The 62080-nt window shown below is 45.6% G+C and overlaps 1 protein-coding gene across 2 annotated transcripts; it reads right to left on the minus strand.

Annotated features, from left to right (window-relative positions):
- Positions 1 to 11234: 11234 nt before the first annotated feature.
- Positions 11235 to 59192, minus strand: LOC116883501 (alpha-actinin-2). 2 transcript variants are annotated; one of them, XM_032884668.1, is made up of 11 exons: positions 58855 to 59192; positions 31426 to 31540; positions 30241 to 30360; positions 29535 to 29621; positions 26882 to 26969; positions 24975 to 25053; positions 21540 to 21621; positions 17214 to 17299; positions 15011 to 15103; positions 12371 to 12601; positions 11237 to 11583 (listed from the first exon to the last, which is right to left on the minus strand). In XM_032884668.1, the coding sequence occupies exons 1-11, from the start codon at positions 58978 to 58980 to the stop codon at positions 11314 to 11316; spliced, it is 1377 nt and encodes a 458-aa protein (XP_032740559.1). In that variant the 5' UTR covers positions 58981 to 59192; the 3' UTR covers positions 11237 to 11313. The 2 variants fall into 2 exon arrangements, with proteins under 2 accessions (XP_032740560.1, XP_032740559.1); XM_032884669.1 differs by lacking the exon at positions 15011 to 15103 and having other exon boundaries at positions 11235 to 11583.
- Between the last annotated feature and the right edge of the window lie 2888 nt (positions 59193 to 62080).

The raw sequence follows: 62080 nt of genomic DNA on the forward strand, positions 1-62080 counted from the left end.
CCATCTCAACCCTTTTTTTTTCACTCTATAATGTGAGTCATGACCTGGGTTAGCCTTAAACTTGATTGGTTGCCCAGGGTGACCTTGAAATTTTGATCTCAGGGTTTTTTTTTTTTTTTTGTTTGTTTTTTTTTTTTTTTTTTTTTTTTATCAAGTCTGGTTTTGTAAAAAATAGATGGAAAGACAATAGTATTATTTCATCAGAGCGTCAGAAGAAACGTAGAATTGTCCTTTGTTTCCTGCTAGTGTGTGTGTGTGTGTGTGTGTGTGTGTGTGTGTGTGTGTGTGTGTGTGTGCAGGATAGCATTTATGTGCAAACCAGAGAACAACTGTGTGCTCTCTTCTCTCCTTCTTCCTCTACGTGGGTTCTGCAGATTGGACCTAGGGCCCCCAGACTTGCGCAGCAAACGCCTTCACCCACTGTGGAGCCATCTCAGGCAAGGATTTTAAAATGTTTCCCTGAAAGTATTACTATCATAACCAATATTTACTTTGCCAAAATTACGATACTTTCTTTAAGGGAAATAACTTCTATTGTTTTTCCTCACAAATCACAGAGGTTGCCAAACCGCAGGACCATTCAACACGTCTATAAAATCTGGAAGGGAGGGAAGTCTGAGGGTGATGCTGAATTAGGTCATCCTCCATCCCAAGGTCTTCCTTCCTTCCTTCCTCATAACCCTTCCCTCATCCCATCAGCAACCCACGGCCCTCCCTTAACCCATACCCGCCCCCACGGTCCGCGGCTGCCCACCTTGTCCCACTTGTTGCGCAGCTCGTCCATGGTGACAGTGCTGTAGGGGTTGCTGGAGCTGATCCGGATATTGTAGCTCTGGATCACCTTCTCCACCTCGTTCTGGATGGCCAGGATGGACTGCCGCTCCCCATCGGCCTCCGGCAGCGTGGCCTTGAACTGCTCATGCGCGGTGATCAGACTCTACAGCAGGGGGCAGTGCAGAGAACCAATCCGACTGGGGCATCAACTGCGCATTTATCTTTAGACATGATCTCAAGTAACCAGACTGGCCTCGAATGTCACGTGTGACCCTGAACTCCTGATTCTCCTTCTCCAATCCCAGCTTCTGGGATTGCAGGCATGTACCACTGCGTTCAGACTTTTAGTGTAAACTTTGTGTGTGTTTACGTGTATCCAGAGGGCAGAGGTCCATCTTGTTTGACAGGGACTTTCACTGGCCTGGCCGCTCTCTCTTTGGGCCAGTCTGGGACTACAAGCATATGCTTTCATGCCCAATAATTTTTAAAATGTAGATTCTTGGGAATTGAACTTACGACTTTGTACCCACAAGGCAATACTTTACTGACTAAACCCAGGCTTCATGATATATCTTTTGTTAAAAAACAAATGTATATTTTCTTTGTAATCTATTGTAGCCCAAATTAACCATAAATGGATTATGAATAAACAGGGTCCTGGTCACTTGACAGTAACTTTTCTCCCTAACACTAAAGCTAGCAAGCTAATTTATAGACTTGAATGTTCTGAAGAGATATGCAAGTAGAACACTTTGGGTTGGCGGGGAGCAGGTGCTATCTTGGAGGTGCTTTTGTATGGGTGTGCTCATGTGTGCTATATGCACGTTGGTGTTCATGGGAACCAGAGGTCAACATCAAGTGTCTCCCTCAATCTAGAACCTCATTTTTCTTTTAAAAAGGTGCATTTTACTTTCGTATGTGTGTGTTCATGCATGACATAGAATGTCGTGTGGAGGTCAGAGGACAGCTTGTAGGAGTTGGTCCTGTCCTTTCACCTCGTGGATTCTGGTGACTGAACTCAGGTCGGCAGGACTGGGGGCAAGTGCCTTTACTAGAGGAGCCATCTTACCAGCTCAGAACCTTCGGTCTTATACTCACATTAAGTCATACACATACGCATATATATGTGTAATGGAAACGGAAGAGGGGCCATTTGAGAAAAGGATGGAAATTAGCAGATGTGGGGATAAGAGAGGGTGACGCAGAATAAATACTTCGTCCGGTACAGGATACACTTGAACCAAAAGCATCCCCTCACACAGCAAATACACACTAACGGAAGGAGGACAAGCTTGAGCCCCTCACCTGGATCTCCTCAATGCTGTGGACGATGAACATGTCCTGCAGGTCCTCCATGGCACCCTCCATCCAGTTGTTGAAGGGCGCGGCTCTCTTGGCAAACTCCAGGTGCAGCTGGTCAATCGTTTCTAGCAACTTCTCGGTTCTCTGAAGATTGAAGAGAAGCAAGTGTTATCTCAGATTAAATACACTCTCTAAAAATCCCAAGATGTGCAAACACATGGAATATGTCTCCGGATCAATAAAGTATTATTTATCCTGGTTGCTACTGGAATGATGGTAAGACCCACAGGTCTCTGAGAGACTCTGTGTTTGCTTAGTTTTGGTGCTGGGGATGGAGCCCAAGCCTCAGTTATGAAAGTGTCTGGGGTTGGGGATTTAGCTCAGTGGTAGAGCGTTTGCCTAGCAAGTGCAAGGCCCTGAGTTCGATCCCCAGCCCAAAAAAAAAAAAAAAAAAAAAAAAAAGAAAGTGTCTGACCACTGAGTGTAATCCCTTGGGAGCCCTTTGAACTAAAGAAAAATTTAATGCCACTCAGAGCAACCTCACATTTAAAGTACCTGAAGAACTCCCCTTGAAAATTCACACAGATATACAACTTCCTCCTGCTAAAGCAGTTATTTTTATTTATTGAGACAAAGTCCCAGGTTTGTCTAAACTTTTCCTTTTCTTTTTTTTTTTTTTTTTTTTTTTTTTTTTTTTTTTTTTTTTTTTTTTGAGAGAAGGTCTCACATAGTCTTGGCTATCCTGGAACTCACCATGTAGACCAGGCTGCCTCAAACGAGATCTGCCAGCCTCTGCCTCCCACACGCTAGGATTAAAAAGAGTGTGCCACAGTGCTCAGCTTTGCCTTGAACTTTCTACACAGCTAAGGATGGCCTTGAACTTCTGATCCTTCTGCTTCCACCTCCTGAGTTTCGATTAGTCACTGATGACCACAGCAGTTATGGGGTTCTAGGAAGTGAACCCAGGCCCTGTGTGTACAAGACAAGCACTTTACCAACCTACCATTTTTTTTTTCCTTCCACATCTGTTACCATTCCCCAGGTACACACCTCAAGTTGGGCCTGATACCCTAAGTCAGCTTTTGGCCCCGAAGAACTTTAGTAGGGGTATAGAGGTATGGCTTGGTGGTTAAAGAGTTCAAGACTGGGGTTGGGATTTAGCTCAGTGGTAGAGCGCTTGCCTAGGAAGCGCAAGGCCCTGGGTTCGGTCCCCAGCTCAAAAAAAAAAAAAAAAAAAAAAAAAAAAAAGAGTTCAAGACTGTTCTTCCAGAGGACCTGAGCTGAATTCCCAGCACAAGCTCGATGGCTCACAACCATCTGTAACTCCAGGAGATAGGATGCCTTCCCTTGTTCTGCAAAGGTACCAGGCACAGGAGTGGTACACAGGCATGCACACAGGCAAAATGCTCATGTACATAAATTAAAAGACGTAAGTCATCAAAACTTTTTCAAAAGGGCTTTTGGGAAATTTACCGTGATTGCTACTGAACAAACAGGGCTCAGAGGTCAAACACTTTAAAACTGAAAAGTGTGTTTGCTGCTAACTTGTTACAGTGCAGAGGTACCAGCCTCCCTTGGCCCCGTGGCTCCCACTTTCCACATTCTTCTATTTCCTGGATAATGTTTGGCTGTCTCCACATGAGGTCATGGAGAAACACAATTAATGCCACTGATTTAATTATGGAGCCTCTCATAGGAGTTTTCAAGGCAAGAAGAGCTTCAAGGTTTTCACCTCCAAGGCCTCCCTCCTCTTCTGGGTGAGTGTCCCCAATCTATCCCACTGGTCGCAAATTTTCTGGCAACGATCATTGACGTTCACAGCATCGTGGTAGTCCAGTTCACTATGAAAGCAAGAAATAAAGGTTAATTCTTCCAGATGGTGCGTGCGTGTGTGTGAGTGTGAGAGTGTGTGTGTGTGTGTGTGTGTGCACGCGTGTGCACGCAGGCGCCTGTAGAGGTCAGAAGAGGACGATGGATCACCTGTGAGCTTCCTGATGTGGATTCTGGGAACTGAACCTGTGTCCTCAGCAGGGTAGGTCATGAAGCACTCTTAGCCTCTGAGTTATCTCCCCTGCATCTGTGTCGGGGTTTTCAACATGGGTTTTGGGTGACTGAACGTATGTCCTCAACTGGCGGCCATCTCCCATTATCCGGTACCTGCCCCATGCCTTTCTTTTTTAAAGACCCGATAGGAAACCAGGAGGGAGGCTAGTGAGATGGCTCAACCACTGAGGGAACCTGCCACCAATTTGACGGCATGACTTCAATCCCTAATACTGTCTCCTGACCGCCACAGATGTGCTAATGGAATTACTCCTGACCCAGACAAGGAGGTCCCTGGGGCTCACAAGGCAGCCAGCATAGCTGAGTCATGCAAGCTCTTGCCCATCAGGAAAATCTATGTTTAAAAAAAATATGTGGAGGGTGACCTGCTGAAAACATCTGAGGGTGACTTCTGACCTCTGACCTCTGGCCTCTGCATCACCTCAGGGATTCCTGACCCCTAATCCCCCACATACACATACACAAAATACAAAGGTAATAGAAAACTGGTAGGGCATTTCAGGGTTTCCTGAATTATCCCCGCTGGAAATATTATCACTCAGAATAAATTATAAGCGTTTTAATACAAATCCTGTTAGTTAAAGGTTTTCAAAACAGCACTGTCTTCTTAATGCCCCTGGCTAGCTTTCTCTTCCTGTGTCCTCTGAGGCCTCCTGAGAGCATGATTTTTAAATGGAAACAACAAGGAGAGCCAACTATCTGACCCAGGTGGCTGGAACACTAAAATGAGTCATAGGGAAGGGGGTGTCCACTTGGCAGGGTTCTGTGTCCTTGGCTTCTCTAGAAGGACATGAAGCTTGCTGCCTACTGAGTGACCAGTCCAGGAGGGAGCTGTGACATTAGCCAGCACAGAAAGACTTCTAAAACTGGGCAGGCTGGAGCTCTTCCATTTAGGGACAATGACTCTTTGGACTATTGGATGCCTCTAGTGTGGTAGAAAGAACAAAACAAAACAGAAAGTTTTGGTAAAACTTAACCTCATCTCAGGGGTAAATGCCTGGGTCCTGCTTAAAAGTAGCTGCCCTACCAGGCTAAGAGGAGAGCAGGAACTGTGGCGATCAGAAGACATTTGCAGGAGGCTTCTTTGAAAACAGCCTGAGAGGAGAGAACTTTCCAGAAGTGCCCTGTTCCCCTGAAAATCACTTCTTTGAGGCTTCGGTTTTATTAATTTATTAATTTATAAATGTGTGGGTGCATGACCCCTCTGCCATTTCCTTTTTCATATACTCGCCTGAGTTTGCTGACTTTACTGTTTCTTTTGCTGAGCAGAGAAAATGTATCTGATTGTTATCTGGCTGTTCTTCCAGAACATTCTGATAGGGACAGAAGCTCCCTGTCACCTCGTTAGAGCTTGTCCCGTCCTTAAGAGCAACCACCAGCTATCTACAAACATGGGCTTTTCATGTAACCAAAGTTGATTTAGATCTTTATACTTGGAGTATAAACTGAAAACCAAACCCAGTACCTGCCCTGAGATGCTATACTACGCTGATTTTAAAATGGCAAGAGAGTAGATCTTTAACGTGGAAACATTAAAGAGATAAGTCTTTTCCAGAAATTTCTGGATGTTTCCATCTGATACGTCCCTTGTGGCCTGGTGTGTGAATGCTTGGTCCCTGGCCAGTTGCATGAATTTGAAGAAAGTGGAGCACTGTGGCATAAGTAAGTCACAAAGGGTGGGCCTCAGGGGGTCAGACTCAACTCGGGCTCTACTCTGGGTATGTTGGCTGTGGTGGTTTTAATGTACTTGGCCCATGAGAAGTGGCACTATTAGGGAGGGTGGCCTTGTTGGAATAGGTGTGGGTGGCCTCGTTGGAGGAAGTGTGTCAGTCACTGTGTAGGTAGACTCTGAGGTCTCCTAGTGTTCAGGCTCTGCCCAGTGTGGGACAGAGCCTCCTCTGGGATGCCTGCAGGAGACAATCCCCTTCTGCTACCTGCAAATGAAGATGTAGAACCCTTGGCTCCTCCAGCACCAAGTCTACCTGCCCTCCACCTTGCTTCCTGCCATGACGATAAACGCGCTAAACCTTTGAAACTGGAAGCCCCAATTAAATGTTTACCCTTACACGAGTTGCCTTGGTCACGGTGTCTCTTCACAGCAATGAAAGCCTAACAAAGACAGTGCCTAGTCCTATGTCAGCTTGACACAACCTAGAGACAACTAAGAGGAGAGAACAACCTCATTTCAATAAACGGCTCCATAAGGCTGGCCTGTGGCCAAGCCTGGAGGGCTGGCCTGGAACTCACTCTGTACATCAAGCTAGCCTCGAACTCAGAGACGCACCTGCCTCTGCCTCTAGAGTGAGGGGATTAAAGGTGTGTACCACTACTGCCCAACATTTCTTGATTAATAATTGATATGGGAGAGCACAGTCCATTGTAGGTGGTGGTTCTGGGATATGTAAAACACAACAAAACAAAACTGAGGGCTGAAGAGATGGCTTAGCCATTAAGAGCACTTGTCACTTTTACAAAGGACCTAAGCTCAAATCCCAGCACCCACATGGTGGTTTACAACCATTCCTAACTCCATCTTCTATTCTTCATGGTTACCAAGCATGTAAGTAGTATACATACATACATACATACATACATACATACGTACACACACACACACACAACACTCACACAAAGCACTCACACATAAAAGAAAAGATCATCCTAAAAAAAAAAGAAGAAGGAAAGAAACAAACCAAGCAAGCCAGGAGGAGCAGAACAGTAGGCAGCACTCCTCCATGGCCTCTGCTTCAGTTCCTGTATCCAGGTTTCTCCCCTGCTTAGTTTCTGCTCTGACTCTCCTTCATGATGGCCTGTTATTTCAGGACGCATATCCGGGACACATAAGCTGAAATAAACTGTTTCCTTGCCAAGTTGTGTTCATCCCAGCAGTAGAAACTCTTAAGATCCTAGCTCTCTGAGTCCTGGTCTTCTCTGTCCTGACTGAAATCCTCATGAAACTGTGAACAAAAAACCACTTTTCCCCTCGAGCTGTTTCTGTCCAGCATTCTGGCAACATAAACGGAAAAAGTAACTAAGGAGGGAGGGAGATAGCACCCCAGGTTAAAAAATGCTTGCTATATAAGCCTGACAACCCAAGTTCAATCCCCAGAACCCACATAAAAAGCCAAATGGCACGTGCCTGAAATCCCAGAACTCAGAGCATGATGGGAGGCTGAGACAGGAGGTGAACCTAAAACCCTGGAGCACACAGGCAGCCTCAGGAACGGGACCCCTACCTGGGCAGAAAGGGAGGCGAGAACAGCCCCCGAGAGCCCCCTCTGATCTCGCACACACAATGGTGTACATATGAATGTCCTCCCATTTCCAGACTATGATTTAAAAAAAAAAAAAAAAAAAGTATCTCAGCATTCAGGACACAGAGGCAGGAGGATGTCTGTGAGTCTGAAACCAGCCTGGTCTACACAGAGTTCTAGGACAGCCAGGACTACACGGAGAGACCCTATCTCCAAAGTGACTGAATAAAGCTAGAACTCTGCTAAGCCACAAAGGAAACACTGGGGCCGTCCTCTGAAAGTGTTCCTAGCCCCATTTTTCCTGATCCTTACACAAGGGTTCTGTGTACACCTGCGTTTGGGAGTTAGGGCTTGAAGGACTATTTTTATGTACTTCTGAGAACTGCCTAAAATCGTGGACTTATTTTTAGGATGAGCAGGAAGGAAAAGAATGTTAGCAACAGTCAGATGAACACAACCTAGATCTCAGGCATGGGTACAGTAGCTCAGCAGGGTGGAGCAAACGGCACCAACGTTGCCTGGAACAACAGTCATAATAATATCCAATTGCTTAAAGCTTATGGGCGACGCTTAAGACTGCTTCAAATCACTCGTGGGAACCATTACTGTACACTAAGTAATTTCAGTCCTGTGCAAGCCCTCATCCTATGGGTGAGTGGCTGTTAATTAGCAAAGAGCCAACATTCAAGAGGCATTAGACCGCGTGAGGCTGAAAAAAGAGGAAGGGTTTTTATGGGCCAGCCTGAGAAACGGTGTTTTACAAAGCCCTACCTGTTAATTAAGGGGTTGGTGCTTCCTCAACAGTGAAGTACGTTTTAATTACTTTATTTTTATTGTTAGGTGATAAGCAATGATATTTCTGCCAGATGCGGAGCCAGAAAGCTAGGTCAGCAGTTAGGAGCTCTGGTTACTCCTACAGAGGAGCTGGGTTCATTTCCCAGAACCCAGGAACCCTCAGGAACCCCAGTTCCAGGAGATCTGAAACTCTTTTCTGCCCTCCACACGTGCTGTACACATCCCGGGAATCATGGGTACAAAGCAGAGGCAGAAAATGTCTAAACAAAGATTAGCCTCAGCTCCAGGACATCTGTTCTCACAGAACAAAATGCAAAAAAAGAGGCAGCCTGCTCCTCCCCAAATGACGTAGTAGTGACTTCTCTTCGCCTTCCTCTCTGCAGGAGACATGGGTGTTGCCTCCTGCTGCAGCCTGAGGTCTCAGCCCCAACACTGGTATCTCATTCCCTTGGAAGCAGAATGGTTTACGTGGGGTCGGGGGTACAGGATGAGAGAACCTGGCACCCAGCAAGGCTGAACCTGTTTTGACCTCTCTAGACACCAAAATCATCGTCCCTAGGGGCTTCAGCCTGACCCTTGGAACTCAGCAGGGAAGAGTGTCTGTTCTCTGAGACCCTGCAGGGTGTCCACAACCCAACGTGGCCTTCGGCCAGGGTACCAGTACACACTTGAGCTCCTGAGCAATGGCTGCAATCTGTTCCACACGATCCTGGTGTGCCGCCAGGTCACTCTCAAAGGCCTCGTGCTTCCGAAGTAGGGCTCGAACTTCCGTCAGGGACGCAGACTCATAGTCCTTCTGCAGCAAGATCTGTTCTTTGCCTGCAAAGGGGACAGCCAGCCAGCACTGTTAGGCCGAGACAGCAGGATTCAAGGTTCAAGGCCAGCCTGATTTTTGTCTCAAAATGAAAAGGAAAACAGAAGACCGAAGCTCAGTGGTAGAGGGCTTGCCTAGGATGTACAAAGACAAGTATTGCCTAATAAACTGATCAATATGATCAATTAAATAAACATGAAGTCTCAAAGTCACACAGAAGCTACCCCACACCAGAATGTGCTCAGAGAACACTGGGATTTCAAGGGAGAACCAGCCTATAAGCAACACCCAATCCCTCTAGATGCTCACAGAGGAGGTGCCCAGAAAGAAAGGTGGTGGGAGAGGTATGCGTTTACACACTATATTCTGCATCATTCTGAGTCACAAGTGTCTACCTTCCCAGCATGACACCCAGTTCTGTTGGAAATCATTTCCACCCATGAGCCACATCGAATGGATGAATAAAACTCTTGTGTTAGCTGGGCATGGTGGTACACACCTATAAACCCAGCACCCAGGAGGCTAAGACAAGAGCACTGTGAATTCAAGTTGAGTATCAGTGACAGAGCAGGACTCAGTCACAAAAAATTGCTTGTCAGCAGGTTTCTCTTGCACTCTGGGACGAAATATGGCCTACGTTTTGCTTGTCCTGATTCTAAACATTAGACCCCTGCTAATTCTTCCATAAGTTTTTTGTAGGTTGATATCAAGGTGGATACATGATTGGACAGTAGAGAGTGGAGCAGGACAAAGTTTTTATAAAGTGAAAGGGGAGGAAGAGGAAGAATCAAGGTGGAGACTGAGAAGGATGACCCAGATCTGGGTGGTCCTCAATTGTCAAGGTAGCTAGCTGGGATGCATTTCTGTAGGCAAATTTATTTTATGTAGGTGGGTGGTTTATATCCTTATCAATTGGTTATAAATTTATTGTGTGGATGTATTGTGGATTGAGAATTTAACATATAAATCTGATTGTTGGGTTACAGTTTGTTGAGTCATGATTTCACTGGGTTGTTGGGAATCTGAGCAGAGTCCATGACAGGAAGCTGTGTCAGGCTATAGAATGCTTGGGGCTAGCATGGTGTGGGGCCATGCTAGCACAGCCCTTGGAACTTTGTGTGTGTGTGTGTGTGTGTGTGTGTGTGTGTGTGTGTGTGTGTGTGTGTGTCATGGTAACAATGGGGCTAGCATGGTGTGGGGCCATGCTAGCACAGCCCTTGGAACTTTGTGTGTGTGTGTGTGTGTGTGTGTGTGTGTGTGTGTGTCTGTGTGTGTGTGTCATGGTAACAATCCGCCAAGAGAACAGTATGTGAAAGCGGCTGTCAGAGACACAGCTAGAGCGCACGGCTGCCTCAGATCCGCACGGAGGGCAAATTCACGGGAACCATTTCTGCTGCTTTTTTAATTTTATCGCAACATTTTTCTTTATCATTTGTTTGTTTGATGAGGGGGTCTCTCATGCAGATTGGCCCTGAACTTAGTACTTAGGTAGGGATGACCTTGAACTTCTGATTCTTTTGCCTTTACACCCCTGGTGCTGAGATTATGGTGTATGAACCACCATGTCCAGTGCATGCAGTACTGGGGATAGAAACCAGGGTTTTGCTGGTGTATGTTAAGCTTGCACCGCATCAACTAAGCCACATTCCCAGTCCTCTCTAAAAGTATTTCTTAAATCTAGATACTGCTGTGACTAGGTATCCAGATCTACATGTACTCTGGGGCTGGTGGTTTTAATTCTATAAAGCAGGAAATGGAAAGCAAGTGTTGTAGGTCAGAGGATGGCAACATTGAGGCTAGGCTGTGTCAGATGGGAAACAGTTACAGTGTATCCATTCTTTGTTGTTTGTTTTTAAGGTTAATTTTTTATTACATGTACAGGTGTTTGTGTGTGTGTGTGTGTGTGTGTGTGTGTGTGTGTATGTGTGTGGGGGGTGCATGTAAGCACAGGTGCCTGTGGATTCCAGAAAAGGGCACCAGATCCCCTAAAGCTGGACTTGCAAGGGTCATGAGCCTGATTTGGATGCTAGAAACAGAGCTCTGGTCCCCCGAAACAACGCCTGGCTGTTACGCTGGAACAAGACATTATTTTATAGTCCTATCTAGCTTTGAACTCAATAAGTAGCGTAGGCTCAGCTGGAAATACTGATGATCCTCCTGACTCAGCCTACTAAGTGCTGGAATTACAGGAATAGACACTACCAACCCTAGAACAACTCGGATGAATATTTTCACATTTGTTTATTTATATACACATATGGTGCGTGGATGTGTGCATGTGTTGAGGGGCATGTGCATGCCACCTTGTGTCTATGGAAGATGAAGGACAATCTGCAGGAGTTGGTTCAAACTCAGGGTACAGGCTTGGCAGAAAGCATCTTTATCCACAACCCAGATGCTGTAAAAGCTGAACTGGATTCTCACGCCCTTACCGTAAGCCCAGGTCTCATGCGTGGAGGCCTTCTGCCTGAACTTCTCAGCCAAGTGCTCCAAGCGCTCCAGTCTTCGAATCTCATTCAATAGCCATTCCTCATAGCCCTTCTCGGCCTGCTCCAATCTCTGCCAGGCACCAGCAATGTCCTGAGAAATGAAAGACATTCAAGGGCACAGGTAAGACACGAGAGCTTCTAGGTTCCACTAATCCTCCAGCATGTGTCTGACAGTGGTTGTCCTCTGGTTTCGCTCCCCCACTGCCTCTTCTGTACAACTAACCATCCCACCAGTTTGCTTTCCAAATGTCCAAATCCCCATAGTGGCCTATTAAATTAGCACAGCTGTTCTCATCAGCCTCGAAGACGTTTCCAGATGTCGAGCAGGTGGGAAGGGCAGCTGGTGACAGCAGGGAGGTGAGTACACAGGGAAGATCTAGCATTGTAAATTATAAAGAAATTTCAGCGAGGTCAAGATCATAACTCTGCAAGGGGAAGAAGTGGCCTTTTGCAGAGCCTTCGATGAGAGCCTGCAGGGCACACCAAGGACTGCACAATGGAAGGGAGTGGAGGATCAGTAACAAAGCCCTACTGGCAGCACATGCTGGTAATCCCAGCGGCTCAGGAGGCTGAGGCAGGAGGAATGTAAGTTTGAGTCCAGTCTGGGCAACTCAATGAATTCAAGGTCAGCCTGGAAACTTAGTAAGACCACTTCTCAAAAGAAAAAAATTAAAAAGCAGTGGGGAGGTAGCTGAGCGGTGGTAAGCTTGCCTGACATGTGCAAAGTCCTGGGGTCCAGCCCCCATTCTCTCAACCCACAAAAATGGAGTGGTTATGGGGTCATTCGTGATTACATTTACTAACAGTCACATTCAGGAAGCAAAGGCCTCCTCAGCAGACCAAAGGGAGTGGTGACAGTGGGGACTGCAGCCACTCACCGACACCATCTTGCCCTCGGAGGGCATGAAGGCCGGCCGGTTGCTGATCCGCAGCTTGGTCTGCAGGGTGTTGAAGTTGATCTCCAGCTGACACTTCTCCTGCACCTTGGGGGGCTTGTGCTTACGACGATAGTCCCGGAAGTCCTCCAGCTTCTTCTGCATGGCCTGCATGGTCTTCTCCGGTGTCCTGTTCTCCAGCCAGGGGATTGTGCGCCGAATCCATTCCAAGAGCTATTTCCAAACACGAAAGAAAGCATGGCTGAGGATGCTAGCAAACTGTTTCCAGTCCAAGAGCAAAGGGGCCCGATAACTGGAACCAGTTCCCCTAAGGCTCCCAGATGACCGAGCATGGTTACTACTGTACTGACTTAAAGTGGGGATGGCAGCTCTGTGCGTGGTGCAATGAATGACGGTGTCCACCCAGGGCCACAGTGACCACCCCAATGAAACCACGCCCAGGTTTAACTCAAACTTCAGGTCAGCACACGGAGTCGTGTTTGACAAAAATGTGACATTTACGAGAAACGCAGCAACCAGACATTAGCAGACAAATGCTGGATGGAGCCTCCAAATTCTAAAAGGGAAAACAAAATTAAAAAAAAAAAGAAACAAAATAAAAAAAAAACAAGAAGAATAAGAAGAATGGAGTTGATGCATTCAGCAAGGAACTGGGTCGAATGTCAAATGTTTCATTGAAAATAAAAGAAAAGCTCAGAGCTAATGAGTTTACTCACTAGAGAATTGTACTACAAAGCTTAGGGAGGACTCTGGGCCAGGGTAAACTTTATCGTTAATGTTTTATGCAACTCCACAGGAAGCGAGTGAAATCCTAGTGAATTCCCCAAAAATCTAATGACTCCCCTTCTCCTGAGTCAGTATCCAGGCCTCAGAGATGACCTGCTAGACACCTAGCCACTTAATTTATTCTTTTAGTTTTTAATTTGTTTTAAATTTTATTTTTATTTTATGTACATGGGCATTTTGCCTGAATGTATATCTGTGCACCACATGCATGAAGTGCCTTCAGAGGCCAGAAGAGGGTGCAGGTCCTCCCGGAACCGGAGTTTTAGACAGTTGTTAACCACCATGTGGGTGCTGGGACACAAACCCAGGTCCTGTGGGAAAGCAGCCAGACTCTCAGCTAAGCTATATCTCTCAGCCATCTCTCCAGCTCCCCTTTTATCTACTCTTATGTCTACTGATGCCTTGGGAAGCTGGGATGAAAAGGAGTTTCAATAATGATGCCTCCACAGTCAACATTGAACAGGAGTGTCCCTCAGAGGCTCATGTGTCTGAACACTTGTTCCCCAGCAGGTGGCGCTGTTTTGGGAAGTTATAGCTTGGCTCTGCTTCCTGTTCTCTCTCTGCTTCTAGACTGTAGATTCCATGTGACAAATGACAAACTTACATCAGGAATCTGTTGCCATTCCTCCTTTACCATAATGGGCCATATCCCCTTGGAACTGTGAGTTAGAATAAACCATGTCTCCCGCAAGTTGCTTTTGTAAGGTCGTTTTATCAAGGCAATGAGAGTGAAACTAAGTTTAGGACAAGTAAGGAAACTCCTGACAATTAGCCATCTTTCTGTGCCGAACAGACTTCCCTCTTGAAATCCAAGACTCCTTAATACCAACGAATGAGATGTTTTGCACAGCAGTGGTAACAATTACAGAAGGAAGAAAGAGTGGTAGGGGATCGAACACTAAATTTCCCCATATCAGCAGCATGAAGGTATACATTTGTTTACTCTGATTGAATTGCCATCAAGTATGTATCTGATTTACTTCACCTCTGCCGATCATGTTCATAGCACAGAGCAACTGTGGTTACATCAAGTTAACGCAAAAATTATTTAGTCTTGCATTTATTCTTCTTATTAACCTTTTAAACACTTTTTAAAAATTTAGTTTAAGCTATCTGGTCTTGACTATGGGTCTGTACTGAGTTCCATCTCAGAGGACACAGCACTTGCGTCCCTCAGCCTGGGCTTGTGTTACAAAAATAACACAGGGTTAGTGACAAGGATGCCCTGGTACTCCTCTGTGCTGTGATAAGGCCAAACAACAAAATGAACTGTAAATGCATTGCTCAAATCAAGGGTCTGGGTGAAAAGTTATAAAAACTCATCCCCAAGGCTCAAAGGGTTTGGAAGGTGAGCTGTCATCCCAGATCCCACTCTGGGCCCGTGCATGTGCACACATGCACACATGTGTGCGTGAACACATGTACATACACAGCACACCTCCACCTCCCAAAATTCCTTTCACAGTGCTGAACAGGGCCCTTGACAGAAAAAGCGCCCTACACAATGTCAGTAGCCCACAAGCTACGAGTGACGGGATTCTGACCTTGCAGGGGCAGAGAGAAGACTAGATCCCCTCCCTACCACATCAACACACGTAGCTTTGGAGTCTTTGCAAAGGTCACGGTGGGGGCGGGGACACTGGCACCAGGCCCCAGGCATGTGGCTACAGGAGAAGCAGCCTCTGAGACCAGAGGTTTCAATGACCAGTGTTTTCTGCTCTCGCTCTCTCTGAGGTGAAAAGTGGGAAAAGTAAATGTGGACAGTGGGTCTGTTTGCAGTCTCCGCCTCACCCCTGGCTGCAGGCGGACGGACAGAGCTGCCCCCATTTCCTTTACCTCACTCGCTAGCCTCTCATATTCTTCCATCAGCCTCTCATTCTCTTGATTCACAGCAAGAACCTTACATATCCTGTTAGCTGCCGTCTCGGCCTGCAAAACACAATAGGTAAACAGAATGGCTGGGAGACAAGGGTATGCACGCAAACACACGTAAAGCCAGACGTGGCGGGGCAGGATGGAGGAGAGGGTGTGTTGAAGACGGTGCAGTCTGGGTCAGGGTGGGGTAAGATAGAGGGGTTGAGTCAGTTCACACCTTTTTTAGTTTTCACACAGACTTACACGGCAGGCTGAATATACTGTAGGGAATAATGGGGAGATATCATTAGTCTAAAGTACAAGCTTTATAAAACATCGAGCAAGTTAGTAACAGAAATATGTGGGTCAAGGAAACCAAGATCTCAGGTCCCTGACTGTCCAGCTAAATGCTCCTGAATAGACAGACCCTGCAGCTATGGGGTGGAATGACCCTGGCCTTCAGAAATCCAAGCTGAAAAGGTTGGGTCCTGAATAAATCCATGTTATTGACCTTGAATCCACAGAAGAACTTTCTAGATGGGATACTGGAGATGAGCTTGCCTTAAGATGCTGTTCCATTGTTTACTCTACGAGAGGAATCACTGAAGCAATAAATATTCCTCTGTCATTACCTTGAAGGGAACTTGGGTCACGTGCCTCTTAACACATTCCTGCAATACACCAAGAAGAGGTATGTGCCTGTTCTCAACCAGAGGTGTCCAACTCATGGCCCAGGTGCCACGTGTAACCAGGAAAGCAATGAATATATCCCAACACCAAGTAGAAAAGTATTTGAATTCTTTGGGGCTTTTTGGAGGGAGGTGTTTGTTTTGTTTTGTTTTATTGTTTTTTGTTTTTTTAGGGTTTTGTTTGTTTGTTTTTTTAAAGATATGGTTTCTCTATATATCCTTGGCTGTCCTGGAATTTTCCCTATAGACCTTGAATTCCCAAAATCTGCCTGCTTCTGCAGCCCAAGTACTGGGATTAAAGTTGTACACCACCTCCGCCAAACCAATTCTTTGTTTTCAGACTCTCACTATGTTGTCCTGGCTGGCCTGGAACTCAATATGTAGATCAGGCTGGCCTCAATTTTACTGAAATCTGCCTGCTTCTGCCTCCAAAGATATGAGATGAAAAGAGTGCACCCCCATGCCTGACTTTATTTGTTGTTTTTATATTTTATTTGGTGTGTGTCTGTGTGTGTATGTGTGTGTGTATGCGTGTCTGTGTATGTGTCTGTGTGTGTCTGTGTGTGTATGTGTGTGTGTGTATGCGTGTCTGTGTATGTGTCTGTGTGTGTGTGTGTGTGTGTGTGTGTGTGTATGTGTGTGTGACTTGATTACACAGCTCGTGTTTTGATGTCAGGCCGAGTAAATACATGCACGCTTCTGTAACCTCTGGCTACAGATTGGACACCCCTGTGCAGCCCAAGACAATCCAAAATGTGGCCCACAGAAGCCACTGGACACTTTTCCCAAAGTCTGTCCTCTAAAGCCATAGTTCTCCTGACCACAATGATCCCAATTACCATCATCTCTCGGTGGTAGCCTTTACAAAGATGGCAAAATAGGGCACATTTTGTCTGTCGGTCCGTAAGGGTCCCCCACATACAGGGGTGAACAGCAGTAACAGATGATTCTGCAGAAGGTAGATGACTGCTCTCTCCTAGTTTCTCTCAGTCTGTTCTGAGGCAGGTAAATGCTTCTGAGGTTGTAACCCTTTTGTTCCGTTGACTAAAAATACAGTTAGTCTGGAATGTTGGAGCAAACCACTGAATAAAGGTCATTTTCAGGCAACTGAGAACAACAAACATGACGAAGGCATTGTGTCTCCTAGTTGCCTGCCCTTCACCGCTCAATGCATGCAGCACACTCTTCAAGGCACTCTGCTCCCCAGAATGTGTTGTGTTTCTAACAGTTTTCTAATAAAATGGAAGAAACATCTTGGGAGGGGAAAACTAGAGAAAAACACTTTGGTTATTGTCTAAAGGTTTTGGGGTTTTTTTTGGGGGGGGTGATGGTTGGTTTTTTTAAAAATCATTTGCAGTTGGGGACTTGCTGTGTTAGGTCGTTATGAAACACTGATATTCCGAGGTCAGATGTGAAGCACACAGACACACGCCCAGAAATACACACGCGCACACAGAAGAGCAGCGCGGTCCGCTGCGTGCACAGGGGAGGAGTACCTGCTCCGCTCCCGCGAAAGCATGGTAGAAGCAGGAAACGTAAGTCATGATGGCTCTTTCATCGGGTTTGGGAGTGTTGACAATGTCTGAGGGGGGAAAAATAACACGGGACACGGACACACACAGGCGAAGAGGAGAAACCACGGTGAACAGAGGGAGGAACTAATCAGCTTATACCGACCACTTTGCTTCACGTTTCATGGGCCCATGACCCTGAACCTCAGGGCAGCTGGACAGCACTGACACGACCCCAGGATAGCTATTTTAGGATTACGTTTTTACCCATTTACTCAGTATGTGAATGTGTGTGTGTTTGTGCACGCACATATATGTGCCACACACGCACACACATTCTATGGAATGCATGTGGACGTCAGAGGACAATTCCTGAGAGTCAGTTCTCTCCTTCCACCAGGTGGAGCCGAGGGATCAAACTCAGGTCATCAGGCTCGTTGGTAAGCCCGAGCCTTTATCCTGATGCTCGGCCATCTCGCCAGTCTTAGGTTAGGATATCTGAATGGTCCAACTGAGGGCTTGTGCCCCGCCTCCTTCAACGGGCTTTTAAAAGTGTATATAGCATGTTAACATGGAGATTCGGATAGCATGTATCGGGATCATACATTCTTGTTAGTCTTGTTTGTGACTCTCACAACTTTGTCTCTGAGGAAGATAGGTTCTGTGGAAAGATGGTTAGAGACACAGCCCGGATTGTCCTCCTACTTCCCAGCCCCACCCCCACATTCGTGGACTCTCTCTGTGCTGGAAACCACCCAGGGAGAGTGGTGAAACTCAACTGTGTGGGGTAAGGGTTGTCCTTAACACCTTCAAAACATACTTACCTTCCCACCAAGAGTAACAAAACATCTACAGAAGGGGGTTGTATATATGACTCTGCTTGTTGCTGCCACTGTATTTAGCTGCTACAAGATCAAACAGAAGAGAAAAGGACCGTGGTGGCCACACATGCTTTCCTCCTATGATATCAGGTTTGGTAAGACCTGTCCAGGAACTTGGCTGGGTCAGTGAACGAGGGGGCCCAAAATGATTCATGTCAGTGAAAACTTGTAAACCTACCGAACCTTTAGAAAACAACATGAACACCATGTGAGCAGAAAGCTTCAAAGAAAACTAGACTAAAAAACAACAACACAACGACAACCAAGAACTGCCTCCTCAGAACCTCTTGAGGAGGTGGGGCAGGAAAGGAGATGTGAACGACAGAAAAATCGAGACTTCTGTTCCACATCCTCCCCTCTGGGCACCAGAAAAGGCAAGACAGTGAGTAAGAAGCCACGTGAGTTACTGCAGCTCTTCCGTCTGCAGCTCTGCCCATGTGTAGCAAATCTGTGGAAGAAACGAGGCTCAAGTGCTTAGATGCTCCAACAGTGAGCAGGATTCTCACAACGGCTTCCCGTGAGAGGTCTTGAAGGGAGCCTGTCCCACCACGCAGCTGCTCTCTGAGTCTGGCTCAAATCAAAGTTGTGCTTGCTAAGTCTCTGTTCTGAGTGCTTGTGAGAACTGCCAAAGGGAAGGAAAGGAGAGGAGAGGGAGAGGGAGGAGGGGAGGGGAGGGAGGGGGGAGGAGGGAGGAGAGGAGAGGAGAGGAGAGGAGAGGAGAGGAGAGGAGAGGAGAGGAGAGGAGGAGAGGAGAGAGGAGAGGAGAGGGAGTGCAGAGGAAGGTACAGCTGGTGGAGAGAAGCCTTAATTACAAGTCAAGCACACGAGGCTCCTAGACTCTAGCACATTCACAGACTTTCTATCACCTGGAGGGCTGAGGTCAACAAGATCCCTCTACAAGTCTAGGAGAAGCCCACAGACTTAATCTCAGAGCTCACCTCCAAACAGGTTCAAGGTGGATACAGTTCCCATCACCTGTTCAAAGTATGGTAGACAGGAAGGGAAGAATGATTCCAGTTTCCATTGCAAGGGAAGGCCATGGCTAAGGAGATCAGTTAGCCTCAGGATAGCCCACACCTGGATTTGGAAACCAACACAAATACCACGGGGTACGAGGGCGACAATAGCAGGTGGGATGCAAGGATTTACCAAGGGTCATCACTAAGCTGATACAGGAAAGCTGCCAAGACAGGGAGGCTGAGGACAGACACAAAACCATCTACAGTAATGCAGTGGTTATGTCCCAGTATGCACTGCATCCAAGACCATCACGATCTCAACAGTTATGAGATTCCTACACAAGACTCTTCTACAGCCATGGCTAACGTGGTGTATAAGCACTGTGGGTCTTTAAAAGGGAAGAGGAGGAGAGGGAAGAGTCGGGCAGAGTGCCAAGTGCCTGTGATTCCAGTGCTTGGGAGGTGGGGGAAGGGGTTTCCCCTGGTTCTGGGACAGCCTGGATATTGTAGTGGATTTAAGGTCAGTCTGGAAAGTGTAGAAAAGACCTTGCTCAAAGAACTGAAAGGAAGAGAGAGGGAAGTCGGGGGTGGGGGGGAGGATAGAACAGGAGGGGAAGGAGGAGAGAGGAAAGGGAAAAGGAGGAGGAAATGACAGAGCTAAAGCATGCCTTCAGCCAGAAGGGCGAGGTCAAGGGTAACTGCATACTCAGCCAGGACCCAGAGACTAAGGGAAAACCTAAGAACAGTGGAGAACATGAGCGGGGCCAGGGCAGCCATGGTGATCCTGCAGACAACCATGATTACATTTGAAAGCTACCCGGCCTTCCACTTGGGCCAGGCATTAATGAACAGAGATATGAGTCTATTAATCCATGCTGGATATTAATTCGGGAGTTCTGCCACATGGAAAGGTCCGTGGAGATACTCCATGAACCCATCCGCAGTTTGGAGAGGGCAGCGTTTGGAGAGGAAAGGGGCATTTCTACGTTCATTTTTGGCTTTCTCCTTCTAGAGAGCTTGGGAGAAAGCACGAAGAGGGCTTCCGTTGGTGTTTGAGTGAGAGCATTACTCGGGGTTTGGATTAGCAAATGGTCAGTGTTGCTAACTGAAAAATTGCTGCTGTGGGCTGAATGGCTGATACTAACATTTCCTAAAGCCGTGACTGGACCTTATGCAGAAGAATCTTCCCAGAAAGGAACCAGAAAGTGAGATCACCATAAAGCAAGCAGATCTCTTAGCCCAGCAGGACACAAGGAGACTCCAAGAGAAGACAGAGACTGAACTGGATCAATGCTGCCATAGGGTGAGGATTGCCCTAAAAAAACAGGGAAGGTTCTTCTCCCAGCAGCCTTTGGCTTGACCAACACACTGAGGCCATTCTTAGAGCTCTGAAGAGAAAGGTCTCTGGTTGTTTAGCCCACAGAGAATTGATTGATGACTAATTAGAATTCACATTAGAGAATGAGGATACTAACAGCAACAAGGTAAAAAGCGAAGATAAATCCACAGAGGGCGGGAAAGTACAAATGTTCCATGTTTTAAATTTAATTCTACAGCTTTTAGCAGGAAAGACTTCTTTTCTCTTAAAGTAGTAATTTCACAAAGAGACTTATTTGCTAACTTACTTCTACATAGAGAAGAAAAAAGCTTGATGTTAGCAGAAGCAAAACAGAACACAGAAAGTCTGCTTTAGAAAAACAGTAATCCGTCAGAGCCTGGTGATACAGACATGAAGTCTGCATTACTGGAGAGGCCGAGTCAGTAAGAGCAAAAGTTCAAAACCTGGCTAGACGATGGAGTGAGTTCAAGGACAGCCTGCTTAACCAACTTGAGACCCCGACTTGAAAATAGAAAGCAATAGAGGGCCGGGGACAGATGGTAGAGTGAACAGATGTGCAAGGCCCTGGATTCAATCTCCAGTGCTATGGTGCTATCTATGTGACGTGTGTAAATATACACATATTTATACACACGGGCTATTAATACATATTTTTGTGTATGTATATGTGTACACACACACATACACACACAATCACACACACACACTCACACACACATACACACACAAATACACACACACACTCACACACACATACACACACACAATCACACACACACACTCACACACACAATCACACACACAATCACACACACACTCACACACACACAATTACACACTGCTGTCTAGATCTCAATCTACGTACCAAAGCACTCCGCTTCTTAGCTAAGGCTGAGATTTTTGTCTTTTCCTCTTTCTACAGTGCTGCTGGCCCAATCTTTAGCGAGATCATTATGAGCAAGATAGGCACAAAACTCTAATACTCGTGTGTTGAGTGACAGAGCCTCATCAGAGTCCTAAGTACTTCAGATGTAACCTGCCCACGGTTTTACAGCGTCCCCATCCACCACCACGGCTTTTATGGTCCACGGGTTTTTATCCTGTAACTCGGTAGGCATGCTTTTCACCTCACCTTCAGCATCCAACATTTTAGGGATATCCAAGTGCTTCTCTGCTATTTCCATGGCCAGGTTAATGTTTCCTATGGGGTCATCCTGTGTGGAGAACAACACAGCCAGTTTTCGTCAGGATACCAAAGCAAAAACAAGGCGTACCCCCACCCTTCGGGAAGGACACGTTCCCACTCACAGAGGACTAGAGCTATACAACGTTCCTTCTTATAAGACATGGAGAGAAACATTAGACTTCACAGAGATGCAGGACCCATGCAGCTGCACCTCACAGGACATAAGCATAAGATTTAAGAGGGCAAATGCTGGATTAGGAGGTAAGTAGATGGATATTTTGTCATTGGTGAAGAAAGGACACACACACACACACACACACACGTGTGTGTGTGTGTGTGTGTGTTAGGGCCTAGTTTTTAGGCGGAAAGAAAACTTCACCGTTCTAAATCACAAAAGCCATTTTCCAGATGTGGAAGGTGAGGCTCGAGATGTTTACTCTGATCGTATTGGAGTGTTTGTTTGTTTGTTTGTTTGTTTGACTGACACATCTCAAAAGCCCTACCTTGAACCGACCCTCCCGCTTCTACTTGGCAAGCGCCAAGACTGCAGGTGTGTACTACCACACCTAGCACGATACTGGTGCAGAATATAAGCAGGCAGGGGGTGGGAGGACAAAAGTCAGGTGATATTGGGCGCCATGCTTAGCTTGCTAGAGACGTTACAGGGTGGTCATGAAAAACAGAAATGATGCTCCAATTAGGACAAAGGTGACAGTATTAAAATCTCAAGTGACTTCACAACAGTCTTTTTTTTTTTTTTACAAGAAATTATGTTTTCCGCCCCGTGAGATTCGCTAAACACAGAGAACGATGTTAGCTAGACGTGTGTAACTGAAACTCTGAAAACCTAAAGGCAACATAAACTGTTCTAATCTGTTAAAGCGATGAACTCTGATGGATCTGAAACAGATGGAGGTAAGAGACAAAAATGAAGGACGTTGCTAGTTCAGAGACAACTTTAGTGCAATATCCTTCCACCATGGGTCTAGGGATCGAACTCGGGTTGGCAGGCTTGGCCACAAGCTCCTGTACCTGCTGATCCATCTCATCTGGCCTGTTTGAGCATCTTAGAAACTGCGGTGCTCTGCAGTATATACAGTATCCCTACTACAGGGGGATGACTGAAAGTCTTGGACTTCAAAAAAAAAAAATTCTAGATGTACCCAAAGAGAACCCCAGTGTTGTTTCATTTACCTCATAAAACATACAATTATATCAGGCAAAAAATATTGCTTTAATAAGGCATAGAGCCATTTGCTTAATCTCATTAATCAAATCTTACTTGCCTGACTTCTGTGATGTGCTTATGAAGATTACTAGTTGGGTAAAACAAATTTTTTTCCCCAAAAATTATGTAAGAAAGATTCTGGTGCCTAAAATGGGGTGGTAATTCTGAGGCTTTGTGACAACTTGGTTTTTTAGGTGGCCGTTTAAAGAGATGAAATGTAGCAATTCAGTACCTCCTAGTACAGGCGGGAAGTCGTGTGACCCTGGGCACGCCCTGGCTCTCCCACTTTCTAGGTCTACAAAGCTAGGATAATAAGAACCAAAGCCAAGTGTAATGGTTCATGCTTATAATCCCAAGACCCAAGAGGCTGAGGCAGGAGAATTGCCATGAGTTTAAGGCTAGCCTGGACTATACAGCCAGACCTTGTGTCAAACAAACAAACAAAATCTAAAGCATTGACTTTAGTGTGAAACTCCAACGAATATGCATGCATTATTTTACACACATGCTTACATAAAATGAGAATATATGTATACGCACATTTACTTATAATAGATTCTGATCTAACGGAGTATAAAATACTTGTCATTATATTACCAATTTTCTACCCACTGCATATGCCAAATTTCATAAGTCTATTCACTTTCAAAATAAAAGCTGATCACTCTTAACTTGATAGCATAACAATCTCTTTAGAACAAGTTCTCCATTTTACAAATTCAATAAATATTCATGGGGAAAATATACACTTGCTTTAAATATTTCAAGGTAACTCAGAGGACAGGAAAATATAGGCACCGAGGAGCCTGAAAAGCTCTACTTCCTACTATGGTACCTCCTTCCTCATCTTTGGGGAACAAACCCATCTTCACAAGCTCTGAATCGGTGAAGACAGACTGGGGTGGGAGTGGGGATGGGGTGGGGAGTGCTACCTCGAGGGAAGCCAGAGGACACTTGCCCCACAACCGTACATGCCACACACGAGGGCAGCATGCAACGGAGCCAACTTCCAAATCAAGACACAGCACACGTGAATGGCCAGCTCAGCAAACCAGCACCCAGGAGGAAATCTCTGGCCTAAGGCAAGCATGTCGGGTTTGCCATACTCTCAGTTTCAAATCTTCCTGGGTCGTTTTATTCTGAAGCATGGCAATTTCAGAGGAGGGTCTGGTTTCTCTTTGTTCTACAACCTACATTCTAAAACAACCTTCTTGTTTTCCTTAGGAGACTGCCCTCAAATTCACTACTCTCCTGACTCACCCTCCCAAATGACGGGCATCACACCTGGCTCTCTCAAACTACTCCCTCTCCTTCTCCCTCCCTCCCTCCTCCCTCCCTCTCTCCCCAGATTTGTTTATTTAATGTATGTGAGTACACTGTCTCTGTCTTTAGACACACCAGAAGAGGGCATCAGATCCCATCACAGGTGGTTGTGAACCACCATGTGGTTGCTGGGAACTGAACTCATGACCTCTGGAACAGCAGTCAGCTCTTAACTGCTGAGCCACCTCTCCAGACCTAAAACTACTTTTAAAAATGGGATTGGGAGAGGAGCACTCCTGCAATGATCATATATAAGATGCTGAGGCAAGAGGATCGGGAGATCAAAGCCGGCCTCAACTACAAGAGACCCTGTTGCTACACTACCACCCAACCCCAACCTCATCCCAAGACCTAGTACACTGAATTGTTTTCCACGGTTAATTCCTCCACCCCAGCCCCCCAAAAATCCCCAAAGCTTCTTTTGTAAGATAAATAAGTGGTTTCTTCCATCAACAATGACATAGTTGTGATGAGCTTTTGTGTGAGAAAAGAGTTAATCAATTCTCATCAGGTGGAGGAGAATCTTCCAGAAAGGCAAAGGGAGTTTAAGGGCTAAGGATATGGCTCAGCAGTAAACTCTTCATTAGCAAATATAATCTCCTGATGCCACACTAAAAGGGGTGGGGGTGGGGCAATTGAACCTTTCTTATTCCCCCAAGCCCTGGCTAGATACTGCCTATCTTTGTAATCGTGGCAAGCAAACCCGTTAACACATGTGAAGGCTTTGTGCAGCCCACATCCGTGCAGGCCAGTGCTGTGGGCTCATTCTCAGGGTGACATGCCGGGTGTGATGGGTGGAGCACACTGAAAGTCACCCCCAGACAAATGACCTTGTTAAGCTTTGAGTAGTCGATGAGGTCAGGCCGGTGTCTGTGGATGAGGGCACAGAGTCCAAGGCCATCTTTCCAGCTTTGCAACACAGAGGAGAAGAATGTGGGTTAATGAAGAGACCCCAGGGTCCCCTGGGTGAGACTGTTCCCATCTGATGTCTGGCACCAAAGGGACCTGCCCCTCCCCAGTGAGTAACGCCAATGGCCCTTGGATGGTCTAGCCTTGCACTTTCCCATACACACTTCCATTCTCTGCCCCCTTCTTTTCTGCTTCGAGCGGGTGACTCAGTCTTGCCAGAGTCTCTAACCCTGTTCACCATGTGCTGGCACGGACAGCAATGGGAAAGAAGACAAGCCTACCATCTTCTAATCCTGGGGTTTCCCACTCACTCTTTACCCAGTCTCTATTCTGGTCCTTGCCTGATACTGGCCAGTAACCCTTTCCCCTACGAATACTGACCCCAGGTGTATCTGGGAGATGCTCCCTCTGAGAGTTCTTAGAGTACTTATAGTCTCCACAAGTTCCCAGCTACTCTGTCTTTCCTCAGGAGGACTGCCTTTATTGATTTATTTATTATTATTTTGGGAGAGGGTCCTTCAGCATGGCTCAGGCTGGCTTCAGCTTCAGCTTTCTAAATGCTGGGCTGCAGACTGGGGGTACCATTCTGAGTTTACTTTAATTTTTAGAAGGCCAGGGTCACGGGGCAGACTTGGATGTCAGCTGGGGCATAGACAACACTGAGCCCTTAGATGCTCAGCTCTGAGTATGCTGCAGGGCCAATGAGTGGGGAATGGGAGGTGTTTCCCAAAGCGTTGGAAATGGCCCTGAGGGAAACATCACTCCGAAAGGCGTGGGTCCACCAAGAGAAGAGCCCAGTGTTGGCCAACAGGGGAACCTGACTTTCACCCTGGCTGGCTGTCTCAGCCCTCCCTGGCTTCTTTGGGACTGGGAATGCTTCCTTTCTCCTCTGCTTGCAAGGCCTAGCTTGGTGCTAACATCCTGGAGATATTCTAACATAATTTTAAATAAAATTTTTTGAAAATACTTCTTTGAGAGTTTTATATAAGCATATAGTACATTTTAATCATATCGCCAATTGTTGACTCCCCTCCCTTTTCTCCTCCTCCTCTCTCTCTCTCTCTCTCTCAATAGTCAAGTCCAATTTGTGTTATCCACATATTCACGAGTGTAGGGCCATCCACTGGTTGACATACTGAGGGTCACACCCTTAAAGAAAATTGACCCTCCCTCTCCAACAGCCATTAACCTAATAATGGACTAGCCAGTACCTCCCTCCCAACCTGCAGCTGTGCTGTGACTTTGTCCTTCCTTTCTCTCACTTTCCACAGACCCACAGAAACTCACCATCCAAAGGATGGAAGGTGACCAAGCCTCTGCTCGCCGACGACAGTGCTAGCAAACCCCTAGGAGCTAAACCTGCACTAGGGCCACACTCTGCTCCCACAACAAGCCTGGGTTTTGTTTGTCCCGTTCCCTGCCATTTTTAAAATGTGACTTTCCTATTTGTCTTCAATTAAACCCGATGGCCTAGGAAGGAAGAGGGCAGAGTACTGGAGTGCCCGGAGTAGCTATAGAGTTTGCTGGGTCCCGCCATCCTAGGTAAGAGGCTACCTTTCCCGTCACCTTCTCCTAGTGTGGGGGCAAAGGGGCCACCAGTTGGGAAGGGCTCTGGCACAACACAGCCTCCACTTAACAGACAGGACTGATGTTTGCAAACCTTAACGGACTGTCTCTGTGGGAGACCCTGAGCACTGGGGAAATACTGCTTCACTTCTCCCATGTAAACCAGCTGTTGCATAGGAGAGATACTGCTAAAAGCCACATGGTTCTCCTGACCCTCGTGGGCTCTGGGGGACAGGCAGGGCCTGAGGGTCATAGCGCTTACCTGGTGTGGAAGTTCTGGATGTTCACGTTTCGGTATGGCGCTGTCTTCCTCTGACACCACAGCAGCAGGCCCTCTTTGGCAGATGTTTCTACAGTGACAACAAGAAAAGGTCTGTGGGTGGTGGGGAGTGAGGGTGTGCTCAAAAAGAAAAAGGTTATTTTATTTTGGATATAGGGGAAACAGACAATGCCATTCTCATAGCTACATCTGATAGAAATTAAATTTTAAATTCCCTTACACTAATTACAAAATTATAACCAGGGCTGTGGGATGTAGCTCAGGAGTACAATGCCTGCCTGGTTAGTGCTCCTGTGGCCCTAAGGTCAATGTCTAGCAACGGAAAAACCAAATAACAACAAAAACAAGAAACAACCAGCTGGGGAAAAAACTAAGTTCGCCCCTGTAATACTGATTGGAGGAAGATTTGCTGGATTTCATATAATCCCCTCCTCAGCAGAGGGCAAGAGGAACCCTAGGTCACCCCCAACTCTAAACAAAACACTCGTGTTTACCAGTATGTGCTGTTGCCGTGTGCCTGTTACACCCCTCCTTCCCTGTCTTGGCCCCCTCATTATTATTGTTCTTTTTTCCTTAATAAATTTATTACTGTGCCTTTTAGCCTAACAACTGTTTGATCAGTAGAATTAAATCTTTTTCTTAAATATTTTTGAGTACACGTGTGGAGGCCAGGGGACAATTTTCAGGAGTCAGTACTCTTTTTCCACCTTGTGGGTCCCAGAAATCCAACTCAGGTTGTCAGGCTAGGCCTGCCCACTAAGTCGTCTCAGGAGCACCTCTTGCAAATAAATCCAAATTTAGTGCTGTTGACACACTTGACATCCTGAGAATTAGAAGTGCCTGTTTATCATCTCTCAAATCACCATGCTGAATAGGTTTAAGGGCAAGCTGGGCTGCCAATTAGTCAGCCTCCCTTAACTTGGTCCCCAAAGGCTAACCTAGCCTGAGTGGTGAAACTTGAATGTGGAGAAGTTGGGTGTTTGTGTCTGTTCCCAGGACGGAAGAGACTCCGATGTCAGTCTTCCTGGTGGTGTTAGTGACTTCTCAGCCAGCAATCATTAAAACCCGCCCACTGGGGCTGGACAGAAGAGCAGGCTCAGTAGTCAATCATTAAAACCCGCCCACTGGGGCTGGACAGAAGAGCAGGCTCAGTAGTCAATCATTAAGACCCGCCCACTGGGGCTGGACAGAAGAGCAGGCTCAGTAGTCAATCATTAAGACCCTCCCACTGGGGCTGGGCAGAAGAGCAGACTCAGTAGTTAAGTGTTGACACTGCTCAGAAAGAGTGTATCTGTTTCAGTTGCCAGCACCCATGTTGGGCAGCTCATAACTACTTATAATTCCAGCACCAGGGAATCCGACTTTCTCTTCTGTCCTCCAAGAACACCTGCACTCACAGGCACGTGCATATACGTAATTAAAACTAAAATAAATCTTTTTAACAAGCCACTTCCCTGCTTACTGTACTGGGTGACAAGAAGCCCGAAGCATGTGCCCTTAGAGAACTTTCTAATTCACTTAAGTGATTCCCTTTTTAGAACGCCAAACCCATTTATGTCATCTAAAACATCAAACCGAGATGTAATGACATTTAAACCTCAATCCAGGCTCAGAAATGACAGCCAGTTTGAAGAGCACACGGTCTACATTTGAAAACTCCTGCACAACGTGGTTCTATTACAGTGCATTTCTTCATGCTAATGAAAATAACAGGATGCTTCCTAAAGGTTCCCAAGTTATTGAAAAACAGTAATTTGTCATAATTGTGTTTTTCACCCACTAACTTTAAATACCTAAACAGTTAAACCCACTTTGTAGAGCTCACTATTTTGAAGGCTCTGTAGCTGAGCTTGGAAATCTTGGTTTTTTTGGTTTTTGGGTTTTTTTTCCCTTTTTCTTTCTCTTCCTTTTTTGGAGGGAATGTAAAGAATGTTTTAGGGGTGAAACAGGGACTACATAGGACTGGATGGTCTGACTATGAAGCCTGAGGTGTTTTCAAACTTGTGATCCTCTTGTCTTAACTTCCCGAGTGCTAGGCTTATAGGTGTCAACCACCACGTCCAACTTTTATTATTAGTATTAATAGAACTAAAGTGTTCTGGCTGTAAGCCTAAAGAACTTTGCCCTAGGGGGTTGAGGGGATGGCTCTGTGGTGAAACGTGTTTAGCATGTGCAAGGCCCTGAGTTTAATCCCCAGTGAAGGGAGAAAGAGAAGGAAGAAGAAATAGGGAGGGAAAGAGGGGGGAAGGAGGAAGGGAGGAGGAAGAAGGAAGAAGGGAAGGAAGGAGGGAGGGAGGAAGAAAGGACAGAGAATACAAAGAAAGAAAACCCTCTGCCTATTTCATTAGCACATTCGAGAACTTCCTAGTACAATATGCAGTAAAGAAACCTATGTTAAAGACACCGTCTGCTCGGAACGTGTGTTCATCTCTTGCAAAGTGATTCCACCCCAAGAATAGAACAGCGCTGCCATGGTATTTTCCCATATAAATATAAAATTTTTGAAAACTCAACCCAGATGCCTCTCATTTGATCGTGCAAGTGACTGTTCAAAGTCACAATATCCTACTCAAAATTCAATTTATAAGCTCAATTTCCGAATTAGGCAGCTTGGACTGCCATCCACGAATTTTACCTTCCACTGAGATGTCCTGAATGGCGAAGCGGAGGATGATGGTCCAGATCATACCCAGGGTCATCTTCACATTGCCATCGACGATTTCTGTGGGTAAGGAAAACAAGCTAATGGACAGATGACAAAAATCGGTACACGGCTCGCTGGCAAGGGTACACGGGAGAGGACCCGTCTGTTTAAACAGGCATCGCTGAGCATCTGGTTGTGTGGCATTTATAAGCAAATGGCTCCGGTTTCTGTGAGATCTGAGTTAATGATTTAAGCACCAGTCTTACAAATGCTTCATCAATGCAGACCACCTCGGTGTTCTGAGACTCCATCAGAGAGATCATTCTATTCTCGGCCCTTACCCCTCTTGCAACCTTCCCTAAACGGCAGTGGGAAGACTCAGCATTCTCAGCTCCTGGCCTTGAACTCCCAGTGTAGCCCAGAACAAACTCAAAAAGTTCTGGAATGATGGATTTGTGTCGGCACCACACTGAGTCCTGTTGATCAGTTCCTAACCTAGTCATTCAGACATGAATCTCCAGTAACACATCTGAAGGAGACAAGGTATGACAGTTGATGTTATTTTTCTTTAACCAGACAGTGTAGAACCTGGTGCCCATTCCTGGTACATGTCTGTGGACGGTGCCTAGAAGGGGGCATGATACAGGCAGGCATGGAGCGTGGTGGGAGGGAGGAGAAGCAGTCACCTCTCACCTACCTTCAGCCCCAATAGATACCAGTTTCACTCCCTTGCTGGCTATGTAATCCAAAGCCTTGTTGACATTCGCAATCTTGTGGAACCGCATTTTGCCCCGGTCAGGTTTGGGAAGCCTTTCCCCTGAAGGAAGAAAAGAGAATCATGCAGGATACTGTCTTGGTTGTGAATCAAGGGGTCGAAAACTAGAGTCTAGGCCTCCCTTAAGAGGGGGTAATCACTCTATTGCTTCTGACATGTTTCTGGTTTCCCCTAAGGGAACACATTCAAGACCAATGTGCCCAAGAGGACAGGTAAAGCTACCACGCCCTTTGCAGACCGACCAGTGTTGGATCTGGCCACAGGCCAGGTTTCACATTGATAAAGAAAGAAGCCAGTTGGAGGCCCTGGAGCATTCAGAGGTGTTGGCTAGCTGTTAGAGGATGCCCGAGTCACCAGAGTGGTTGCCAGAGCTCTTCTTAGACATCTGGTCATGAAGCTCTCTGACGCTGAGTAGGCCTTCCATTCTCCTTCCCAGCCACATCTCCTCAAGGGCCACCCAGCCTGCCCAGTCTACACCCAAGCCCAGGGTGATCTCTGCACATGTTTCAGAGTCCTGAGAAACACATGCACTGGCCGAGACCAGAGGTCATTTATTTCTGGAATCCATACTAAAGATGAAGCAGGCAGTGTGGCAGGTAACATACAAGTGTCCATTTTACTCCCATGTTTTGAGATGTGCGGTATATTATTTTGTTTCACTGGATCTTTGTTTTGTTTTTAAACAAAGTTGGGTTTTTTTTAAAGATTTATTTATTTATTATATATGAGTACACTGTAGCTGTCTTCAGACACACCAGAAGAGGGCATCAGATCTCATTTACAGATGGTTGCGAGGCACCATGTGGTTGCTGGGATTTGAACTCAGGACCTCTGGAAGAGCAGTCGGTGCTCTTAACCACTGAACCATCTCTCCAGCCCATTGTTTTTGTTTTTTAAAGACGGGATCTTACCATATGCCCTAGGCTGGCCTGCAATTCCCTATGTAACCCAGGCTGGCCTCAACTCATGGTGACCCTTCTGACTCAGGCTGGAATTATAGAGAAGTATTGTCACATCCAGCCCTAAACATTTTAAGTCCATTTTATATAGAGCCCATTCTTCTTTTATAACAGGAACAAACAAACAACTTGGAGCCAGCACACTCACCCGAGATGACTTCCAGAAGCAGCATGAGCTTGAGGCCATTCCTGAAATCCTCCTCTATGTTCTCGATCTGGGTGCCGGCTTTGCGCAGGTGCGAGTTGCACCAGGCAGTGAAAGTCTGCAAGGAAAACCAGACTCGGTAAGTACAGGCCAGGCGCCTGGAGGACCTCTCCTTCATGGACAGCACTCGGAACCTTCTAAAGGGTCCATCAGCGCCCACAGCTCCCTGGGCCTTCTACAGGAGGCAGGATTCCATGTAGAGAAGAATTGGAGACGCAAAGGTAAGCACAAGGCGAAATCTCTTTAGGGACAATATTAATTTGTTTGCAACTACAACTTGAAGAACTTAAAAAAATAACCATTTATTTTTGTGTGAGAGAGATACCCTTGTGGAAATCGGAGAACGGGCTTTAGAGAGTCCCATAAGAGTCCTATAGGACAACCTATGAATGAGAGTCCATTCTTTCCTCCCACTATGTGGTCCCAGGAATAGCACTGAGGTTGTCAGGCTTGGCCACAAGTGCCTTTACAAGCTGAGCTGGTAGAGCTCCGGCACCTCCTGAGGAGCATTTACCTTCGATGAACACTGGCTCGCCATCAACACCCATACCTGTGCCTGCTGAAGAGCTCTCACTTTGAAGGAAAGAGACTAAAGAAGAACATGCTTTTCTTCCTTGCATTCAGCAAAAGTGTGCCTACCAAACAGATACATAAGTAATGCTGAAAAAAAAAATGCTGAAGCAGCTTTCTGTAGAGGGTGGGTGACATTGTGTAGCTCAGAGCAGCGGAGGGGAGGGACCCCTGACCACTAATTATCAATGAATAGTTTATCTTGAAGGAACAATAATTTTAAGTTCTTAGCTAAATCAATTAAAACGGATTTGTAGCACATCATTTAAATAATAAAAATAGTAATAACCTCCTCCAAGCCTATTCTAGGCCTTGAGTTAGAGTCTGTGTTTACTAAACTTTTTTTTTAAGTGTGTGTGTGTGTGTGTGTGTGTGTGTGTGTGTGAGAGAGAGAGAGAGAGAGAGAGAGAGAGACAGACAGAGACAGAGAGAGACAGAGAGACAGAGAGAGAGAGAGAGAGAGAGAGAGACAGAGGGAAAGGGAGAGGAAGAGGGAGACGGAGAGGGAGAGGGAGAGGGAGAGGGAGAGGAGAGGGAGAGGGAGAGGGAGAGGGAGAGGAGGGAGAGGGAGACTGTGAGTGCCCATGGAGCTCAGAAGAAGGTGTCAGATCACCTAGAGCTGGATTTGCAGATAGATATCACACCAGTAGGGGTGTGATAGACACTGAACTTGGGTCCCCTTGAAGAGTAGTATGCAGTCTTAACCTTGAAGTTCTGTCTTCAGTGTCTAGACCCTGGATTTTAAACTTGATCACACATGGCCCCAACCCCAGAGTGCCTCTGGGCCCTGTCATGCTAACAAATTACTCATATAATCTGCAGTGGAAACCAGACGGTACCTTGGTGCTGCCCTAAGTTAGTCCTGTTATTTTTCAAGCTTCTTTTAATTTGGCTTTCACTTGTGTGCTATTTCCTGCCAAAACCAGATTAGAAATGCTTTGGGCAGCTGCTGGCTAAGAATGCAAACTGTCCCCTGTCACAGCAGCTGCTGGGCTTAAGAACAGAGTGCCTAGCATGATAAATGGGGAGGGTAGGCAGGGAACACACGAGGAGGTTCTGTATTCATGATGAGGCAAATCAACCTCTCCCAAACAGGCGGCTTCCAAACAGGGCCAGAAAAAGCCTGGTGCCCATAAAAACAATTTTCCCAGGTTATAAGAAGGACTTTTGAATTTAGCAATCACTCGGGTCAAGAACTACATGAAACTGCTATAAATTTAGTGGCAAAATGTGTAAGCATTTTCTCAGATTTACAGGCATCAAATTGTCCCAAGAACCTAAGTGAATAATTACTTTTCCTAAACAGGCTTGAGCTTTAGTAATAAATATGGAAGCCGCTGTAGACCTAGAACCCAACAATGTGGGCTTCTCTAGTTCCAAGTAGCTATTGAAACTTAAGCTAAGTAAAGGAAAAGTCAACTGAAACATAGCCTCTACGTTGCACCAGCATCTTTCAAGTACTCGGTATGGAGTGGCCCAGCCATGGGGCATCCCCAGTATCGTTCTAGATAGTAAGGTAAGATGGCTACCAGAACATTACTTAAGAGTAATCCAATTAATTATAATGTACTTAGGGGGCTAGCGGGTGTAGTTCATTTGGTGGAATGCTTGCCTGGCACCCATTAGCTGTGGGTTTGGTCTCCAGTACCAAATAACCAAATAAAAACAGGTTCTAACCCCGGCACACGGGAGACAGAAGCAGGAGAATAAGGAGTTCAAGGTCACCTGTGGCTACATACAGAGTTTGAGGCCAGCCTGGAAAAACAACAACAACAACAGAAGTCAGAGGCAGCAGCAATATGGCTCAGCAGTAAAGGAGTTTGCCATCAAGCCTGATGACTTAAGATTTCTTAGATTTCTGAGATCCACGTGGTAGAAGGAGAAAATCAATTCCTGAAAGATGCTCTATGAACTCCATTTATACACCATGGTTTGTGAGTGTGCATGCTTGGATGGGGACACGCGAACACACACACACGTGCGCGCGCGACACACACACACACACACACACACACACACACACACACACACACACACGCTTTTCAAAAACTTAAGAACAACATTACAGAAGAACAAAACTACCCGGCAGGTGCTCGTATTTAACTGATAACATCAAGATTAATTACGTAAGTGTGACCTTATAGAATACCAAGTCTTGAGAGGGAAATATGACAAGGTAAACATTTGTAGCGTTTCTTTTATTTAGGCTCCACTTTGAAAAGAACAAGCTGTGGTACTTGGTGTCTTATCTTTTACTTCCTCTGACAGTCAGAGTGTCAGAAGCACTTCTGGAGATAGCCCCAAAGCTGCCCGGGACGTCAGCACAGGCTTCTAATCCCCCATGGAATGCTGCGAAAACCACTCTGATAAGTCTTTTCTCAGGCATACCTATCAGTGGAGGTTTCCTATCTCATATACTACCCTGTTGTGCGAGTCCAGAGAATGAGTGTAATCTAAGCAACCAGTGTGTTTGGCATAGCCCCAGAAGCAACACCTATCTTTACTAAGTTCCAAGCACCAAGGGAAGGGAGTGACTGGGGACCATGGAAAGGGGGCTCAAATGGCTCCGGGGTAGTTGCTAGGAAAAGGCTACTGAATACTGCATAATGAAATGGAATTACAAGGTTTCTTAGATGTTTAACTGTCATTCTATTCACAGTTTTAATTGTCACAGATGAGAAACACTGTTTCTATGTCTTTCCCATCACAGAGGCTTCTGGGGAAAGTGTTTGGATCCTTAGGACCCACAGGACAGCAACAAAGCTCTACAACCTTCTGAAGATTTTTCTGTACGCATTCTCACTTAGCGATATATATTAATGTACAGCAACATATTTAATAAAGGCCCATGGGAGTGGAACCCTGGAGAACTCAAATAGCCACGGAGGTAAGACCATCTTCAGGAGGCACCTGAGGACTAGATTCGCTATCCAGATGCCGTGTCTGAAAAGACGCTGAAGTTCCCCACCCCGAAGCTGCCAGGCCAATCTGAGATCCTCCTCCATCTTCCCTGCAGCTCAAACCCTCTTCTCCCTCGCTATTCCTTTTCCTCTGCACCTAGTGGTAAATCCGAGCATTTTACACATCCCAGAAAGGGGCACTTAGCTAAGCACGATGGCATGTGAATGTAATCCCAGTCACTTGTGAGGTTGAGGCAGGAGGACCATAAATACAAGGTCAGCCTGTGCTACATACCAAGGCCCAGAGTCAAAAAAGGGTATGAGGTAGATATAAAAACCTGTTGGAAGGAGGGTTTGGGAAGATGGTCCAGGGAACGAAAGCAGTAGCTAAGCCTATGGCGGAAGGAGAAAACTGACTCCTAAAAGTTGTCCTCTAACTTACACACACACACACACACACACACACACACACACACACACACACACACACAGACACACTATTAAAACAAAACAAAGCGAAACAAGAATTCAGTCACCCACGAGGAGACTATTTCCCATCTATTTCCCAGAAAGGAGAGACAAGCAAGTCTAATCTCTATCAGCTCCAAAGAAACTAAGGTTGAAGTTCCAGAAATAAAAGAGCGCAGACACTGTCTCTGTAGGTGTGAAGATTAATCAACTTGACTGGGTTTGGAATCACCTAGGATCTGCACTGCTGGGTGTGCTGGTGAGGGACAGGGAGGAAGAAAGATACGCCCTGACTGCGAGGGACACCATCCCATGGGTTAGAGCCCCAAACTTAATAAAAACAAAAGGAAGAAAGGGGGGAGAAGGAGAATCAGGCTGAAGGCCCATCCTCCCGTGCTGCCTGAACAGCTATAATGTGACCGGCCGCCTTCTGCTCCTGCCGCTGCAGATAGAACTGCTCTCGTCGTCAGGCCTTTGCTGCTCGGATGACTGTACTAGAATCTGGGTGTCTGTCAGGTGTTTTTCACAGCAAAGAGATGCTAGGTGTGGTCCTTAGGCAATTGCAGGAAATACAGAATCCCTTTCTAGAACAAAGAACCACAACCCCTCCAGGTGCTTTAGGAGCAGTCTATTGGCACAAGCTGGCTTCTCCTTCCAGTGGTGGTCATCCCTGGACTCAGATGGGAGTTCTCTAAGCCCAGGAAGCAGCAGACCAAGTTGTCCAGTTGTTGGACCAAGATTCCAGCCCTGTTCTGGTAACTTGTCAGTCACTCGCTTTCATCTGGTAAGACTGCAGGATGCTTAGACCACCTTGGTCTTTACTTCTACCGAAGTGCTGGACTCCGCCCAGAGGCTCAAGGGGGAACATGCTCCTCAAATCTTGAGACATGGCAACCAGTGATGAGCTGAGAGGTTTTCCAGAAGCACAGGTGAGAGAGGACAGTTCATTTAAAAGCAGGAAAGGACAGTCCATCTTTCACAAAGGACTTGAGTCCACTGCTTTCCCCACAGTGAGATTATAACACAGAACAATGTGGTTACTTAATGATGAGCATAACTTAGCTCTGAACTGAGGAACCTGTGCCATTCAACTGCTGTTTGGTCCTTGGCTTCATTTTTCAGTTAATTTTACCTATTTATGTTCCATCCACTCATAACAATTTATTTCCATGAGGAATTCTTAAGCAAAAGTAGTTGCATCTGTGATTTACATTTTTTTAGATTTTGTGCAAATAAATGTTTTGCCTGCAGGTATATATCTATGTACCATGTCCATGCCTTGTGCCCACTGAGGCCAGAGAAGGGTGCGAGACCCCCTGGAACTCGAGTGACAGACGTTTGTGAGCTACACATGGTTGAGATTTGAACTCGGGTCCTTTGAAGAACAGCCAGTGTTCTTAACCACTGAGAGTCATCTCTTAATGGTTTTGTTTTGTTTCCTTGTGTGTGTGTGTGTGTGTGTGTGTGTGTAATTTTTTATCATTTCTCCTTGGTGTGTGTATCTTAAGAGATGAGAATCCGAAAAGTAATCATGGTTCTAGCAAGAGTCTGTTTCATTCAATGCCCACTCTCACCCCATTTTACTGTGTTCCTTGAGACTGAATGCAGGGTCACCAGGCAGGTGCTCTACCACTGAGCCTCCTCAATAAAAACAGAGCATAAGAGTCTGAGTTACCCAAACTGAAAGATTCACTCCGTAGCTCTCAGACAAGTCTTAGACATATAATTCTCCTGCCTCAGACTTCTAAGCAGTTGGGAGTATAGGTCTGTGTCACCGGGCCTGGCTCGGTCACTCTGAATTCAACCATCACCACCCCCTCCTTAATCTCCACACAAAAAATTGTGACAACATACTAATGCACTCATTTTCTATTTCCTTGCCCAGCTTTTCTAACAATAATGAGAACTATTCAACTATATTCATACATTATACTACATATAATACACATTTCAGACATGCCCTCTAAAATGGAAAGAAACCCCTTAGGGTTTTTCTGAATGCGATGGGCAAGGCAAGGGAGGGCTTATGAATCCACCAGTGACAAGAGAGCATGGTACAGAGGGGCGTGGTCAGGAACCATGAAAGCATGCAAGTACCTGAGGTTAGTTGTCCTCATCTGTCCTGTGGGGGTTGGGGGGTAATAAAAAAGCATACACTGTGTCTTCTACGAGTGCCCTGACACTTGTCCTGGCCTGAAACCTTCAAGTGGGACGGCCAAAATTTCCCAAAAAGGAGCAGGGAGGATGGGGCAGGAAGCCAGATCCAGCCTGAAGCCATGGTTTGGAACTCACATTCTATTTCTAACTGTGATACTGTGCAATTATTTGTCCTTCACATGGTGGTGGTTTCCAGCTATAAAGCAGATACAGTCACTGCCATGAGCAGCATTATGAAACAGTTCAAATGGTTATCAGGAGAAGAAATACAGGAGTGGGCGTGCTACCTGGCAGGTTGATTCTGAACACAGTCTAACCAAAAAAAAAAAAAAAAAAAAAAAAAGAGAGAAAAAGTATTTTAAGACATTTATATTAAAAACACAATTTTGTTAAGCTGATTTTTAAATGCTCCATTTACCTCTCTATTTATAAAGACTGCTTTAATAGTGTCTTCTTTTCTACTTCATAAATTTGCCAAGATTCCTTCTGATCAGTTTCCTGGCTCTTGATCAATACTGCAGAAGGACAGGTTCTCGAGAGCTCCCGTGTGTTCAGTGAAGTTCTACCTTTTGCGCAGGTAGAAGTGGGAGGGCAGAGCTCACTCTTAAAAGGATATGTTTGTTTAGCACTGCCATCAATAAGGGTCATTCTGTCCCTTCAGAGAGTAGATGGCCTAGCCCTCTGAAGGTGGAAACCCCTGCCACTCATCCATGAGGCTGCTGCAAGGGGAAGGGCCTGCCTCTCGATGACCCTTCCTGACTCCGTGATAGAAAAACCTTGATCGTGCAAACACCACACAGAGAGTGACACCGTGTGGTCCATATGAATGCTACAGTGCTAACCCCAGACCTGGAAAGCCACATTAGAAGCCAACAGTGCAACCATGTAGCTGCTGAAGAGACATCTGATATTGACCCTGACCTACAGACACATGCATGCACAGAAGTGTAGCAACACACACACACACACACACACACACACACACACACACACACACACACACACACACACACACCAAGAAGCTGAGTGGCCTTAAACTTAAATATCCAGCTGGTTGTGGTGGTATATATCTTTAATTCCAGCATTTGGGAGGCAGAGGTGAGGTGGGGCTCTCTTCGAGTTCAAGGCCAGCTTGCTCTAATAGCAAGTTCCAGGATAGCCAAGTCTACACAGAGAGAGTCTCTGTCTCTACCTCTGTCTCTCTCTCAAAAAAAATTACATATCCAGACATTCCACCATCTTGGAAAATATGAAGGAAAGTGTTTTGCTGGTCTCTATTTCATTCAGGAACTCTCTGGACCCAGATGGCACTCACAATAGTGACAAAACATTAACCATGAGACTCAATAGTCATCCAACTGGAAAAAAAAAAAAGGACCCATGACTTCAAGGCTGTACACTTTCCAACTGATCATAGAATCTTAAAACGTCACCAAAGCAGGATACAGCTTATTGGGAGGCTGCCTCTTTAGTTTAATTTAGTATGCACGGGGTCCTGGGTTCCATCCCTGGGATGAAAATAGGTAAATTAAAGCAAAGGATGGGGCTGGGGATTTAGCTCAGTGGCAGAGCGCTTACCTAGGAAGCAAGGCCCCGGTTGGTCCCCAGCTCGAAAAAAGAAAAAAAAAAAAAAAAAAAAGCAAAGGATGTATCAGGAACATTAACCCTAAGGACCCTGCAAGCCAGTTATCATCAATTACCAGGTGCCTTGAAGTCCACTCAGAACCCCGATGTTCTCATAATTTATACAGCCAGGCATCTCGCTATATAGTAAGGAGTTGTTTAATTCTCTGCCCACAAATCTCTGCCTAATCTCCAAGATCCTGTTAGACACTGTGGCGTGGGGAAGCACAGGTCAGCCACCCCTGACTACTGAGCGAATTCCTGGTGGGCCTAAGCTACAGTGAGACCCTGTCTTATAAAAGAAAGGGAAGGAGGAAAGGAAGTCGGGGAGAGAAAGAGGAGGAAGGGAAGAAAGGAGAGGAGGGAGGGAAGGAGAGAATGAATGAATGTTTGGATGAATATCTGAGTGAAGAAATGAATGAATGAATGAATGAATGAATGAATGAATGAATGAATGAATATGAATCAAGCCACTTTAGACTTGCTGGGGTAGGGAAAGGTGTCTCAGAGAAACAACCCGTAGCTGTGATTTAAGACTGCCTGAGCCTGGGAGATATCCCAGCTCTGATATCTAAAGATAAACGCACTGGCGCTCAGCACAGCTCATCAGAGGTCGCTAGTCAGGGATACGAGGTCTCTGCTCCAAGAATCTAGAGAGGTCCCAAGTCACCATCTTTTTTATGGAGAGAACAGGCAGCACTGTTATTATATTTTGGGTTTTGTTTTTCAAGAGAGTCTCGTATAGCCAAATGTGCTGAGAACAGGCATGCACTGCACTGCTTGTCCGGTTTATATGATGCTAGGGACGGAACTCAGGGTCCATGCATGCTAAGTGCACAGTCTGCCAACCGAGCCATGCCTTCAACCCCACAATTAACATATCTTTAAAAATTACATTTAGAGCGTGTGTGCATGTGTGCACATTGGCCCTGGTATGCATATCGAGTCAGAAGACAACTTGTGAGAGCTGGTTCTGTCTGCCATGCAGATCATGGGAATCAAACTCAGGTTGTCGGGCTTGCTGGCAACAGCCTTTATCAGTTTTCTAGCCAATGTTACCGAATCTCAACTTCATCTGACAAAAAGTACTCGGCTTATCAGTTTTGCTAATAAGAGGAATCTTTGCATATATATAATATTATATTATATATTATATCTATTTTTTTTTAAAAAAAGAACCTTATTGCTAAGGGAAAACTAAATAAAGCTACATTTAAACCAGGACACCATTGTATTTTGTTTTTTGTTTTTTTTTTTCAGAGCTGAGGATCGAACCCAGGGCCTTGCGCTTGCTAGGCAAGCGCTCTACCACTGAGCTAAATCCCCAACCCCCCAGGACACCATTGTAATGCACTGGATACACTCCCATGCTGCTCTCCTCACATCACCCAGAGGAGCAGAGCCTGTCCCGCTCACTTTAGAGTTCCCACTTCCACAATCTCGGCCATGAGTACATTGGAATTTCATTAGCAAATATGGCTGCTTTTAACTGAGGCTCAAGGATAGCAAACGGTTCCAATGTAGTGACGTGAAGATGCTGTGGAAGGGACAGGAGAAGGAGGTCTCTGTAGACTCGCTCCAGCACACCCTGCCTGGCAGCACTCAGTACTGCCTTCTATCTAAAGCCTTGGGACCCCTAAGCCTTCAGGACATGAACACCGACAATTGTCTCAAGGGCTGCTAGAAGCCTGCCATCTTCATTCAAAACCACTCAGGAGATGCTGGTGAAACCAACAATGGAGAAAAGCAGGACTCACTGATCTCAGCTGGAGCAGTCGCTGGGGTGTGGTGGCAGGCCACAACCATTTCTTGTCTGGGGTTTGTTGGTGACAAGGTCTCAGGCTGGTCTCAAATTCCCAACCAAACTCCTAGTCCTCTTGCCTCCACCTCCCAAGGCCTCCTGCATGCAAACAAGCACTGTAACCATCTGAGATCTACCCCCGCCTATGCTTTCTCTCTGAGACAAGGTTTCACTCTGTACCCCAGGCTGGCCTCAAATTAGCAATCCTCCTGCTCCAGCTTGGCATTGCTGGGATCACAGGCATGAGTTAACACATGCCTGAAAATTTGTTGTTGAATATGGTCTTACTGGGCAAACTTTCAAGGTGTAATCAAGTTGTTTGTTTGAATTTAAAGAATGGTAAGACCATGTATCTGTACAAGTTCTACATTTAAAAAACATTTATGCCAAGCTTAACTGCAGAATTCACAGACATTGAGAAAGAATATGTAAGCTGAGGGAGAGGAGAGAAGGAGAGGGAGAGGAAGAAGGAGAGGGGAGGGGAAGGAGGAAGGAGGGGAGATGACGGGGGAGAGAGAGAGAGAGAGAGAGAGAGAGAGAGAGAGAGAGAGAGAGAGAGAGAGAGAGAGAGAGAGCAAAAATAACAGGCTATCCACTGGAGGGGATCTGTAAAAATAGAATCCACTCATGGCTCATCAAGTGGGTAGGCTAACCATGGCTCCCCAAGCACTTAGAAAGACAGCCTTATCCAGACTTCGCCTTAATCAGAAATTCTGAACTGAGAACTTGAGACTTCAACTGCCAGACTCACGAGCCTGCCTTCTGTCTAGCCCACAGGCTGCTCAAAAATTCAGAAACGCAAGTGCCAAGAAGTTGTGTAGCAGGAGATAATGTTTCTCCCATTTTCAACAGAGCTGAATTTAGCCTGGATGAATGAGGGTTTGAGGAATGACCTCTCTGAGACGTAGGAATCTTCTTCAAAACATCCAGAAAAGGGGAATAGGGAGACAGTTTAATGGCTAAAGCACGAGGACCTGAGCTCAGATCCCCAGCACCCACCTCTAGGGGCTCACTGGCCAGAAAAAAAAAAAAAAAAGAAAAAAAAATGGTGAGCTCAGGTCCGGAAAGACTCTGCCTCACAGATTATGATGGAGAGCTATAGAGAAGACATGATGTCTGGCCTTCACACACACACACACACACACACACACACACACACACACACACACACACACACCTCACTAACCCACCTTCAACACATACAAACACATACTCTGCAAGTAAAAAATAAATACCCTCTAGAAAGGATGAAAGAAATTCTAGCTATGGCACACAGAGGTGGGAACTGGCTGACAAGGTCGAGTTCCACGGGGAGAGACCTGGGCTCCAAGGTGGTGTGTGCTCATCGGCGGGCTGCAGTCACAGCCGTGACAACAATGAGAACTTGCCTGTCTAAGCCGGTCATGGTGACTCACACCTGTAATTAAAGAACTTAAGAGGCTGAAGCAGGGGACTGCCACTAGCTCAAGGCCAGTGAGCATCTTTAACATGGATTCCCTTATATGGTTTTATCTAAGAATTGTCTTTATTAATGGAGTCCTCCTTGTAAAGATGTGCAGACACAGGCTAAACACTCACTACTCCAGTCTAAAGTATAATCCTTCTTTAAGATTTATTTTATTATTTAATTGTGTGTATGTCTGTGGGAGGATGTACACGTGCGGAGCTAGAATGACAGGCGGTGAGAGCCAACCGGCATGGATGATGGGAACTGAACTTGGACCTTGGTCCTCTGCAAGAGCAACAAGTGCTCTTTACCCCTTGAGCCCTAATTTTAAATATATGAGATGGATATACGTCGGTTACTGTGGGTGTGAATGACTGCCTGTCAGAGGAGAATGTTGGTGTCCCACTCCATCTTTCTCTTCCCTTCAGACAGGGTCTTTCACCAAACTTGGAGCTAGGCTGACAGCCAGCAAGCCCCAGAGATCTTCTCATCGCCCCACACATTCCCAGGGTTATAGGTGTGCAGTCACACCCAGCTTTTATATGGGTGCAGGGGATTTGAACTTGGGTCCTCATGCTTCCACATCAAGTGCTCTTACCCAATGATCCGCTTCCCCCAACTTAAACTTGATTGATTTTGGTCAAGGTAAATAGCAATTAATACAGGAGCAAGTCATCTATTACTTGCTGATCTTAGATGAATGTACCCCTCCTCTGTCCCACAAAGCCAATAAGTGTCCTAAATTATGATTTTCTACATCCTTTTTTTCCGTGTCAAACTTTCCCTCAAAAGACAACATGGCCAGGGATGGTGGTGCATGCCTGACATCCTAAAATAAGGGACAGAGGCAGGACAAGCAAGAGTTCAAGGCTGAGGCTGGACTACACAGTGATTTCCGGGCTAGCCTGGGCTCCTCAGTGCTTTCTAGCTAGAGTGAAGCCAGAAATGAATGAAAGCTGTCCCTGTCCCCACGTTCCTTCTGATACTGAGCTCCACATGCAAGGCTTTAGGCTGACTTACTTAGCATTTCTCTCACAATGTCTGCCTCACAAAGACCTCCCCTCAACGTGAGGCTAAGCAGTTTCCATTTGTCAATCTCCTCCCTGCTCAGGAGGATCCCCAAGAACCTTTCCAGCCAATACTACTCATCCCTACCTGTCATCCTCACCTTGGAGTTAAGCTATCTAGTAAGGACGTAACACCGACGCCAAGAGTCGTGAGGCTGGCTCATAAGGCAAGCTCACTCAGGGAATGCCCTTACAGTTCTCAAACTTTTAAACTTTTTATTCTTATTTTACAGATATGAGTGTTTTTGCCTGCCTGTATGTCTGTCCATCTTATATGTGTCCTGTGTTCATGGAGGTCAGAAGAGGGAGTTAGATATAGTTGTGAGCCACTAAGTGGGTGCTGGGAGCTAAACCTGGGTCCTCTGGAAGAGCAGCCAGGACCTCAGTATGAAGCCCTCACTGGCCTGGGACTCACAGAGATCCATCTTCCTGCTCATGTGCCACCATACTTGGCTTCAAAACAAAAATTCGATTAGAAAGAAAAAACAAAAAACAAAAAGATCAGAGGCTGGTGACATAGCTCAGCAGATAAAGGGGCCACCAAGCCTGACAACCTGAGTGTGACCCCCTGACCCCACATGGTAGAAGGAAAGAACAGACTCCTGAAAGTTATCCACTGACTTCCATATGCATGCCCTGGTACAAGTGCACCTGCTTGCACACACACACACACACACACACACACACACACACACACACACATCTTCTATGACTCCAGTGATCTTTTTCAGTGCTGAGGTCAGAACCCAGGACCCTGATGTACCTAGGTAAAATATTCTGTCTCTGGGCCACACTCCAGCCCTATGTATTCTCTATTCTAAAGAAGGGTCACAGCTGATCTTGGGGAAGCCATTCCTTTTAACTATCGAACCCAACAATGAAGACAAGAGCTGTGTATTCGTCCCCAACTATCTTAAGGCTTGGAACATAGGGTAAACTAAGCAAAGTCAAGCATCTTCACAATGAAAGTCTAATTCCTTTTCTCTGTAAAAGACTAAGGGGCTGGGGGTGTGGAGTTAGCCTTGAGGATCACGAGAAAGCGACTGGAGCCAGGTCACACAGGCTTTAGTGTTGTGCTAGGCCGGGATCCCAACTCAGCTACTAGCTTGGTGTTCTGAGGGGTCGCACCTGCCTCCCCACTCTGGCATGAGACGGTGGAGAATTCCTCCAAAGACTTACTGGTAAGCAGCCATATTACGGCTCCATCTGATCAATCCTGAGTTACGCTTCCCAAAATAACTTGTTCGCCAGGGAACCGCGCACGCGCATGGCAAGCTCTCCCCGGCAGGGCCTGCCCAACTGTTGCTCAGTTTACTGTACTTTGCTCAGTCTCTTCCTGAGGGTGAATGTGAAGCTTAAAGAAAGGCACATTGATGTTCCCCCCACCATGACACCCCCTCCAGCCCATCCAGCAACTGGGGAAACAGCTTGCACCACACAGACAACAAAATAAATATTCTTTAATTCAAGTTCACCATACTGTTACTATTTTGGGGGACCCAAATAAGTGGCTGCCTACACAGAGCGATGAAAGCACTCATTTGGGAGGAAGCGGCTTTCTGGAATACACCATACTGTCTGCATTGCTGCCCCAGACCTCAGGCAGGTACAGACACAGCTTTCCTCACAGATGGAGGGACGCTTGCCATATGGCAAAAACACAAGGAAGTTGGGCATTTCCAGCATCCTGCTGATTCCACCGCACAGCAGGTAGCCAGGCTGGGATTTCTTCATTAAGAAGGTCCCCTAAGGGATGGAGGGATGGCTCGGAGATTAAGAGCACTGACTACTCTTCTAAGCGACCTGGGTTCAATTCCCAACACTCACAACGACAGTGTCTCAAAACGGTCTGTAGCTCTAGCTTCAGATGACCTTGATGAGTTCTTCAGATGACCTTGATGAGTTCTTCTGGTCTGCACAAGCACCAGCTGGACAACCTGGCACAGGACTACATGTAGGGAAAACACCCACCCATACACATCAAATATTTTGTATTTTAATTTTAAAGAAAGTTTCCTAGCAATGTTCATGTAAGTGCAGAATGAAGTTTTCATGGTTTTAGCCATTTCAGACAATTCCACATTGCAGTCTAAAGCAGGTGAGCGCATCCTTCTACACCACTGCTCACAGCAGTCTCTGAGACGAACGTTTTCAGCTTTCCTCTGATGTGTGCCTTTTAACGTTCTCTTACCTTTGTATTTAACAATGAACACCTATCACTTATGCGACCCTTGAAACATCTTAGAAAACTAACTTGGAGGGCCAGGAAGTTCCTGGACTCATCGGGTAAAGATGCTTACCCCAAGCCTATTGACCTGAGTTCAGTCCTTAAAATTCACACCGTGAAGAGAACTGACCCCTGCAAACTGTCCTCTGACCTTCACTGGGCATGAGTGTCCACATACATGCAAACACGAAATAAATTTCAAAAGTTAAAAAGAGAATAAAGTAACTCGGAGTGCTGGAATGTAGCTTGGTGGTATTACACTTGCCTTGGGTATATCGGGCCCTGAGCTGGTTCAAAGTCAGTACCATAAATGGAAGGGAGAAAAAAATGCAGTCAGGAAACCCAAAAATGTTGAGGGTCTCTCATCTCTAGGCTGGCCTTAAATTCCCTGTGTAGCTGAGAGGGTGACCCGATCCCTAACCCTCTTTCTTCTCCTCCCAGGGTGCTGGACTGCAGTGTATACCACCAGGCTTGGTTTTATGAGAGGTGAAGATCAAACCCAGGCCTTCATGTACAGTTGGCCAATCTACCAACTGAGCTTTAATTCCAACCGCAAAATGACGTAAAATTCGTTAGCCTAGAATAGCAATTTCCCCTTCCTTGTTTATCTGTAATTATGCTAATTCATTTTACTGTGCTAGTCTTTGATATTCCCAGATTAGTTAGAATCCAGAAACCTTAGCTTTCTAAGCATACCTTTTCTCTTTCTTTTGAGAGTCTTAATGCAGCCCAGGCTGGCCTTGGACTTTATGAGTAGCTCAGGATGACCTTGAGCCCCTGATCCTACAGGCATGAACACCAGGCCCAGATGAAGGGCTCGGGAATATAAATCCTCTGGAATCCTGCAGATCCAGTTACCAGATGCCAGCTCTAGCAATAGAGGCCACTGTCACACACCAGGCATCTCTGACAGGCTTTTTCCTGCTTCCTGACCAAGTCCTTAAAGGACTCAGAGACACCCAACCTGTGTCTCATTAGGGAATTAAGGGGAAATGCCTCCTTACACATGATTTTAGAACACAGTAAATATACTTATCCCCATTTGTCTGTAAATTTTCAAGCATCCAAACTTAGAAATAAATTCCTGTAATTCTGAGAAAAGTATTGAACTATTAGAAAAACAAAGTAAGGGCTGGAGAGATGGCTCAGTGGTTAAGAGCACTGACTGCTCTTCCAAAGGTCCTAAGTTCAATTCCCAGCAACCACATGGTGGCTCACAACCATCTGTCATGGGATCCGATGCCCTCTTCTGGTGTGTCTTAATACATCTACAGTGTACTCATGTAAATAAAAAAAAAAATATTAAAAAAAAGAAAGAAAAGAAAAACAAAGCAAGATGTCTGACTTTGCTGTTGATTTAGATATCTAAAGATTTGTGTGTGTGTGTGTGTGTGTGTGTGTGTGTGTGTGTGTATGTGTGATGTGTTCAGTTGTCTAAGGAGGCCAAAAGACAGAGACAGCATCTGATCCCCTTCAGCTGGGGTTACAGATGATTGAAAGCCACCCAAAATGGGTACTCGGAATTGAACTCAGGTCCTCAGAAAGAACGGCCAGGTGCGCTTAACCACCGAGTCTTCTCTCTAACCTCCTGGTTCACATATTTAAGTAATATTTAACTTTTAGAACTTCAAATATACAAAGTAAGCATCCTTAATGCCCAGCACAGATTAATATCGAATTGTCTAAAGTATGAGGGTAAACACTTATGAAACCAGATACACAGCATACAACGTGGTGACCAAAAAGTAGTAAGGGTGCCCATTTCCGAGTGAGTGGGTACCAGGAGGGGAGGTGCACAGCTGGTAAGAACATTGGCCACTCCTGTAGAAGCCCCAGGTTCAGTTCCCAGCATCCACAGGTAGTTTCTAATGGTCTACTACTCCAGTTCAACAGGATCCAACTCCCTCCTCCGGCCTCCTTGGTCCAGATACCCACATGGCACACAAGTGTGCATATAGGCAAAGTAGCTATACATATAAAATAATTTTAAAAAATAAAACAAAATATTGGTTATCCCAGACAGCTAGGTCTTAGGAACCTTCTCTTTTCCCATGAATAAAAAGCATAAGAAATTATAATTTAGGGGTAGAGACAGAGAACAGAGGAAGCCCTTCGGCAATATAGGATCTTCAGGAGGAAGGAGGATGCCCAAACCAGGAGAAAGCAGCAGGGCCGGATGAATGGCACATGCCTGTTCTTTCATCTACTAGGGAAGCTGAGGCAGGAGAGTCATGAGTTCAAGGCCAACCTGAGGTAGAGTGAGCCCAGAGTAGTTTGGACAATTTATTGGAGACACTGTGTTAAAAATATGATGTAAAGAGGGGGGTTGTGGATACAGCTCAGTGAGTGAAGCTCTTGGTTCAATTCCCAGTACTGAAAAGTAAAAATAAAACAAACAATAAATATTGGATAAGCCACCAGTGCCCATGACCTAGCATACAATTGTTTTCTTAGAAAGTATTTATAACCATACATATCTGCTTCCCTTTTAAAACCAGAGAGTCTATTTGTGAAACTTGGCTCTTCCCCCATGATGAGAGAGATGATGCATTTTATCCTCTCTGTTTCTGCACACGTTTGAAAATTTTTCATAACGAGAAGTCAGACAAATGAGGGAAAGATTTACTTAAACATAATGTGATTCTCTGTACGATCCCTTTCTGGTACTTTAGGCTGGATTTCAGGGAGCGCTGACTTTAAAATGTGTTCCTGCAGAAGACAGACCTGTGTGGGAGGACAGCTCCGACCTTCCCCTTGGCTTTGAACACACCACACTTGGCTTCCCTGAGAGCGGCAACTCCACCCGGTGGTTCTGTATCAAGATCAAGGGCCTTGACAACAGATAACGGTAGCAAAGCAGATCTCATGCGTTAGAAGCCAGGCATGGTGGCACCAGTCCTTAACCTGACGCTTGAGGCTACAATGGGAGAATTAAAAATGGGAGTGGGGTGGGGGCTGAAGGCACAGCTCAGTTGGTATAGAGCTTACCTGACAAGTCTAAGTCTCTGAATTCAATTCTCTCTCTCTCTCTCTCTCTCTCTCTCTCTCTCTCTCTCTCTCTCTCTCTCTCTCTCACACACACACACACACACACACACACACACACCCTGCCGTTTTAGGAGTCAACATTGATAATTTCATGTGCATATGGCTGTACTCAAACCACAATTCAGCTCTGGAAGTCAGAGGACAACCCTCAGGAGTCAAACTCGAGTTGTCAAGCTTGGTGGCAACACCTTCATCCTCTGAGCCATCTTCAGGGCCAGCCCCCATTTCACTACCTTCAGCAACCGTTCAGCAGGCAATTCAACATCTCTGACTAAAACCTGAAGAGAAAGCGTGTGTCTTGCATGGTATTTGTGAAATCAAGCAGTGATTTATACGTGGTTAAGACGGTGTCTAGAAGTTCTCATAACAGTTGCTCTCCCTCTTCATATGGTGAAGGCTTTAGGGTAGCAGGAAAGATGTGCCAAAATCCTTCCCACACAGGCCTTTTAAAAAACCCACTGGCAAAAAGAAAGGAAAAACCCATACATTAAAGTATCACTTTTACTGTCTGCTTGGGTTTTGTTTTCAACTTGGGATTACTGTCATATTAAAAGAAAGGGAAAAGTCCTTCTCCAAAAATCTAAGCTTCGTGGCCAAAGTATTCAACAAAATCACCTCATGTTTCATAAAACTGAAATAGCAGAGCAGAAGATCGGTGTGCAAAATGCAAGCCCACAGCTTGAACCTTTCCAACGTCTCTGTTCTGTCTGTCTGTTTCCTTTTAAAAACAATTTTAAAATGACATTTGTATATTTATGTGCAGGTATGTGTATACATGTGGGAGTCAGAGTACAACTTTTGGGAGCTGTCTCTCTCCTATTACTCAATCAAACTCAAGTTGTTACTGTAAGTGGGAAGTGCCTTTCCCACTGAGCCATCTTGCTGGTCCATTGTGTTTGTTTTTATGCAAATATGCATATATTGCATATATTATATGTAATTCATATGTATAATTTCTCTACAAGTGGATCTCTGAGCTGATGAAATTCTGTCATTTACCATTTTTTGTGACTGAAATTATCCAATATATAAAATAGTTGTGTTTTTTTAATCTTAAAATAAAATACCTTTATAAGGACAATCCATCTCCTTAATTTTTTTAAATGATGAAATAGGGAGTTTGAAGTTGTGGCACATGCCTGTAATTCCAACACTTGGAAAACTGAGCAAAAAGAAGCAAGTGTTCAAGGTCACCACAGTCTAAAACTCAGCCTCAAATATATCTATATCTCTCGATAGATAGATAGATAGATAGATAGATAGATAGATAGATAGATAGAGATATACATAAAAATTGATGTTGAAGTTTAATTCTACACCGGGTATGTTAAGATAAAACAAAATTCTATTTTCTTCCGTAATCCTCACAAATTTTAATGACATCACCCTCACTAAAGCCTACCCATTCTCAGGGCAGAACCCTGTCACACACTGGGGTGTATAGCCTCAAACAATCAATCCCTCACAACTTCAGCTTGCTTTGAAAGTGTAAGTTGTCACATGAATTAAGACCAATCCCATCCCAGGGTACCAAAGACCCAGGTGCAATTTCTCCAGAAGGAAAAATCAAAGGCAGCCTCACAAATTCACATAGACCCAAGCTGTGGAATCCATGCGTGTCTGCACTCAGTTGCTGTCCCCTCACCGCCAGAGTCCTCTATTCTTAGTTCATTCTACTGCCTCCCCTGTTCCCCCACCCTGGTCTCCACCTCCGTCTGTATGTGGACAACTCCTGTACCCGTATCTCTGGCCTTGATCCTTCCTCAATCCACATCCCACAAGTTTAACTTCACCCGAAACCCCCAACACTTCCCTTGCTCTGGGAAATGAACACTGAAGCTATCGGAGGGGTCAGGGTAGAGTGGTCACAGCACAGTTCTACAGCCTGGCTGTCTTTATGGTCTGGTGGTGAACGTCAAATACAGTCTGACAATATGGGTAAAGTGGTTTCATGGGGCTGAACCACGGGACTTTACAGTTTAGGGAAATCAGAATCATCAGTCTCACCTAATTCATATGTAATATCTCAAGAGAAAAACAAAATCACCCCCAACACACACACACACACACACACACACACACACACACACACCTTCACATCTTGTGTCACGGTTACAAAGTCACTTGAAAACTCTTTTTGTTGCTGTTCTGAGACAGCATCTCACAGCAGCCCAGATTGGCCTTGACTGCAGTGAGGAGGTGAGGGTGACTTTGGGCTCTATCCTCCTGCCTCTACCTCCCCAGTCTGACAACTCCTGGTGACTTTCAAAGAGGAGGTTTGTACACACCCCTGTGGTCTCAGTTACGACTGTCTGTTCACACTTGCCCAATCAACCTCATGCTCCTCCACTGAACCATGTTTGACAATCACTGAGAGTCTGTTCCGAGCTACATGCTCCTCACTTCCCACCCCCTGCACACAAACTGCTATACTGGATACCACAGAGACTCTAATTTCAATGCATACAGCAATTTGCACAGACTATGATGAACACATTTATTTTCCCCCTTGGCAAAGCAAATGAATCACGATAACTCAGTCATGCTAACTTCACGGCTTAAGCCATGGTATGCACCAAGGCCAGTGTGGCTCCAGGATCTCATAATGTATATGGTACCACTTGTATCTACTCTTCGTTTTCTTTTATAAAATACATATTTTATTAGCATATATTGATTATATATAATAATGGGTTTGGGTATGACATTTTCAAATACATACAAACATTTTAAAATATTTTAAAATTTTTATGCATACGTTTTTTTGCCACATGTGTTCTATGCACCACCTGACTGTAGTGCACAGAGACCAGAAGTTGTTGGATCCCCTAGGACTGGAGTTATAGACGCTTGTGAGCCAGCATGTGGGTTCTGGGATGTGAACCTGCGTCCTCTCCAAGAGCAGTAAGGACTTTTACCCACTAGGTCCTCTCTCCAGCTCTATGTATTTTGATCGTTCTCAACCTCTATTGCCTTGTTCTATCCGATTCCCACTAATACCTCCTCTTCCTGACCTGTGTGTGAGTGTCAGTGTGTGTGTGTGTGTGTGTGTGTGTGTGTGTGTGTGTGTGTGTAAAGTATGTGTATATCATATGCATACGTGTATACAGTGTGTGTTTATGGTGTGTGTGTGTATGTATGGTGTATGTGTGGTATGTGTGTATGGTGTGTGTAGCATGTGGTTTGTGTGGTATGTATGTGGTGTGTGTGTATACGGTATATGTACATGGTGTGTATGTGTGTAGTATGGTGTAGGGGGGTTGTGCATGTGTGTGGTATATGGTGTGTGTGTGTGTGTGTGTGTGTGTGTGTGTGTGTGTGTTTATGCCTGGGTGAGCCAGTGCTCAGATTTGTGTTTGTGTAAAACACACCACACACACACACACACACACACACACTCATTCACAACTATACTAAAACTTTTCTGGGGCTTCTCTAAAAAGACCACATTCTAGGAGGACTCAGTCAGTAAAGAGCTTGCTTAAACATGAGGATCTGAGTTCAGGTGCCCAGCATAGACATTTAAAATGTCAGCTGCAGAGGCATGTGTCTGTAAAGCCAGTGGGGAGGCTGAGACAAGAGGATCTCTGGTCAGGCAATCGAGCTAAATCAGTAAACTTTGGGTCTCTCACTGATGAAAGACCCTGTCTCAAAATAATGAGGTGCAAAGAGACTTGAGAAGATACCTAATATCAACTGCTCCCCCTGACACACAGACCCATGTGCACCCGCACACGCTGAATACACACAAGGGCGCCTTCCTGCACTGCACAGCGCCCTTCTTTGAAATCGGCAGATCGTAGCATTTAAATTTACCTTCCCACCGTTTGCTTTCTCTTCTTTCTGGAAGAACTAGTCCCGTTCCCAGGGAAACGGAGGCAGAGTTCTGACTGTCCTCCAACGGATTCCATACCAACTCCTCTGCGAAGCACGGTGGCTCCCCGCCCACTCCAGCCTTCGCTTTTCCCGTGGGCGTCTCCTAGCTGCAGCAACCGACTGCAGGGCTTTCTGACAGCTCTCTGATGCTGAGTTAATTGAGGTTCCCAGTTAATACCTCTCTTCCTCCTCCCACATGCATAGGAAACTGTATTTTGGGCTCACGTTTCTTGGTGAATCTGACTGAAGGGACAGGGCACATCCTATTCCCAATGAATGTTTTTTTGAATACAAAATTAAGTGACTTGGGGCATCTTAGAACCTATTAGGTAAACTAAGCATGTAATTGTAACAATTGTTCCCTTAGGTGGGATGCATAAGCTTCCTAAACCTTACATAAGATTCTGTCCTCACCTCTTCCTTTATTCTTCCACTCCCAAAGAGTTCTCTGGTCATGTTAGGCTATCTAGAACTACAATTTCTCCTCCCTAGACATGGGGGCTAGCCACTTCGGGCACAACTGTTCATGCACCATAAGTGTAGGAAGACTTGCTGGAAAGATCACATCTGCTTAATGAGATTCGTCCAACAGCCTACCACTGTACAGGTGGTTATATGGTCCTTTCTAGCCTCCCTCCTCAAGTCTCTCTATTAGATACCTTCCAAGACAATGACTCCATTAGATACCTTCCAAGACAATGACTCCATTAGATACCTTCCAAGACAATGTATCCATTAGATACCTTCCAAGACAATGACTCCATTAGATACCTTCCAAGACAATGTATCCATTTGTCCATTCTAACCCTGACCACTCTATATCCCTATGGCCCCACAGCAGGTTTCCATCTCATACCCTCCCAATCTGAATCAGCACCAAAAGCAGTACATTTGCATAAGCAAGACTCCTCCTCGTTCAGACCTCCGAAGCTCAGTTATCAAAAGAATGAAGTCCACATCACCCTGGCATCCGAGGACTGCTACCATCCACTTGACCACATTTTCTCTCTCCAATCTTTTCCCTACATTTGTCTGGGCATCTTCAGCTTTGGAAGCTTATCTGCCTTCGAGTTTCCTCAGACAATAAGCTCAAGAACACACAGCTAGACTTCGATGACCAAGTTGGTGTGGCCCCTTGCTTACATCCCCTCTCTGGATGTTTACCCCTGAAATTCTTCCCTGTTGCTCTGCAAAGAGGTTAAGGGAGAAGCTCTCCATAAAATACTGGAGAGAAACCGCCTTGTTAGTGCTAAAGAGCTGGGTAAAACTCTGTTACATTGTCCCTCCTTATCTCTCCTCCAAAACCTGCAACAGGGCTTCACACAGTTTCCCCACTCAAAAGGGCTGTTTCTCTCCCCTCTCCACTCAGTTAACAGTAATTACTTCAGTGCAGCCCAGTTCAACTTCTACCCTTTTGTAAACGCTCTGCTTATTTTTCTCTACCCACAATGATTCTCCTTAGTTCACCTCCTACAAGTCTTAGGCTTTAGATGAGCATCCAACATTTGATATTAAACAATTATTATGCTGTAAATACTCGTGCATGCAAATCTTACCCTTAAAAGAACTCCAGGGAAGAGGAGCATAGGAAGCATAGAAAGAGTGAGAGTTTCTGGATGAAATGATAGAAAAGATTTGGCAGCTAATAGTACATGTGTATGTACAAAACGCCTCTGAACTGTGTCCTTAAAATGGTTAAAGTTCGGGGCCAGTGACATGGTTCAGTGGGTAAAAGTTCTTGTCTCCAAGCCTGATTAACTGAGTTGGATCCCCATAATATTGGGAAAAGCAGAGAACTGACTCCACCAGTTATCCTCTAACATCCATAGTATGCACAGCCATGGTATATATGTGCTTGTACACATACAATAAATGTAAACTTTTAAAAATAGTTATAGTGGTAAGTTTTAAACAGATGTTAAAAATAAGGTGAGATTATATATATGTATATATATATGTATATATATATTTTATTCTGGGTTTGTGTTTGTGTGAGTAGGGGCATGTGTGCATATGCATGGAGGCATGTATATGTATATATATGAATGTATGCATATATGTATATGGATATATGTGTGTATGTATGTATATGTGTATGTATGTGTACATGAGTATGCATGTATATATGTATATATGTATGTATGTGTATATATGTGTGTGTATGTGTATGTAGGTATGTCTCTATGTGTATGTATGTGTGTGTGTGTGTGGTGCTGGGGATGCAACCTAGAGCTTTGCTCATACTAAGCAAATGCCCTACCACTGAGTTACACGTTGTATATATTTACTACTATCAAAAATAGTACATCCCAATCACCAAGGATTGACTCTTGTACCTCGTTCTTCCTCCCAAGTCTAAGCATAGTGCTGCTGACCACCAGACCAATGGTAAAATTAACAAGTACAGCCTTACAAGGCTGACAGTAGCTTTCAGCACATACGACCACTCTATGGCACATAAGGCTCCTTCACCCTAACCCAGTTTAAGGCCTTGACTAGGCACAACCTAATGATGTATGAAAGAACTTTACCTTTGTTTCATAAACGAGCACACTGAGGTCTGAAAGCTACAAGAACTCAACTGCAGTTCAACAGAAAGAAAGAACCAAGCAGAGCTGAGGACCACCAGGGTCTCCTGGATTTGTGAAAATCACAAGCTTGCTCATTTATCCAAACAATCGGTGCCTTTTCTCCCTGAGGAAAACTTCAGACAATAGCGTTTATCACAGCTGGGTGTAGCTCAGTGACAGAGCACTTGCCTAGTAGTGTGAACCCACAGCTTCAACCCCAATATTGCAAACAAACAAAAAGGGCCTGGACGTCATGCCCTTCCGTGGCCTGAGCCCACGAAGAACACAGGAGGGGGAGTGCAAAGGCCCCTGACCTTAGTCCAATCTTTACTCTGTAAGCAGCTGCTCCCACACACCTATCATTCCAGGCTGCCTGACCCAGCAACATGGCCACATGTTACAGAGGCCAGGCTGACAGGACAGACAGCTCATGGAGAACGGGTCCATCTCCAGAATGCAGCCAGACTAGAACGTCTGCAGATAATAAAAGTCTGATGAGTAGAGAGAAAGACCCTTTAGGAATGGAAGCGGAGAAGTCTTCTCTTCAAAGACCTGCTCTCACCTCCTAAAGTTTCAGGGACACTGCACATTCAGGGCTGCTGCTCTGACAAGTTCCCATCTGCTTAGACTTCCCCAGGGAAGGGTTAAGGCTGAGCGCACCCCTTGATCCAGAGGAAGCCTGTTTCTAGACTCCCATGGGAAGCAGCTTAACTTACCCTGGAAATGAGAATCCCTAAACTGTTCTGTATGGTAAAGTTTCTCTCTAACTCCAGGTATAAACCTAATACCTTACTGTTTCCTGTTCTGTTTTTTGAGACCAAATCTCAGACGTCCCAGATTGGTCTCAAATTCACTACACAGCTGAGGACGACCTTGAGCTTCTGATCCCCACTTCTCCATCTCCCATGTGCTGGGATTATAGATAGATCCACTACACTCAGTTTATGTAGCACTGGGTTTTGAACCTAGGACCTTGTCTAGGATGCTAGACAAACACTCTACCAATTAAGCTACACTCCTAGCCTTCACTACTACTTTAAATATTCCATCTCTGATACTTCAGGAGCTATTCTCCTCTCCTTGAGTTGCAGTTAAATGTAAAACACAATCTTCTTTATAGATCATGTAGAGTCTACCCCAGGGACCCAATACGCCCTCATAAGTAATGTGGGGGTGCCAACACACTCACACACACACACACACACATACACACACACACACACACCCGAAGTCTGACATCTCTTGAGTGACCTTTAAAAAAAGCACTCTACTGTTCCTGAGGCCTTCTGCAGCAAGGCATTCCACACCAGGGGGCAGGGATTACCACAGTCCCAAGCCTCTGAACTGTGGGTATAATTAGGCACCACTTCCATTAGCGTGCCACCAACGTCACCGAGAGCCACCAGCATCTGTTGACAGATCGCATACCCGGCATATCACTGAAATGGCAAGTGCAGAGAAGGTGGCCCACAATAGAAACAATGGCATCTTGTCCATTCCTGGTTCCAACAGTGGCTCATAGGACAAATATAGAGGCCACTGCTCCGGCTGCACTGAGCTCATAGTTCCATACAATTTCACTGACCGCAGCAGGTTCTCTACCAAAAGTGGAAAGAGCTGTGTGCCCATCCGTTCAGGTCTGTGTTTTGAGGAAGCTGGGGCTTTGCTTCCCCTGGCATCTCTAACCACCAAGCTATATTAATTTTTTCTTCCCTTTTTTTCAGGCTGTATCCCAGGCTGGCCTCCTCCTGGCTTAGCCTCTTGTGTGCTGAGAGTATGAACATGTGACGCTACATTCCGCTCAATATATCTTAAGGGGGAAAAAATTAATGATTTGTTTTACACTTTTCAGCAGTTTTTTTAAAACTGGGTCGGTTAATATTTCAGCTTTTGAATAACATATCTCATGTGGTAATAACTGTAATAATTGGTCAGTCATATAGGAATCCTAAAAAATTAGAACAATACCACTTTACACAAAAATATTGTAAATGTGTATTTTAAAATTAAATATGTCACAAAGCGTAATGATATGGCCTCAGAAACCGAGGATGTCTACACCTTCTTTGTATTTTCTTAGAATCAACAGAAGCTTCTAGAATCGGACTTTGGCTTTAAAAAAGGATGGGTAATCTTGTCCCTAAGCTATGTTTTTGTTTTTCATAAGAAATGACCAATCTTCAAAACAAAAACATAGAAGCAGAATTCTTTTTTAATCCATGAAAAATGTAATCAAACTTATTAAGAAAATTTTAAAAAAATGAAATGAGCCACTCACTGCTATAATTAAAACCACTCTTCAACTTCTTACAAAGTGGTTACATACCAACACATCCAGATGACACAAGTATAACCCTCAGGGCCAGGGGCATCCCTTTTGGTAAGCCCTTTAACTAGACTCTATTTCTAAATGGATCAGTCTCGATCCCTTGTTCCCAAGAAAGGTAGTGATGACAGACACCTCATGAAGCAAGGTGGGGGTGGAAAAGTAGCATCATCAGAGCTTTATAGCAATAGTAGGAACAGAACTGAGAATTTAAGAGAGAGTAAACAAGAAAAGAGAAATACGGATATAAAAGTAGTGCTGGGTTATTTGATAAGTAATACAAGCATGAAGCCTTTTTCCTTCTCGTCAACACCACCATAGATTTCCAACATTATATACTTATTATGTCACACAATCACTCACAGGAGCAGCTATGGAAACTCCTTACACTCACACTTAGTATCCACTTTAAACTAGGCTCTTAGAAGGGAAATCCACCTTGCTCACGCCCAGAAAAAGTAAGAAGGTAAGGCATGAGGCACTGGCTTGGGGAACTGGATTTTGTCAAAATGCTGGATTAGTCTGTTGACTTGCCTAACCACCAAGGCTCTGTGCCCAGTCAGAGGTGGAACTCAGCCTCCTGGTGAGCACCCCCTATTTCTTTTAGCCAAGAGGATCAAGAAGAAACCCTGAAATAATGGAATGTTCCATTAGGCTCCATAGAGCACCAAGCAAGATGGGGAGGGAGCTCTTGGGAGCTGGCTGTCTCCTTCATCCCTGTGTGCTTACCTCAATGAACTATAAATAGAGTGTGAAATAATTATTACTTTGTAGGTAAATGTCTAGGGTTCTACAGCATCCCTCCCTAAGGAGCCTAACATGTTTAATAAATAGTTTTCGAATTCTCTTTGGGCCAGACCTAGGGAAGTTGAGATTGAGTGCGTTTTCATTTTGTGTCTTAGTGAGGTGACAAGTCTTCGGGCAAAAGAATACAGCAGGGCCTGTCACAAAACAACTTTAGGCCAAGGTCACGGGCGAAAGGAGAGCCGAGACTCTCAGATTCTAGTCTAACAGAGTCTTTTGAACATCATTCGTTTTCCGACTTAAGTTAACTTAGACACACACACACACACACACACACACACACACACACACACACTCACACACACACACACACATCGGGTGTCCTGCCTTTCTCTGGATGGGCTGTCCTTTTTGATGGGGAGGGCTGGGGTGGGAGGCTGGGAGAACAACAGCACCTCCACCAGGGGGCCTCTTCTGGTGGCCACAGCCGGAGACGCCCCCACCCCACAGCGACCCAGACACAGACACGCGTGAGGGACCCTGCTGACCTTCCTCTGCTGCTTCTCCCAGGCCGGGTCGAGGAGCAGGTCGCGGTCCCACTCCTCCTCCTGGATCATGTACTCATCTTCGTCGTAGACATAGTTGTACTGCACGCCGGGCTCTATCTGATTCATGGCGCTGGGTGGCTGGGGCGACTGGGGAGCGAGCGCAGCGCGAGGGATGGACAGACGGATAGAAAAATGGATGGATGGATGGATGGATGGATGGATGGATGGATGGATGGATGGATGGATGGATAGGCGGCGGGCTGCGGTGACCTTCTCGCGGTTCCTGGGGCGGCACGCCTGGGCGCAGAGTCTCGGGCGAAGCACCAGCACACCGGCAGGCAGCGCCGCGCGGATTAATAGCCGGCTGAGAGTCACGTGCCGCCGGCCCCGCCCACACAGCAGACCCCGCCCACTCCCCGTCTCCAACACGTGCGGTTGGCTGGCTGCATTGCCCCGCTCAGGTCCGGCTGCCTTGACTCCACCTACCCTGCTCTCCGCTGGCTTCTAGGGATGACCCAGGGGCACCTCGGACAGCGACCCGGAGGGAAGTGGGGAGGGCTGAAGGCTGAGAACTGGGGAGAGGACACCTGTGGATCTAGTCCCACCTCGCACAGCGCACCCGCGGGTTCCAAAGACTCACTGCAAAGTCATGTTTTCCGTGTCTCCACAAGTTAGCTGAAAAATCTCCCTCACCCCTCCTTTCCTCTCTCTCTCTCTCTCTCTCTCTCTCTCTCTCTCTCTCTCTCTCTCTCTCTCTTTCTCCTCATCCTTTCCCCTCTTCCCTCCATTCTTCTCTTCCTGTCCACTATTTCTTCTATTTGTCTTTCTCTTCTCTTTTCCTCATTTTCAGTTCTCTGTCTGCCTCTCCGCCACTCCCTGTTCACCTCCTTCCTCTGTTTCCCTTCTTTCAGTTCCTCTAAAGCATCTCCCTCCTTCTTAGTCCTCTCTCTAGTCATCATTCCCTCTCCTAACATTCAGTCTTCTCCGCCCCCTTCCTCTATCCTTTCTCCCTTCGTTTAAAAGCCCCTGAATACCCTCTTTCTTGGCTTCTCACCCTCACCTGAAGGACTCAAGGCATACAACTTGAAACAACCAAATCAAAATGTCAGGAACCAAGCCAAAGCAGGAAGTGTCCAGCACTCACCTGCCAGCCATAAATTCAGAGACCTGATGATGACTGACTGGTGGCCAGTTTCTCCTTACATTTCCGCTTCACCCCGCAGGGCTGCACTTGTGTCCTCTCGCTCACAAGTCCTGCTTAGCTGTTCCCCAGGACTTATGCCACCCAAGTAAAGCCAGAGCTATGGGACAAGAGGGCTGAAATTTCAAATCAATCATATAACAAGCACCTGCTATAAGCCGAATACAGCATTCGATGCCCAAGACATCTGAGAGGATAGGGTGCCCCCAGTTAAGTTTATATCCCAATGTATCAAATGCTGCCAGCAGGTGCTACAGTACTGTTGGTGGCTCAAGGCTGCCAATTTGCTGCCATGTTGCCCAGAATTGCCAAGTTCCTTCAAAATTTGACATCTGTTTTCTTTCTTTATTTTTTTTTTTTGTGGAAGAAAAATTCACACACCTGACAAATGTAATGTATTACTGTGTTTGTTTCTTTTTTTAATTATCATCCCAGGCAAGCTTAGATTTTGCCTAATGTTGCCTAATGTTGTTCTCAGTAATGTTATCATCACATGTATCCTAGGCTAGTCTAGAACTGGTTGTGTACCCAAGGTTAGTCCTAAACTCTGGAATGCTGGGATAACGGACATATAACACTACATCTCGTATATGTGATGCTGGGGATCAAAACTGGGGTTTCGTATATGCTAGCCAGGTGCTCCAGACTAAGCTATCTCCCCAGCTCCCCTACTTTTGCATTTTAAAGTTCTCTTTAGATTAGAACCAACTCTCTGAACAAGTTTAGCAAAATACTACAGTTCTTGTCTTTGAAAATTAACCACAGACTTCAGATACCAGATCAAAAGAAGGAAAAAAACAGCACCATGATCCAAAAAGCCAACATCTGGATGAAAAACCAGGGAAGCAGAGGCCGTTGCTCAAGGATCTGTTTCTGTCAAAGAACAGCAAAGATCACCAAAAGGCGGGAAATAGACAACCCGTAAATAAAAGCTGTGTTAGGCATCTTTCCTGCCTGAGGGAAAGTCTTCAAGGGAACAAAGGCACAGCTCCTAGGACTTCCTAAATTGGGCAGGAGGGCAGTGGGAGAGTAGAAGGTTACTAGAATTTCCAAGACTGATTACAGAATGGGAGTTGAGAAGACAGGGACTCTGGAGATTCACTGAATCCCTGAGAGTCCAATGGGGACCAGGAGGAAGGAGTACTGCAGCTCACAAAGAACAAAGGGCCGGTGAAAACGGTTCCTGCTTCACGTAGTCAGAGTGAAAAACTAACAGTCACAGAGCTACAGAGAACTCAGAAATGACAGTGAATTAGTTCTTCATTAAATGTCCTGAAAAACATCAAAAGAGAAATAGGAAGAATAAAATAGTTTCCAGGATTTAATCATGTCCCCCAAATAAAACACAAAAACGACTATAGCATTTTAAAGACATTTGACATTCACCAAGGTGAGGTGGGACTGGTATAGGCCAATAGACAATCTCCAATATGCCCAAGGGTCAGTACCAAGAACCATGAAAAGTAAGAAAAGAAAAGCCCATTTGTAGTACAGACTGAATACAACCCGAAGTAGAGGGAATGGTTTCCAAGTTGCTCCATAAGGTAACCAATGACAGCCTGAGAAGAGAAAACTCTCGATCAGGATCTGAGGGCACTTATATATTTATTGCTGGTGGAAATGTAAAGTCTCAGCCACTATAGAGATCAGTATGGAGGTTTTTCAGAAAAAACTAAAACCAGATCTACCATAAAGCCCAACTATCCCAGTCCTGGGTGTGCATTTGAAAGACTCCACGTCAACGCATCAACATGAAGATGCTTGCCCACCAGGAAGGCACATCAGATATCGTCTCTTATCTGTGGATCCCAGATTTCACATAAATCCATAAAACCGTGTGTGCAAGGAAGGTAGACGGAGATTGCCTAGGGGATGAAGGGACTAAGAAGGACAGCATGCAAAGAGGAGAACGGGGAATTATGGGCCAAATGAGCTCAAAGTTCATTGTATACTTGCCCTTACATAGCCCAGTACAGCACATATATATGTCCCTAAATTGCTCAATACTGTATATAATGTATGTAT

Source organism: Rattus rattus, chromosome 14 (genome assembly GCF_011064425.1).
Source record: "Rattus rattus isolate New Zealand chromosome 14, Rrattus_CSIRO_v1, whole genome shotgun sequence".
NCBI classification, from domain to species: domain Eukaryota; kingdom Metazoa; phylum Chordata; class Mammalia; order Rodentia; family Muridae; genus Rattus; species Rattus rattus.

What these genes read in the sequence shown, in the direction of transcription:
- LOC116883501 (XM_032884668.1), bottom strand. Translation starts at nt 58,980, where the DNA reads ATGAATCAGATAGAGCCCGGCGTGCAGTACAACTATGTCTACGACGAA. An exon ending in ACTACTCAAAGCTTAACAAG is followed by an intron (nt 21,622 to 24,974) that starts GTCATTTGTCTG and finishes TTCTCCACACAG; the next exon opens with GATGACCCCATAGGAAACAT. An exon ending in CTTTCGCGGGAGCGGAGCAG is followed by an intron (nt 15,104 to 17,213) that starts GTACTCCTCCCC and finishes TGTGTTTTGCAG; the next exon opens with GCCGAGACGGCAGCTAACAG.